The 69,190-nt window shown below is 55.2% G+C and overlaps 2 protein-coding genes across 19 annotated transcripts; one reads left to right on the top strand and one right to left on the bottom strand.

Annotated features, from left to right (window-relative positions):
- The first annotated feature begins 13,669 nt into the window (after positions 1-13,669).
- KCTD17 (potassium channel tetramerization domain containing 17) lies at positions 13,670-25,486 on the top strand. 13 transcript variants are annotated; one of them, XM_015150265.3, is made up of 9 exons: positions 13,676-13,883; positions 15,033-15,141; positions 18,436-18,527; positions 19,516-19,611; positions 21,420-21,545; positions 22,935-23,034; positions 23,216-23,287; positions 23,651-23,741; positions 24,632-25,486. In XM_015150265.3, the coding sequence occupies exons 1-9, from the start codon at positions 13,695-13,697 to the stop codon at positions 24,699-24,701; spliced, it is 945 nt and encodes a 314-aa protein (XP_015005751.2). In that variant the 5' UTR covers positions 13,676-13,694; the 3' UTR covers positions 24,702-25,486.
- A 2,038-nt stretch (positions 25,487-27,524) lies between these two features.
- Positions 27,525-66,974, bottom strand: TMPRSS6 (transmembrane serine protease 6). Of its 6 annotated transcripts, none has more exons than XM_077949802.1 (19): positions 66,526-66,700; positions 65,965-66,012; positions 62,133-62,329; positions 57,257-57,390; positions 55,933-56,000; positions 55,186-55,370; positions 54,839-54,880; positions 50,098-50,302; positions 47,248-47,384; positions 45,701-45,813; positions 45,269-45,378; positions 36,191-36,336; positions 35,629-35,727; positions 34,541-34,654; positions 32,914-33,030; positions 32,473-32,641; positions 31,088-31,359; positions 28,910-29,046; positions 27,525-28,328 (listed from the first exon to the last, which is right to left on the bottom strand). In XM_077949802.1, the coding sequence occupies exons 3-19, from the start codon at positions 62,326-62,328 to the stop codon at positions 28,170-28,172; spliced, it is 2,403 nt and encodes an 800-aa protein (XP_077805928.1). In that variant the 5' UTR covers position 62,329; positions 65,965-66,012; positions 66,526-66,700; the 3' UTR covers positions 27,525-28,169. The 6 variants fall into 6 exon arrangements, with proteins under 6 accessions (XP_077805928.1, XP_077805926.1, XP_077805929.1 ...); XM_077949800.1 differs by lacking the exon at positions 66,526-66,700 and adding an exon at positions 62,425-62,593; XM_077949803.1 differs by lacking the exon at positions 66,526-66,700 and adding an exon at positions 62,523-62,593 and having other exon boundaries at positions 65,965-66,006.
- Positions 66,975-69,190: the final 2,216 nt, after the last annotated feature.

Raw genomic sequence — 69,190 nt, 5'->3', positions numbered from 1 at the left:
CGCTTGTAATCCCAGCACTTTGGGAGGCCGAGGTGGGCGGATCATGAGGTTGGGAGTTCGAGACCAGCCTGGCCAACACAGTGAAACCCCCCCCCCCTACTAAAAATACAAAAATTAGCTGGGCATGGTGGCATGTGCCTGTAATCCCAGCTACTTGGGAGGCTGAGGCAGGAGAATCACTTGAACCTGGGAGGCAGAGTTTGCAGTGAGCTGAGATCACGCCACTGCACTCCAGCCTGGGCGTCAGAGCTAGACACCATCTCACAATATGTATTATTGTTTGAGGAGACAACACCTGTACTCTGAATAAATCTTAAAAGGTACCAAAGGATTCACGGGAGCCTCTCTCCCAGAGCAGCCCCAGTGAGTCAATTCCTTTCTCCCAGGCGAACACTATGTCAGTTCTTGTGTATCATCAGAGACGATTTGTGCATCTAAAATAAAGCACATATATATGTGTATATATTGTACATATTGCCTCTCTCTTTTTTGTCCATAGCATTTTGTTTTCAGATAATATGATAGTATGCCTGAAAAACCCCAGAGAATTAATAATAAAAGTTACTCAAACAATAAAAAAAAAAATCAATGAGGTATACAATTAACATATGGAAAATCAGGCTGGACACAGTGGCTCACGCCTGTAATCCCAGCATTTTGGGAGGCCAAGGTGGGTGGATCACTTGAGGTCAGGAGTTTAAGACCAGCCTGGCCAACATGGCGAAACCCCATCTCTACTAAAACTATAAAAATTAGTCAGGTGTGGTGGCATGCACCTGTAGTCCCAGCTACTCAGGAAGCTGAGGCACAGGAATCTCTTGAACCCGGGAGGTGGAGGTTGCAGTGAGCCGAGATCATGCCACTGCACTGAAGCCTGGGTGACGGACTCAGACTCTGTCTCAAAAAAAAAAAAAAAAAAAAAGAAAAAGAAAAAGAAAAAACTAACATATGGAAATCAGTAGCCTTCATACACTCAAACAATAGCCAGTCAGAGGATATAATGGTAGGCCAGGTGCAGAGGTTCACACTTGTAATTAATTCCAACACTTTGGAGGGCCGAGGTGGATGGAACATGAGAGGATGGCTTGAGCCCAGGAGTTCAAGACCAGCCTGGGCAACAGAGTGGGACTCTGTCTACTTTTTTAAAAAAAGAGAAAGAAAGAGAGAGAGAGACTCCAATGGTAGAGAAAATGCTCAGTTACAATAGCAACAAAAAAAAAAAATCAAAAGGACAAAAAAAGCAACTTAACAAGAAATGTGCAAAGCCTATTTAGGATAGCTTTAAAATAACCTCCTAAAAGACTCAAAAGTAGGTTTGAACAAATGGAAGACATTGCTCGTCCTTGAATAGGACAACGCAACGTCATAAAAATGTCAGTTCTCCCTAAGATAATTTAAACATTTGACCCAACCACAGTAAAAATATCAACACGCTTCTTTATTGGGCTAAAAATGCTGACCCAAGTCCACGTGGAAAATCAAACATGCAAGAATAACAGGAAAACTTTGAAGAGAAAAAGCTACAAAAGGTCTGACACTACAAGAATACTCTAAAGACTCTGTAATTAAAACAGTGTGTGGCTTGTGCATGAATAGACAGACCAATGGACTAGAATAGTGAGTCCAGAAATAAGCTCAAATACTCAAGGAAACTTAGTGTATGATAAAGGCATCTCAAACCACTGGGGCAAAGATGGACTTCTTTTTTGTTTAAGAGACAGAATCTCGCTCTGTCATGCAGGCTGGAGTGCAGTGGTGTGATCGTGGCTCACTGCAGCCTCGAACTCCTGGGCTCAGGCAACCCTCCTGCCTCAGCCTCCCAAGTAGCTGGAACTACAGGTGCATGCCACCACTCTCAGCTCCAAGTAACTCTTGAATGTGATATTTTGGCTGCTTAGACTATGCATACTCAGGCAAAATACAAAATAAACAAAAAAATTCCCATAACAAATATTGAATTCTTGTTAATAGGTTTGTTTTTCACAATGTTATAGGTTACCAGTTATAAAACTAGGACTGGCCAAATAAGTGAATATATTAAATATACTGGGAACAAACTTTTTCCCTATTGGAAAGAAGACAAACAAATATGGAAAGGGAGAAGACTTGAATGTTGGAGATATCAGTGTGAACTCAGGATTTCTACTATAGACAGGTGCAGAAACTGTGTGTGTGTGTGTATGTGTGTGCACGTGTTTCCCAGCTCTAGCTCTGTTCCTTGAGATTTCCTGAAAGCAGTGACATCCTAATGCAATAAGCCCACCAAATGCTCAGGTGTTGGTTTTAGTTTTATCCTTTTTTTTTTTTTTTTTTTTTTTTTGAGACGAAGTCTTGCTCTGTTGCCCAGGCTGAAGTGTAATGGCATGATCTCGGCTCACTGCAACCTCCGATTCTCAGGTTCAAGCGATTCTCCTGTCTCGACCTCCGGAGTAGCTGGGATTACAGGTGACTGATGCCACGCCCAGCTAATTTTTGTATTTTTAATAAAGACAGGGTTTCACCATATTGGTGTCGAACTCCTGACCTCAAGTGATCCGCCTGCCTTGGCCCGCCAAAGTGCTGGGATTATAGGCGTGAGCCACCGCACCCAGCCTGGTGTTGGTTTTAAATACCATTAGCCATCAAAAGGAACTGGAGCTGCCGGGGCAGGGAAAGTATAATATGAGCCCAGACTGTTTTGCTGGGCCACAAAGGAAGGAAGTGCTCAAATGATAATGGGGATGAGTCAGAAGGATACAAGAGCCGGTTAGGAGAGGAGAATGGAGACCCACTGTTTAACGGGTACAGAGTTTCAGTTTTGCAAGATGAAAAGAGTTCTGTGGATGAATGGTGGTGATAGAGTCACAACAATGTGAATGTATGTAATGTTACTAAACTGGACACTTAAAAATGGTTAAAATGATAACTTTTATGTGCATTTTGCTACAATGTTTAAAAAGATTCAGTGTTTAAGAACCTGTTTTTAAAAAACGACACATGGGCCTGGTGCAGTGGCTCACGCCTGTAATCCCAGCACTTTGGGAGGCCAAGGTGGGTGGATCACAAGGTCAGGAGTTTGAGACCAGCCTGGCCAACATAGTGAAACCCTGTCTCTACTAAAAATACAAAAATTAGCTGGGCATGGTGGTGAGTGCCTGTAGTCCCAGCTACTCGGGAGGCTGAGGCAGGAGAATCGCTTGAACCTGGGAGGCGGAGGTTGTGGTGAGCTGAGATCACACCGCTGCACTCCAGCCTGGGCAACACAGAAAGACACCATCTCAAAAAAAAGAAAAAGAAAAAAAAAGAAAATTCAAAGGGGAAAGAAGTAACTGTACAGCTCAGAAACCTGGCAGACACCAACTTCACAAAATAATCAGCCGTGATCTCACCAGTAATGGGACAATGGACATCAGGGTCCTTCAGACCTGATGCACTGGCAAGAACACAGCTTCTTTTCTTTTCTTTTCCTTTTTTTTTTTTTTTTTTTGAGACAGAGTTTCGATCTTGTATCCCAGGCTAGAATGCAATGGCTCCATCTCGGCTCACCGTAACCTCTGCCACCCAGGTTCAAGCGATTCTCCTGCCTCAGCCTCCCGAGTATCTGGGATTACAGGCATGCACCACCACGCCCGGCTAATTTTTTTGTATTTTTAGTAGAGACGGAGTTTCTCCATGTTGGTCAGGCTGGTCTGAAACTTCTGACCTCAGGTGATCCGCCTGCCTCAGCCTCCCAAAGTTCTGGGATTACAGGTGTGTGGGCCACGGTGCCCAGCAACACAACATCATTTCTATGGGAGTCCTGCCAAAAATGCATACGCCAAATCAAATCATGAGGAAATATCAGACAAACCCACACAGAGGGTAATTCTACCAAAAAAAAAAAAAAATCACCTATACTTTTCAAAAATGAAAGAGAGAGAAACTGTCCCAGATCAAAGGAGAACGAAAGAGAAATGACAAGAGAATGCAATTGTCCTAGATGGGCTCCCAAAGGCTTTTAGCATTTTTTTTCCCTTTCTTTTGCTATAAAGGACATTAGTGGGACAAATGGAGATTGGAAGAAATCTGTAAATAAGCTATGGTATGTATCAATGTTAATTTTCTGACTTTGACCATTGTCCTGTGGTTATGGAGAGAATGTCCTTGGTTTTCAGAAATCACGTTGAAGAGTTTAGGAGTGAAAAGTCATTAATTTTGCAGTTTACTTTCATATTTATTTATTTTTAATTTTTATTTTTTTGAGACGGAGTCTCGCTCTGTCGCCCAGGCTGGAGTGCAGTGGCGCGATCTTGGCTCACTGCAACCTCCACCTCCTGGGTTCAAGCGATTCTCCTGCCTCAGCCTCCTGAGTAGCTGGGATTAAGGCATGTGCCACCACGCTCGGCTAATTTTTGTATGTTTAGTAGAAATGGGGTTTTACCATATGGGCCAGACTGGTCTCAAAGTCCTGACCTCAAGTGATCCGCCGACCTCAACCTCCCAAACTGCTGGGATTATAGGCGTGAGCCACCATGCCCAACCTGCAGTTTACTTTCAAAAACAGTTCAGAAAAACAACAAAGAAGGTGGAGAGAGATCAACAAAGGAAGGATTGTGTGAACACTTGGTGAATCTGGGTAAAGGCTCTATGGAATTGTTTACCTTAATGTTTGTAACTTTTCTCTAAGTCTAAAATTATTTTCAAAGCGAAATGTTTTGTTGTTATTTTAATGCAGTTTTTTTTTCTGATTTAGTTTCAGTTAGGGCTGCTTGCTGACCCCACTTTCTTTTCTTTTTCTTTTTTTTTTGAGATGGAGTCTCTCTCTGTTGCCCAGGCTAGAGGGCAGAGGTGTGATCTCAGTCACTGCAAACTCCACCTCTGGGGTTAAAGCGATTCTCATGATGGGATTACAGGTGCCCGCCACCACGCCTAGCTACTTTTTGTATTTTTAGTAGAGACAGGGTCTCACCACGTTGGCCAGGCTGGTCTTGAACTCCTGACCTCAAGCGATCCACCCACCTCGGCCTCCCATAGTGCTGGGATTACAGGCATGAGCCACTGCACCCAGCCGACTCCACATTCTAAAACAAGGTGAAGTGATGGACTCTCGAAAGGATTTCTTGCTACTGAAGTGGTTAAGAGCTAGCTGTAGAACCCTAGGACCACCCCCCAACCCACACCTCTCCTGCCCCCCGCAGAGATAGGAGAGCTGCCACCAGGAGCAGCAGGAAGGTAGAGGATGCTTTCTCTAGCGGCAGGTGGTGCTGTCCCATGGAGGAGGTGCATGGGGTGCCTCCCCTCTCCACAGGCGGAGAGGGCTTCAAGGAGGCCATCTGCGGTGCTTCACCGGTGTGTCCTGGATTCTGGGGTCTCGGAGGCTGGGTGGACCCTTGCCTGGAAAAGCCTGCATCCTGGCCAGCTGCTCCTTGCTGGGGTCAGGAGGCGCATGTGCTCTGAGTCTTGTCAGGGTGGGGCCTGCCTGCAGGCTTTTCTGGGCCCAGCTGAGAGCTGGCTGAAAGGAGATGGCTTGGAGCTGTCCAGAGGAGGACTTGGTGCATGAGGGCACAGAGGCCGGAAGCGAGGTTGGAGAGTGGGTGGACAGTGGAACCCAGTAAGCTGATCCGTGAGTAGTATCCCAAGGGGTGAACCAGAGAAGACACTGCCCAGGAAGAGACCTGTAGTAGGAGCTACTCCCAGCAATGGGGGTACCAAATAACCCCCAAAGCAACCTGCCAGAAAACAAGGAGGCAGCTTGAAACATCTGCTCCAGCCACAGCAAAACCACACCAGAGAACAAAGGATGCCAGGCAAGGAAAACCTTTCCTGCCCTTCCTTCTACCCACATCCCCACTCCCGCCAGGGAGGAAACAGAGGGGCACCAGAGGGTAGAAGGAGCTGGAGGAAAGGCTGGGGCCACAGCAGCACCGAACACTCCTTGGGCTCCTCCTCTGTAATGTGAGATCACGGCCACATCTCCCTGTTGGGTTAGGATTAAAAGAGATCATCCACAAAAGTGCTTGGGCAGTGCCCGGCACATGGAAGTGCCCATAAACATCCCTCTGGCAGCAGGGGCAGAGTCCACGGGGCCCAGGGGGTCAGACGGTAGATCCCTGTTCTGTGCAATCAAGCTGTGGAATTACATGCGTGGGAGCCAAGGAGATGTTGAGGCAGGAGAGGGGAGTCCTGGGGAGGGGAGGCCGGTGAGAGTTAGGCCAGCTGCCATGGCCTCAGTCCTGAGAGCTGAGCTTCTGCAAAAGGAATCAGCCATAGCAGACACATAGGCAGGCAGGTGCCCTGGGGCTGCTGTCCAAGACACTCCCCAAGGACCTGGGCGGCGGGCGCACCCCCTGCTGGTGAACAGGAGTCTCCAGCCACTCTCCTGCCCAGTCAGGTCAGGCTGGGAGCCCGCTGAGCCCCACCCTGCTGGCTGAAGGGAGCCGAGCCAGGGGCCCAGGGGGTCCAGCAGGGGCCCAAGGGGCCAGCATCACTGCCGCCCCCACTGCACCTTCGGGCAAATTAGAGAAGGCACCCTTTCCTCCAGACATTCCTGCCCTTCCTTCTACCCGCATCCCCACTCCCACCAGGGAGGAAACAGAGGCCCGGCAGAGGGTAGAAGGAGCTGGAGGAGAGGCTAGGACCAGACATTCCCAAGCCTGTCACAAGTGCTGAGCTTCAGACTTTCAGAAACGAAGGAGACACAGACCTTCCCCTGGAAGAGCTCACTGGGAGGGCCTGTAATGTCTGCAGACTCCAGGGTTACCATCATATCGTGAAAGGGCTGTCAAATATTCAAGTCTATGAATCCAAATCTAGCCTCTCTGAGAACGATGCTTCCAGCCCAGGACTTAGCACATAGTAAATGCTCGGTGATAATGGCTAATACTCACTGTGTGCAATAGCACTAATAAGCAGGAATTACATGACGATGTAAATACTGCAAACGGTTTGAAGAGGTTGCATCACTAACTAACAAGGTGTCATGAGTGAGGATCCCAGCCCGGAGCAGAGATTCAAACCCTGGGCCGTGGGCCTCTGGAAGCCTGATCTCATGCACCCATAGCTCTGGCTGGTCAGGAAACACTCTCTCTGCTTGGATATGCCTGTTTCTCTCCTCAAATGACCTGAAAAGGTGCAGGCTCAAAACCAAACAGTCCTGCACCAAGGATAAGTAGCAGAATTGGCCCCAGGCCGTGATAGGATTGGATTTGACATAAAGAACAGAACATGGCTGATCAGAACGTTCTGATGTGCTGAATCTGGGGACGAGGAGAACTGAAACCAAAAAACCCAGCAGGGATGAGTGACGTCTTAGTCATGGAACTGACAGCAGCTGTGAAACGAGCCGCTCAGAAGTGAGGCAGAGACTGCTGCTAAGCTGAGAAGGTTCAAAACAGGACTCAGTGATGTGCTCAGGTGAGAACTTCAGGATGTATCTTGTGTTCTTTCAGCTCTATCTGGAGCAGAAAAAAAAAAAAAACTCCTGGGCCATTCTAGGTCACGGGCGGGGCGGGGTGGCATGAGGAAATGACAGCCAGCCTGCTCTGGAGCTGGGGACATCTAGGGTGGCCTTTCTCCCTGCCTTTCCCTCCAACCCCAGGAATGGGGAGTTGGTGGGCTTGGTTCTTCCCTGACCAAAGAGAAATGGATGTTAAGGGGCAGCCTTTGCATCAGGCACTGATCTTGCGTCCAGACAATGATAGGCAGGGTGGCAGGACTGGCTTCACCAAAGCCAGTGTTCCCTGGTCTTCACACAGGTGGCCTGGCGAGTGGCCTCCACCTGCTACCTCTTTAAATCCTCACAACAGCTGAGGTAAGCACTATTATTGTTTTCAATTTAGAGATGGGGAAACTGAGGTTCAGAGAAGTTAAGTGACTTTCCAAAAGTTACCCAGCTGATAAACCACGAAGCCTCGGCTAGCATCCTTGTCTGGGGGCCTGTACCCCTTAACCATATCTCTGTTCTATTTCACTTTCAAGTGCAGTCCAGAGCCATATTAAAAAGCACTGAATGGGACATGCACGGTGGCTCATGCCTGTAATCCCTGCACTTTGGGAGGCTGAGGTGGGATGATCGCTTGAGGTCAGGAGTTCAAGGCCAATCTGGCCAACATAGCGAGACCCCATCTTTTAAAAATGACAATAAAAATAAAAAGCACCAAAGCACCTGATCCCTAGTGGTCTTTTGGTTGGGGCAGGGCGCAAGGGTCGGGGTCCGTGGAAGAAGGAAAGGAGAAAAAAAAAAAAAGTACTTGAGGCTGCTCTTCCCAGAAGAAGACATCAGGGGGCAGTGTAACCAGCAGACATTTGAAATCTGGCCCTCCTCCAGTTTAACCATCTCCCTGAAAAGCAGCTAAGGAATGTTTGGATTTTTATCATTATCCTCCAAATGGGGAAGACATGCAAAAATCTATGCAGACTGACAGTCCATGACTGCTAATAGGACTATCTGGGATTCCATGTTTTGTCCAAGCCTCCCAAGCCCACCTACCCCAAACCAAAGCCTTCCCTAGGGCAGAGGCCACCTCTGGCATCTTCATCTCTGTGTTTCAATGTCTGGCATATATAGTGGGTGCTCAGCAAGTCCAGCCGTGGCCTGAATGCTGGGTTGGTTGTGGGGAGGGGCCAAGCGTCCTTTTCAGAGGTGGGTGCACCCTTTCCCAACCCAAACATGGCTTCATCCGGACAAAGCCCAGGCACGGGCAGGGACGTGGTGGCATCTGTCGGCTCTATGTAAGCATCCCGGGTCTTGCCACCTGGCTCTTGGCTGTGGCCCTCACCGGTGAGGTTGTGGGTTCAGATGGGAGCATTTTAGAAGCTTGTTGAGCAGAGCGCTGTGTCCAGGGATAGGTTGGGGTCTCTGTGGAAAGGAGGGGGAGTGACACTGGCCCAGACAAAGCCTTTCCCTCCACTTTGGGACCAAAGATGCTGGCCAAGTCCCTTCCTGGCTCCTCCAGGACTGTATCCCATAGGCAGCGCCTATGGGACGGCGGAGACCAGCCCTGCCCCCGGCTCAGACAGGCCTGTGTTGGACCAGCCCTGCGACTGCAGTTTCCTCATCTGTAACATGGCGTCAAGAGCACCTGCCGCAAGGGTGCTGTGGGGTTCCATGGGAGGCCGGAGAGCAGAATGGTTATCAGCTGTAGCTTCAGAGCCAGCGAGACCAGGCTTTGAGGCCAGCGCGGTTCTCAGTAGCCATGTCCAGCATGACCCAGTAAGGACCCCTGGTCTCTGAGCCACGGCCTCACCCTCTGTAAGATGAGGGTGGGAACAAGATGGATCTCATGAGCTTGCTGTGAGGATTACAGGAAAAACACATGGGCACTACTTGGTCCAGAACAAACCCTCAATAAATGACAGCTGCTGCTCCTGCTGTTACAGGATGCCTGGAACACGGTCCGTGGTACCCAGCAGATGGTAAAGTTGTCTTCATTGGATACACACAGTACGTGTGGTGTTGCACTTAGGACAGTATCTGGCACATGGGAAGCATGAAGCAGTGAAATAAAATAACATGGGGGCAGGTTCTCACATCTGTAATCCCAGTACTTTGGAAGGCCGAGGTGGATGGATCACTTGAGGTGAATAGTTACAGACCAGCCTGGCCAATATGGTGAAACCCAATCTCTACTAAAAAATATAAATATATGAATTAGCCAGGCATGGTAGTGGATGCCTGTAGTCTCAGCTGCTCAGGAGGCTGAGGCAGGAGAATTGTTTGAACCATAGGCGACGGAGCAAGACTCTGTGTCAAGAAAAAAGCAGGCCAGGCGCAGTGGCTCACACATGTAATCCCAACACTTTGGGAGGCCAAGGCAAATGGATCACGTGAGGCCAGGAGTTCGAGACCAGACTGGCCAACATGGTGAAACCCTGTCTCTACTAAAAATACACACACACACACAAATTAGCTGGGTGTGGTGGTGCATGTCTGTAATCCCAGCTACTCGTGAGGCTGAGGCAGGAGAATCGCTTGAACCCAGGAGGCAGAGGTTGCAGTGAGCTGAGATCGCACCACTGCACTCCAGCCTGGGCGACAGAGTGAGACTTGGTCTCTAAATAAATAAATAAATAAATAAATAGAAAAAAAATTAAAATAACATGGAAATACAGCATGAAGGAAGAAGAGTCCATCTCTGCCCTAAAGACATTCCCAGTGTATTTGGGTTCTTGTTCCATTTATCCCCCTCCCAAGTCAGGCCCAGTGTTTGACATCTTTGACACCTGCAATACGGCAGAATGGGGACAGGGCCTGTCCTCAGGGAGCTCACACTGTAGAGTGAGGGAAACAGACCAGAAAATGGTGCTACTGGAAGTGGGGGTGGTCTCTGGGTAGGTCCCCGACAATGTAAATGTTGGCTCTTACCCTTCCCTCCCCCTTTCTCCCTCCCTGACCCCGGGACTTTCCCCCACCCCAACTATCTATCTTGGCACCAACGCCAGGTTAAGATTCCCCAAATGCCACACTGACGACGCTCCTCCTTTGCTGAAAGACTCGGTGCTATCCAAGTTCTGTCGCAGCATCCACATGCCTCAGTAGAGAGAGGCAGCCCTAGGTGGGCAAGGGCTGGCCCAGGAAACGTGGGGGCTCTAACTCACCTTTCTGACTTTGGTTTTTTTGAGACAGGGTTTCACTCTGTCACGCGGGTTGAAGTGCAGTGGTGTGATCATGGCTCAGTGCAGCCTCGATCTCCTGGGCTCAAGGTATCCTCTCACCCCAGTCTCCCCAGTAGCTAGGACTACAGGCACATGCCACCAAGCCTGGCTAATTTTTTTTTAATTTTCTGTAGAGACGGCGGTCTTGCTGTGTTGTCCAGGGTGGTCTTGAACTCCTAGACTCAAGAGATCCTCCCACCTTGGCCTTCCAAAGTGGTGGGATTACAGGCGTGAGACACTACATCTGACACCTTCCCAACTTCTCCTCAGGTCAACTTGTTTCATCCCAATTGGCCCACACCTGGCCTCGGGAATGCCCTTATTCCTCCCTATCCAGCTTTGTTCTTTTCTCTTTCCCCACTCCGTCCACCCTCCCTTCTCCCCACCTCCCGAGACCCTCCCTGGACCCTTTTCTCTGACACTTTGTTGGCTGGGATTACAGGCGTGCACCACCACGCCTGGCTAATTTTTTATATTTTTAGTAAAGACAGGGTTTCATCATATTGGCCAGGCTGCTCTCAAACTCCTGACCTCAGGTGATCCACCCTCCTTGGCTTCCCAAAGTGCTGGGATTCCAGGTGTGAGTCACCACGCTCGGCCTGGGCTCCCCCTACTCTTGAACCAGATGCAGGTGGTCTCCTAACTGGTCTCTCTTTGCTTCAAACCACCCTCCCTGCAACCTAGGTTGATCCATGTTGCAAATCTGACCGTGTCACTCTCCTGCCTGCCACCCTTGCGTGGATGAAGAAGTATCTCCTGCTCTAGTTTTGCTTTAGCTGACAATGGTTAAGGCCTCACTAAGTGCCAGCAGTCCTGCCAATCTTTCAAGGCCACTTCACATCCCGTCTCATTCACCCATTCATGCATTCAAACATAATAAATGCCAGGGACTCTGCAAGGTGTTTTTTTGTTGGTTTTCTTTCTTCTTCTTCTTTTTTTTTTTTTTTTTTTTTTTTTTGAGATGGAGTCTCACTCTGTCACCTAGGTTGGAGTGCAATGGCATGATCTCAGCTCACTGCAACCTCCACCTCCCGGGTCCAAGTGATTCTCCTGCCTCAGCCTCCCGAGTAGCTAGGATTACAGGTGTGTGCCACCGTGCCCGGCTAATTTTTGTATTTTTAGTAGAGAAGGGGTTTCACCATGTTGGTCAGGCTGGTCTTGAACTCCTGACCTTGTGATTCGCCTGCCTTGGCCTCCCAAAGTGCTAGGATTATAGGCATGAGCCACCACGCCCCACTGTTTTTCTTGTTTTCTATCATTTTATTTTTAAAAATAGAGATGGGGGGGCAGGCGCGGTGGTTCACACCTGTAGTCCCAGCACTTTGGGAGGCGAAAGCAGGAGGATCACTTGAGCTCAAGAGTTCGAGACCAGCCTGGCCAACGTGGTGAAACTCTATCTCTACTAAAAATACAAAAATTAGCCAGGCGTGGTGATGCATGCCTGTCATCCCAGCTACTCAGGAGGCTGAGGCATGAGAATTGCTTGAACCCAGAAGGCAGAGGTCGCAGTAAGCCGAGATGGTGCCACGGCACTCCAGTCTGGGTGAGAGAGTGAGACTCTATGTCAAAAAAGAGAGAGAGAGAGAGAGAGAGACAGGGGTCTCACTATGCTGTCCAGGCTGGTCTTGAACTCCCGGGCTCAAGTGAGCCTTGGCCTCCCAAAGTGCTGGGATTACAGGTGTGAGCCGCCGCACCCAGCCTATGCTAGGTATTTACAGACATTTCATAACTTAATCTTCACAACAATGCTCTGGGGTCACAACTATTGTAAGTTCCATTTGGCAAGGCAGAAAGCCAAGGCTCAGAGAGGAAGTTGCTCAGGACACACCTGGTGAATTTTAAGTAGCAGGATTCCAGTACACCTTTGATCCACTCCCTGCCAAGGAGAAAAGCTTTATGCAGAAACCAGGGCATTGAGTGGTAACAGGGAAACTTCTCCCAATACAGGGCCAGGATGCCCAGTGTTCAGGCTAGCTGTGTGTGACATTGGATCAGTGAGGGGAGCCTCTCCCACATAGGCCAGGACCAGGACTGAAACCAGTAAGGAGAGGAAGCTAAGGAAACAGCTTCCTTGTCAGCCTCTGTCCCTCCCTGGTCCCAGACCACATGGTGGGGTCCCTTTCCCCATCCTGAGGTCCACAGAATGACAGTCCCCCTCCAAGTTAACTGGGAAATAACTCAGAAAGCCACCCGCAGAACTAATCCCTCCTCCTGCTTGGGGAGGACTTGGAAAAACTGAGAACAGCCAAAAGCCAGAATGGAAACTCAGTTCTCCTGACTGGGATCCAGGGCCTGCTCTACTCTTCCTCCTTAGAAGTCCTTCCCAAGGATCCCTGACATTCCATGGTCGGGGAGCAGGAAAGAGGCCTTGGCGGGTACTCACTCACCAGCTATGTGAGTAGAGCGGTCACTTAGCTTCTGTGGCTTCATCTGTAAAATGGGTATATCCCAAAATACCAGACTCACAGGGCTGCTGAGAGCTTAAATGAATAACACACTTACGCAAAGTGTCTGGCATACAGGTGCTCAGCCAACCTCAGGTCCAGCTATGTCGTTCTCCAAGAACTTAGATGAAGGAAAGAACCCACTCCCACCCACCCCGCCCCCACCCCGATACACACAACGGGCAAATGAAAAAATATGACGAAACACATGCGGGTCAATGCTATGGGGATTCCTCGTCGGGGAAGTTTCTTCCCTTATCAGCAGTTGGATGACGCAGATGGCACAAAGGAAAAACAAAAACGCTCGGACCAATGGGAAGACTGCGATTTGGGGAAGCACTCATTCTTTTCCCAGAGTTCGGGAGTTCGACCTTCCCCATACACAGTGATTTAGCTTCACTAGCCCAGACTGCGGGCCTGCAGGGAAGGGCGAAGCGGGGCGGGACCGGGGGCGGGAGCTGCGCGAGGAGGGAGCAGCGCGGGGCGGGAGCAGCGCGGGGCGGGAGCAGCGCGGGGCGGGACCCTCCCCGCGGCCCACGCGGAGCCAGGAGGCGCGGACTACAGCTCCCGGCCTGCCCCGCGCGTGATTCCCTCCCGCCCCCCGCGCCCGGGAGGAGGATGCAGACGCCGCGGCCGGCGATGAGGATGGAGGCCGGGGAGGGAGCGCCGCCGGCGGGGGCGGGCGGCCGCGCCGCAGGCGGCTGGGGCAAGTGGGTGCGGCTCAACGTCGGGGGCACGGTGTTCCTGACCACCCGGCAGACGTTGTGCCGCGAGCAGAAGTCCTTCCTCAGCCGCCTGTGCCAGGGGGAAGAGCTGCAGTCGGACCGGGTGAGGCCCCCGGGGTGGGCGGCGAGCGGGCGGTGGGTCCTCTGCTGGCCCGACGCAGGGCTGTCGGGCCTGGCTCGCCCGCCAGGCTGGGGACCCGGCTGCGTTCATTTCCGAGGAACTGGAGGCGGGAAGAAGCGGCAGGAGGAGGGAAGGGGGAGGTGGGTCTGGTAGTGAGGGATGTGCCCATTGCCGTGGCAACGGGACACCGCAGGTCGCGGCCATTAGAAGCTCTCCAGCCGCCCTGGATCGGGGTCTCACCTTCTCCTTTGGGGCAGTGGACAGGGAGATACCTGGGGCCTTTCCTCCCTCCCAAAGGGGACTCCTGCTCTGGGGAAGGAGTCGACGAGGCTACTTCTCCTGCCCTTTGGGATGTGGGTGGCGGAGGGGTGCAGGGAGCTAGCTGGATGGAGGAGCCCTGGGGCGCCTTTTGAGCGGGCTGAATCTAGAAGGAGCGCTGGCCCAGCGGGCACTGTTTCTGAGCACCCACCCTGACTCTGCTGCACGCTGCCTGCTGCGACCTTGGGTCGGACCCTTCCCTGCACTGCGCTCAGCCTCCTTCCTCATCTGTAACACGAAGGGCTGGTCTGAAGATGACCTCTAAGGTCTCCTGTCCCCCATCCGTGACCTTCCGATGCTGTGGCCTTTGGCAAGTCGCCTCGCCTCTCAATGTCTCCCATCTCTCTGTAGAGTCGCATGGAAGCCCACTCTGCCTCCCTGCCTGCCTGAATGTCCAGTGAGATAGTGGCTTCTTTGGAAACTTGTAAACATTCCCTGAAAGCCTGGGGACCTGGGGGCGACAGTGGGGCTGGCATCAGGGGACAGCTTCTAAGAGGGACATTCTCTGAGCCCTGTGCTGGCCCAGTTGCCACTCAGACCTCCTGTCACCAGATGCTCACAGCGACCCCTGATGATGAGGAGAGGAGTGAGGCTCAAAGAGGCCAAATCATTAGCCTAAGGTCACACATTCAGGAAAAGTCAGAAGCAGGGTTTGAACTCAGGTCCACCTGACCCCAGTGCCTTTTTGCTCCTTTGTGCCTGCTCCATCCAGGGAAGAGCTCTCCCTGGACTCGCTTCCCTCCCTGTGCATGTGTGGGGTTGGCCTGGGAGAGGCCTCACTCTTCGCTCACGGAGCATCCCTCACCTCCATAGGATGAGACCGGGGCCTACCTCATTGACCGTGACCCCACCTACTTCGGGCCCATCCTGAACTTCCTCCGGCATGGCAAGCTGGTGCTGGACAAGGACATGGCTGAGGAGGGTGAGTTGGTTCAGGGGACTGGCCTGGGGCCCACATCCTAGCCCGGCCCTCTGCAGCCTGCCAGGGCCCTCTGTGGAGGCCCCAAGCCATTTGGACAACCAGGATGGCCGTCTGCCTGCTTCGTTGTTTCCTGCCTCTTCCCATCCGGACGAGTCTGATTCCCAAGCATCTGCCTGTGCCCAGCCTGGGGCTCTGCCAAGCGGACGGGCTCAAGCTTTCCCAGGGTGCTGTCAGGGAGGTGACAAAGACACACGCGCAGGGGATAGAGGAAGTCAGCAATGCCCTGTGGCCTCTGCGGTGGGCTGTGATGCCCTTTCTCTCTGGCCTCCTAGGAAGCCAGATGTGGACCGTCACATCCGGAGGCTGGGGTGACAGGAATTTGGTGTTGACAGGCATGGGGAGAGCGCTCTCTCTCTCTTTCTCTGGCTGATCCAGTATCTCCAATTCTGCCTGGTGAGGGCTTGTAAGTGGGTGGAGCGGGTGACTGTTCACTAAGTCTGGCAGCCTGTGCGGCACAGTGCTGGTTGTGGGTGGAGGCAGGGGAGGGGGGAGTCTGCTTCCCAGTGGGGCTTTGGTTATCCCCAGGCCTAGGTGGCAGGGGCCCTGGATATGCCCATATCTGGGCCTAACAAACAGTGGGGAAGCCGTGTCTGGAAGAACGACCTGTTAGCAGAGCCCCAGCCAGGGGCAAGGACTAGAGTCAATGCCAAGTTAACTCTTCTTTGGGACACAGGGTGTGGCTCTGGGTCAGCTGATCCAGCCAGACCAGCTTGAACATGTCACTTCTCCTCGCTGCGTCTCCACTGGTATCTGTTAAATGGGGGCGGTGATCTGCCTCCTGGAGGGAGATGTCATGAATCCTGTGCACAGACAGCACCTGCATCTGTGCATGCCTTCCTGCTCTGGGCCATGGTCTGCCCTCCCTGAGCCCTATGGGACACAGTGGTCTGGAGGCCCAGCAACTCTCTAGCAGGTCAGGGCCGCAACACCAGAGTCCACTGTGGGTACCTGGCCCTGCAGAACCCCACAGCTTCCCTGTTAATCCCTGTGGGAGCACAGATACCATGGGAGTGGCCTAGGCTCAGGAGCAGGCCCCGCCGGGAAGGAAGTAAACACCCAAGCTGCGTCACAGCCAGCACCTGTTTACACGCCCTGCGTTCTCAAAGCCCTGCTATTCCCACACCTGCAGACAGGCCTGTCCGGGACTAGAGGATCAGACAGGGCTATCCGGGGGCTAGGGGATCACGCAGGCCTGTCCGGGGGCTAGGGGATCACGCGGGCCTGTCCGGGGGCTAGGGGATCACGCGGGCCTGTCCGGGGGCTAGGGGATCACGCGGGCCTGTCCGGGGGCTAGGGGATCACGCGGGCCTGTCCGGGGGCTAGGGGATCACGCGGGCCTGTCCGGGGGCTACGGGATCACGCGGGCCTGTCCGGGGGCTAGGGGATCACGCGGGCCTGTCCGGGGGCTAGGGGATCACGCGGGCCTGTCCGGGGGCTAGGGGATCACACAGGGCTAGGGCTCATCCAGGGGATAGGGGATCTGAGATGAGACTTACTAGCTGTGTGACATTGAGAAAGTGACCTAACCCCTCTCTGCCTCCATGCCCCCATCTGTGAAATGGGGGACCATAACACCCACCTCACCGAGCTGTCATGAGGATAAAAGGAGTTAATAGCAATGCATCATGGAGTTCAGTGCCTGGCCGGTGGATGTGGGTTGCGGTGCTAGCTGTCTGTCACCTGCAGGGCTCTGCCCAGGGCACTGGGGATAATTCTCGCAATCAGGTAGCAGCACTCCCTGACCTCCTGCTCTGTGTTCGGTCCTGTGTGGGCCCCGGGGACAGAGGGCAGATCAGAAATGTGAGCCCCATCTTAGCCATTTCAGGCGGCAATCATGAAGTACCATAGATTGGGTGGCTTGTGAAAATCAGAAATTTATTTCTCTCGGTCCTAGAGGCTAGAAACCCGAGATCGGGTCCCTGTGGCAGCTTCTGGTGAGGACTTTCTTCTGGGCTGAAGACTGCTGACCTCTGGTTGTGTCCTCACACGGCAGAAAGAGAGGCAGCTAGCCCCCGCCTGCCCCTTCTCGAGAGCTTGTTTGGAGGTTCTAGCAGGGCAGCGCAGCTACTCACACACCCTTGACCAAAGACTGGTCCTCTATCGGGGGTGGTCGCCCTCTTCAACGGAGCTGGCAGTTTTGGGAGGGACACATCTGGAGCGGTGAGGGAGGAAGGGGACATGCACCTAGCCAGCCAGATCCGCTAAATCAACCCTGGCGATTCAGTGGGGTGACAGACGTCACAGCCAGATCACCCTCACATCCAATCAATCTTTCTTATAGGAAGACCGATCCCACCCTGGGGACTGTATCCCCTGATCTCATTACCTCCCCTCCTAATCGCATCACAGTTTTCAGCAGGTGGATTTTTGGGGAACACACACATTCAGCTCATTTGAGACCTGTCCCCAGGGAGCCCAGAGGCCAGTCAAGGAAAGGGCCCGAAGGTCCCCTGCCTTCTGGGAGCCTAGGGGAGTGGAAACAGCTGGAGGCTCATCGCTTCACTGGTAGGCTGACATCTTCATCTCCCAGATTAACTTAACTGTCAGATGGGGACAGTAAGGCCGGCTCTCCTCACATCCCTGGGACTTGTGATGAGCTCGTGTGGGGTGTTGCAAACTGTAAAGTGAGGCAGTTGGGGGAACGTGTGGTCACAAGGGTATGTACTCACAGTGGGAAGACAAGGGCTCTGGAGTCTGCGGTACTTGAGTTCCCTCTGCCACTTACCAGCTGTGTGACCTTGGACAAGCGGCTTCTCTTTGGGAGCCTCAGTTTTCCCAGTTGTTCAATGCGGATGATGAAAGTACCTCCTTCTAGTTCTGAGAATTCAAAAACGTAATGCGCCTAGCACTTAGAGTGTGCTTAATAAATAGGAGCACATGATCGGGAGTTAGGCAGGGCCCTGCTCATGGTGACATTCTGGGGATCAGTCCCAATGACCCTGCTGTCTCTTGATGGCCCTAAAGCTGCCCCAGACTGTGGCCTGGCAGGTGCCCCTGGGTCACCACGCTCAGCACAGCAGAGCTGTGTGGCAGCCTCTCAGCCCCTTCCACAAGAAGCGTGGGATCCAGTGAAGGAAATGCTCCCTTTTGCTTGACCCCTGAGCTCACAGACACTCAGCTCACCCTCAGGGCGGGTGATCGGAGCAGGAGGTGGGTTCCGGGGTGGAGGGAACAAGAGGAGAATGGGGCATGGAGGCAGAAGGAGTGACCTGGGATCTGTTCTGTCTGTGCCAGGGGTCCTGGAGGAAGCCGAGTTCTACAACATCGGCCCACTGATCCGCATCATCAAAGACCGGATGGAAGAGAAGGACTACACGGTGACCCAGGTTGGGAGCAGGGGCAACATACATGCCAGGGCAGGGGCCGGTGGGGAGAGGGAGGCTGGGAGACGGGGCGGGAGGCAGAGGAGGTTGGAAAAGACAGGACCAGTGTTTATCATGGGGAGACCAGGCTGGCCTGTAAGGAGAGGCGTGGTTGTTCGGCTCCCAGGCTGCCCAGCACAGCCCCAGACTGGGAGATGGACACTGGGGTTCAGTCCCTGTCTCAGCCCCATTTGCTCTGTGATGTTGGGCCAGGCTCGCCCTCTCTGGACCTTGATTTCCTCTTATGGGATAGAGAGGGGTGGGAATGGCACACCCATCCCTTCCTCATAGGCAGAAGGGGGTCAGTGTGGAGGTACAGGGTGCCCTGCAGAGGGCAATGCAGGATTAGCAAATTGTGCATTTCGTGGCATCAGATGGTCGCCTGGTGGGCTCGGCACAGGCTGTTGGGGCTGGCATTTGTGAGCCTGGAGCCTGGGCCTCCCTGGCCAGTCTGCAGGAAGAGGGAGGGAGATTTTCCGCCTGCTCTTGGGGATGTGTAAGGGTTGGGGGACAGGTAGTGAGGAACCATCTCCCAGGCCCACGGGATTGAAGAGGGGAGGCTCTGTGTCTCCTTGAGGGCCTGACTCCTTGAGGGTGACCCAGAATGTTCCCCAAGCCCCACCCATGTTCTTTCTTGAATTACCTGTGTTCTGGTTCTGTCTCCACCCTTGAGCTGGGTGACCTTGGGCAAGTAACTGGACCTCTCTGAGCCTCAATGGAAAGTCCCATAATGCCTAGGATTCTTGGAAGGATTAAGTGAGATGGCGTCTGGTGAATGCCTGGTGAGGAGCAGGCACTCAGAGCATGGCTGCCTCCCCGCAGCCACCTCTTCTTTCTCTTCCTCTCTCCTTCTTTGGGTATGTTGCGGGGGTGGTGGCAGGAGGTGCTCATGCCCCTCCTGGGGTGCCTGGTGCTCCCACAGGTGCCCTCTATGTGACCCTTCTGCCCCCAGGTCCCGCCTAAGCACGTGTACCGCGTGCTACAGTGCCAGGAGGAGGAGCTCACGCAGATGGTCTCCACCATGTCTGACGGCTGGCGCTTCGAGCAGGTGCGCTGGGGATGGGGCATGCCACCAGGACCACCCTAGGGCTTCCTGGCCTCTGACCAAGCAGGCCCCTCCCTTCCTGCAGCCCCAGCCTTGGGTTCCCCACCACATTCCCCGCTGCCCCAGGGGTCTTCTGAAATCAAACTAAACAAGGTTAGGAGAGACCACACTTTGTGGCAGGTTAACCGAGAGAGAGAGGACAGGAGCCCCAGTGGCCACAGGGCAGCACGGGGCATCCTTGTTGGTGGGAGTCCTCACAGCAACCAGGTGGTGATCTGTCTGGTGGCATGAGCGAGTCTCTGGCCCCCGAGTGACAGCCCAGGTACAAGGAGACCAGATCCACATAGGTGAGCGGAGTCCACCTGGAGTCAGCGCCTCTTAGAACTGAGTCAGCACCACGTGATCCAGCAGTTCCTGATGCACAGTGTTCAGGGTCTCTGCAGGGGACATGCCCAGCGGCCAGCATTGCAACATGCAGGGGAGCCCAAAGCAGTGACTTCCCGTGAGGTCTTTGTGGTGAGCGATGGTTCCTCCCAGTCCAGATGCAGTTTACCCATCGGGAGATCCTTATCCCAAGGCACTTTATCCCTAGTCATGCAGCTGACCTCCCACCTCTCAGGTTTCCAGAGGAGCAGAGCCAGAAAGTGAGCCCAGGGTCAAAAGTGCCTTTAAAGAAGGAGAGGGTCTTGGCTAACCTTTCTCCACACCTACCCACACGCTCCCTGGCACATGGAGACTGCAAGGCAGAAGGTCGGGGCCCCCAGGATGGCCTGGAGGGATGGAAGAATGGGCCCAGTGCAGAGCCAGAGGCCTGGCTTCACCCCTGGGCCTCGCCACGGACATGCCTGCCACGTTGGACAAGTTGCATCTCCTCCACGGGCCCATTTCCTCATCGGTGAAGTGGGCTAACAGTACCTCCTCTGTAGGACTGTTGTGAAGATTAGAAGGGCCATCAGTAAAGCTTACAGCCCTCCGTAGGACTCCCTATGTTGGCACTAGTGTCGTGCAAATCATTAGAAATCCATATTGAAGTATGCGACCCTCAGAAAGGACTTGGGACCCCCGATGCCATTCCCTGCTCCACCCCTTCCTGGCTGTGAGGCCTTCAGCAGGCCTGAGAGTCCCTCCAGGGTCCCTGATTGCTGAATGAGATTCATCACCTGGAAGAACTTTCTTATTTCTTAGCCAAAAGGGCTCTGTGGGCGTGGTTATTCTAGGGACCCTGGAACAAAGGTAGGGCCACTCTGAGAGCCTCTGGGCGTCTCTGGCAATTGCACAGGCTCTCAGAGGCTGAGCAGGCAGGCCAGGGGCCATTGGTCATTTGCCCTTTGGTCTCAGGAGTGGACCACCTGTCCCACCTCTGCTTCCACGAGTGAAGGGAATATTCTGTGGGGCTCCACCTTGTCAATGCCACCCTGCAACCTTGTCCTGTGTCAGCCACATCTGGAACGGGGGACAGCCGCCCTTTAGAGGCCTCCGCCTGCATTTAGAGAAGGGCCGCCTGGCTCTGGTGCTAGGCTGGGGGTGCTGGCGGGGACAGCGGTAATGCTGCCACCCTCCACCAGGGATCGGACCAGCCAAGCCAGGCGGAGAGGCTGGTCCTGGGGCACAGACCACAGGCACAGGTTGCAAGGGGGAAGACTCCATCCTCCTGCCCAGAGGTGCCCTCTACAAACCCGGGAGCGGGCCCGGCAAGCCACAAGAGCAGAACCTGAGCTGGTGTCTTGATTTGAGTGCCGAGGTCTGCCCTACCCGGCCCCACGGCCCCTAACACCAACCTGCGTCTTTCTCCCCATGCTCCGCCCCTCTAGCTGGTGAACATCGGCTCCTCCTACAACTACGGCAGCGAGGACCAGGCAGAGTTCCTGTGTGTGGTGTCCAAGGAGCTCCACAGCTCCCCGAATGGGCTGAGCTCAGAGTCCAGCCGCAAAACCAAGGTGAGCCCACCCGCCTCAGCCTGTGTCCAGAGAAGGTTCCTGTCTCCCTCCACCCTCCCCGCCTCTCCCACCCCTGCGCCTGCACCATCCCTCCACCTCTCTACCCCTGCTGCCCATGCACAACCCCATGCTCACAGCCACCGCCATCCATCCCATGCCACCTGCCGTTACCCAGGCCCAGGCTGGGAGCAGTGAGATGAGAGCATCCCAGGGTGCGGCCGGAGTGGACTCAGAGGCTGCGTGAAGGGGGCCGCGTAGTGGCCACCAGGCACTGTGGCATGGACTAGGGGTCAGGGCACAGCGTGGCACTCTGTATGACTTAGGACAGGGCTTGTCCTCTCCCGGCACCTTTGCTGTGCTCTCTGAAGTGAGAGGGGAGGATCACGTACTCTTTGTGGTGCCTTGGAGCCTGGAGCTTCTGGGATCCCACATGGCCGTTTATTCCCCAGGGACGGGTGCATGTCCCCAGCTGGCCTGAGCCAGGATGGGGAAGCCACCGCTGTAACTCCTGCCCCTTTCCCAGGCCCCCTCCTTGGCCGCTCTGCAGGATGGGGGCAGCCTGGTGGCTGCCAGTCCTGTGTGTCTGCCTGGCCTGTTGAGGCAGCCTCCTGAGAGTGCCCTGGCAGCATCCACTGTACCACTGTGGGGAGGGGGCCGAGCGGGGGTCCTGCCACCCTGGACACAGTGCTGTGGTGGGAAGTCCCAAGGGCCTTCGGCAGAGCCACAGAGCAGGCGTGAACCAGGCTGGGAAGAAGGCAGGCTGCCCCACCTGGGGCCCAGCCCTGCACAGTGGAGGCTGATCTCTGGCTTCCTGTCTGTCTGTCTGTCTGCCTCCCTGTCCTGCTGTGACGCACCCTGCCTGCCCACCCACCCCCACCACTGCCAGGGCTGGTGCTGCCCTGCAAGGGTGCAGAGCGAGCCTGCTCCTTCTGCCTTTTTGGGCCAAAGCCCCTGGACCTGGGGTGTCAGAGACCTGGTGGCATCCCAGATCTGGGTGGTGTCTGCCCTGGGGCTTCCTTGGCCACATTTCTACTCAGGAGCAGTCTTTCCAAACAAGGCCTTCCCAGGCACCCCTCAGGGATACCCCAGTCCCACACCCTCCCCGTTCTGCTTCATGCCCTCGCTGTAGCCTCACTCTATGTAACAGCAGCCAGGCTGACCCCAGAGCATGACCACAGCACCCCATCCTCAGCTGCTTTCCCCAGGCCCTCCCCAAGCCGCCCGGGGGACTGGAGAAGATGCCCCCAGCTTCTGTGGCTGGAGCCCTTCCCTCTCCTGAGGTCCCTTTCACCTTGCCTGAGACTGGGTCTTTGGGGATAGCCAGCAGGCCCTGGCCCCTCTGTTAGTGTCTCCACTCTTTCTTCCCTGGGTCCGCCGGCTGGTTCACAGAGCACGGAGGAGCAGCTGGAGGAGCAGCAGCAGCAGGAGGAGGAGGTGGAGGAGGTGGAGGTGGAACAGGTGCAGGTGGAGGCAGATGCACAGGAGAAAGGTGCAGCCAACCCCCAGGAGGATGATTGCTAAGCAAAGTCGGAGCCTCCCGCCCACTCCCTGCTGGAGCCAGCTGCAGAACCGGGGGCCCCGGGGCTGCTGGGGGGGCACCAGGGTTAGCTCAGCCACTTGCCTGGCGCCTCACCCGCATAACCATCCCTTCTCTCACTTTCTCTTTGCAGCCCAGTCATCTCAGGATCCCGCTAACCTTTTCTCCCTCCCACCACTGCCTCCTCCTCCGCTTCCCGCTGGAGGTCCTGCCTCATCTTCATCCACCTCTTCTTCCTCCTGGATCTCATCTGCACCCTGCCTCTTCCCTCTCTGCCCCTGTCCGGGTTTTCTCTCTGCCTGCTCACGCCTCCATCCCGGGTCTGCCCTGGTCCCAGCCTCCCGTGCCCTCCACCCAGGCCCCCTGGCCCTGCATCCCAGAGCGTCCTGCCTGCCGCCTCCTGCGCCCCTTCTGGTACCTCCTGCCTCCCAGCCCGGGGAGGAGGGGCGCAGCTGCACCTTCTCTGTGCCCACCAACCCTGCCGGGCACCACTGAGGCTGGGCCCCGGCCGCAGGCCCTGCCCCGCCTCCTCTCCTCCCGGCCTCCTCCTCACGTTTCCTCCTTGCAGGTTCCCGTCCGCACTCTCTCAGACCTGAGGCTGAGCTTGCAGTGAGGGCTTCTCCTCGGCCCCTCGCCCGCCCCCAGAGCTGCCATCCCTGGTTTGTAGCTTGGCGGTGCTGGAGGGAGGGGTGGAGCGAGGAGGGTGCTCATCTCTTGATCCTTGGACTTGAGCCGAGCTTTCGGCTGATTATCTCCACCCACCAAAGTTTCTCATCCGACCTTGGCCTTGGGGGTGAAGCTCTGAGAGAAGAAAGTTAGGGAGTGGGAACTTTCCCACCAGCCCATCAGCACCAGAGCCAGGCTTGCGGGGAGGGAGGGACCCGCTGAAGCCAGAGGCCTTGGCCGAGTCCCTGCACATCCAGGAGCTCCTGTGTCACTGCCTTGTGGCATCCCCTATTTCTGTGGGGATGGGGAGGACAGGCCACTTTTGGATACCCTTGGCCTATGAAGTGTCAGCCAGAGCTGGCTTAAGGATTGCAGAGTGTCAGAAAAAAACCTGGCCACATGCCCACAAGCCCCCACCCCAGTCTTTTCTTCCTGCTGTGTGACTTTGGGCAAGTCACTGTCCCTCTCTGGGCCACAATTGCCTCTAAAACGGGGACAAACAGCTGCTCTCCGTGGCTCCTTTCGCCTGGGGCATCAGTGCTTTTCCCAGCCTGACCAACCCCCATCCCACCCCCTTAAGAGTCTTGGCAGAATCTGGCCTCTGTAGGTGGCTGCCACTGAGCCCAAGACAGGGCATGGGGCTCCTGGATGGGTTAGTTGGGCACCCTTCCTGCTCCTCCCCCACTCAATTCTGAATCCACCTTCTCTGGGCCTCAGCCCCATCGCCTTCTCCAGAAGGAAGCCTGTGACTCAACTGCCTCTCTCTCTCTCCCTCTCCCCACCCCTTCAATCTCCTCCACCCCCTGGCCCTGCATCACCCCCTCCTTCCCGGCCCCACCTCCGTCCCTCCCATCCTCCTGTCCTTCCCCTCTTTTTTTTCTAGCTGTTACAAGCCAGAGGCACCCGGATGTGAGGCCCCAGATCACCTCCAGGGACTTGGGGTTCCCATCTGAAATCCTTTATTTTTGTACCATGGGGTGGGCCCCGGGCCTGAGAAGGAAGAAGCTCCTCTGTCTGCACCTGTGGGGCTGTGACTCACCCCTGCCTCCAGGGCCGGGGCGGGGCGGGGGCCCCCGGGACCTCTCAAGGCCCAAGGTGGGCCCCAGGATCTCTGGGCAGAGCCGACTGCTCATGGCGGACGTGTGGCAATGTCTGGCTGTGTGTCTCCAGCCCCCGCGTCCCCTTTCCCGGGCTCCCCTGCTGCATGGCGGATGCACTCCTTCCTGGCCCAGTCACATCGCCTCCTTGAGCCTTAGTCCAGGGGGTAACTCCTCCCACCCCACCTACCTCACAGGGTTGTTGTGAGGGTGCACAGAGGAGCAAGGTCCCTGAAGGCCCTCGGGCAGTATATAGGGGCCGCCCACCTTCAGCTGCCCTGGGATGGGAAGGACCCAGCCCAACCCCTGGGCGTAACACTGTGTTTGCAAATGGAGATTCAGGTATTGGGGATGCAGGTTGTGGGGAGCTGGCCTGTCAGAGTAGGGGTAGGTGGCTTGGCCTTCACCTTGGTGATCCCATCCCCAGCCATTTGCATTGCTGGCCCAGCGCCTGGCCTGGGGGGCGGGGAGAGGCAGCAGAAGGGGCTGGGCAGGGGCGGTGGAGGACTCAGGAACTGCCCGGGGAGAGTGGGTGTGGCGGCTGAGCCAGCGGCCGTCCTGTGTTTGAATTCCTGGAATGGGTCCTTGCTTCTCGGCTATGTCGGACCCCACCGTGTAATAAAACCCGAAGGAACAGCCCAGCCTGGCTGTCACCCTCTCTTTCTCTGGGCCACTTTTGGGGAACTCAAGGTGTGGTAGACTGGCCCAGAGGAATGCAGCTTTCTCCTGAAAGCCCAGGGACGCTGCCCTGTTGTCATTTTCCTGGGTGTGTTGCAGGGAGGGCTTGGGGAACTGGCTACATCCTTTGCCCTGGGGCCAGATACCAAAGCACCTGCCCTACCTGGCCAGGAGCCAGAAAACAGAACTCTAGGGAGAGCCCTGGGCTGCCTCTGCCACATCCTAAACCTCTCAGGACGCCGCCACCCCCACTTCTATTCTAACACCTGGGCCACCTCCGTCCCTCCCTATTGCTGCCACCCCTCTGCCCGAAATCCCGGGAAATATAAACACCCCGCCCTCTCCTTTCTCTGAGCCTGCTGGACCCAGCCCAGACCCCAGACCTCCACCCACCCTGGCCAGTTCCTTCAACTCCCCAGTCCTGCCGAGCCTACCCGCTGCTCGAGGAAATCCTGCCGGGCAGTGAGCCCCTAGGGCGCAGGCCCTCCATAGGCTGGGGCAGGGGCACCCTCTTGCCAGCTCAAGCCTGGAGGGCCTCGCCACTTCCCCTGAGGACGCTCCACTTCAAAGCTGGCCTCACTTTTGGGGTCCAACTATCCTTGCAAAAGAGTCGCCAGGAGGCTTGTTAGGAGAACAGATGACATCCCCCACCCCTCCAGGATTCCGACGAAGACTGGGGTAGGGCCCACGGTGATTCCAGATCACCCAAGGGATTCTGCATGTGTTCTGCCCACCTGCTCTGGAGACGCCCCCTGCTCGCCCAGCTGCCCCGGCTCCTCCTGGCAGGACCCAGGTGGGTGCTTCCCGTCCCTGGTTCCCCTTCTGCCTCATTCACCCACAGACTTGGCAGCAGCGCCCATGCTGGAAAAACCCCTCTTCAGTCTAGGGCCCCTCTGAAGCGCCCTCTGTCCCTTCCGCTCCCAGTTAGGCTTCCAGAAAGAGTTGTCCACACTTGAGCACCCACCCTCACCTCCAGCGGGTCCCCCGGCTCCGTCACAACTGCCCTCAGGGGTCCGAAATCATCCTCCAGTCCATCCCGTGGCGCCGCTCCGTCCCGGCCCATCCTCTCCTTCCCGGAATCCTGCAGTGGCCTACCCAGCCTCCCTGCCTGCCACTCCCTGCACACTGGTGCCAAGGCTGGTTCCAAAATGTGAGTCCACTCATGTCACCCCTATGCTATAGAGCCTACCATGGCTCCACAGAACTTGCAGGGTCAAATCCTTGGCTCAACTCCAGGCTCTGCTATCCCGCCTCGGTTTGCCCCTCTGAATTCTTCAGTCCTTCCCCTCTCAAGCTCTGTTGTAACACTCACTCGGCTTGCTGGGTCCTAGTGTGTCTCATTCTTCCGGGACTCTGTGCCTTTGCACATGCTCTTCCCCTGCCTGGAATATCCCTCCCGGATATTCCCACCTTGACTACCTCTGAACCCCAGCTCAAGTCTCACAGCCTCCAGGCAGCTTGCCTTGACTTGCCCGGTCTGCGCTCCCCTCCATCCCCTTCCCACTGGATCATCCCCATTGCTTCTGGGGTCAGGAGCCAGGTCCTTCACCCCTGTGGCGCCAGCACAGCGCCTACTCAATGATTCAAAGAATTCAAAGGGAATGAGTGTCGCGCTGGAGGGGGCCATGGCAGACGGGGAACTGGGAGACCGGAGTCTATGCCACCTCCACTCCTAACCCCCAGTGCCACCATGAGGATGTCTTAACCGCCTCTCTGAGCCTGTTTCCTTTAAGGTTCCAAAAGGAGACCATTGCTCCTCACATCCCTCCCTGTGACCTGAGGGTCCCCAAACGATTGCCTTCCCAGCATTTCTCCTAGGACCTGGGCAGCTGCCCCAGAGGTCCCAGCCCTCAGTGGCCCTCAGTGGCCACGCCTGCTGCCACTGAGCCCACCTTGGCCTTCTGGACACTTGTCAAACAGGCTGTGCTGGAAGCAGGGACTGCTTCAGTCAAGGGCATGAGGCTGGTGCCCGGGTCCCCATTCAAACTCCAGCAGAGGGGCTTGGATCAGGCAGCTTTATTCCAAAGGGCAGCTGAGCTCACCTGCCGGTGAGGGTCTGGGCTGTGAGGGGCCAGGTGGCAGGCAGGGGTGGGGCAAGGACCTTGGAGTCAGGGCTTCCCCACCTTTTTTGGCTTACGGTGGCAGCCGGCCCACCTGGCAGTCCCCGGGGCTGTGAGGGTCCCCTCCTATGGGGGCACCTTCCATTCCCAGATCCCAAGTTAGACCAGGGGCTTCCGAAGCTGGCATCTGCTCTCTAGAGGCAAGGCTGCCCAAGCAGCCTCTGTACAGAGTGGGGCACAGCTCAGACACTCCTGGGGACGTAGAGCCAGCATTCTTGCTGCTGAGCCACTTCCTTGCAATAGGCAGCAGTGGAGGAAGGGGACAGAGGAGAGAGAATCGGGAGGCAGAAGGGCTGGGTGTGGGCCTGGGTCCCCAGGGGACGTCTTGACCCCCAGCTGCTGGCACTCCTCCATCCTCCTGCCATCACTGGAGCAGACATCAGGGATAAGACAAGATGCCACCTCCTGCCACCACAGGGCCTGCTCGCACCCCCCTCCCCCCAGAATACTTGTCCCCCTGCTTGGCAATTGCCCTGGGCTCTCTTGAGTCCAAGAGGTGGGACCTGCTCTGCAGGGGGGCAGTTCCTCAGGTCACCACTTGCTGGATCCAGCCGATCACACCTGTGATGCGGGTGTAGACGCCGAAGTAGTTAGGCCGGCCACAGCCCAGGCCCCAGCTGACCAGCCCTGCCAGGAACCAGCGGCCACTGAGTGCCTTGCATACCAGCGGACCACCTGAGTCACCCTGAAAGGGGGAAAGGAGAAAGGACTGAAGCAGGGTAAGGGCACCCCCTTTCCAGGCGAGGGGCCATGGGGATTAAGTCCTGACTGTTGGGAATTGACTGGGTGCCAGAGACTCACGTTCAGTCTTAAAGCTCTGCTTTTTCCTCGCCTGCTAAATGGAGAGAGTCCAAGCCAACCCTCTTTGTCCTCCAGCCAGCCTGGGCCCTCCTGGAACTGTGGCTGTGTCCCCACACCCCCACTCTGTCTCCGCTGCCCTTCTGTGGCTGACACGCCTTTCTTCTTCCTTGCATCCACCTCACTGTGGGACCCTGGGCCTAGTGCCTTGTGATGGGCAAGGAGCAGAACTGGGTTTGAGCCTAACACCTGCCCGTCACAGCATTTCTTCTGATCCATGGCTCTGCAACCTTGGGCAAGCTCCTCAACCCTTCCAACCCCCAGTCTCCTCTTCTGTAAAGTGAGGGCGGCCATCGCCACCTTTCTGGGAGGATGGGAGGCTTCAGCAGGCTGATGTGAGCATAGGGCCAGACCCTGATGATGTGAGCAGCATCCTTTCTTTCTCCCTCCCACACTGGGGGTACTCACCTGGCAGGCATCCTTCTTGCCCTTGCGGTAGCCGGCACACAGCATGCGTGGCGTCACCTGGTAGCGATAGGCCTCGCTGCACAGGTCCTGTGGGATCAACTGCACGTCCACTTTCTGCAGAGCATTGCTGGTGGGGCCTGTCCGTGGTCAAGGGCAGAAGTGAGATCTAAGGAACCTGGAGCACCTGTTCTCCCTAACGCTCCTTTGCATCTCAGGAGCCTGCTTCTCTCCTGCTCTGCCCACCCTTACCTCTGCTGGGGTTGCACCTGCCCCTCTGCCTCCCTGTCACTTTATTCTAGCTCTTTCTCTGTGGGGTTCATGGAGACAGAGCCCCTGACCAAAGCCCATGTGGAGAGCCAGGCGAAGTGGCTCACGCCTGTAATCCCAGCACTTTGGGTGGCCAAGGCGGACAGATCACCTGAGGTCAAGAGTTCAAGACCAGCCTGACCAACATGGAGAAACCCTGTCTCTACTAAAAATACAAAATTAGCTGTGTGTGGTGGTGCATGCCTGTAATCCCAGTTACTCAGGAGGTTGAGGCAGGAGAATCGCTTGAACCCAGGAGGCAGAGGTTGTAGTGAGCCAAGATCATACCATTGCACTCCAGCCTGGGCAACAAGAGTGAAACTCCATCTCAAAAAAAAAAGAAGCCCGTGTGGATGAGTGTCTTACTCCAGCGTCTTGTCCCCCACCTCTGTCTGTTCAGGCACCTCTGGGCTCTGGCTGGCTCTTCGCTGCTATGTTATAGCACCTGGGGATGTTTCCAAAGCCCACATCTGACCCCTTCACCGTTTCCTTACAACTCTGCAGAGCCCCAACTCTGCAGTCCACCCCAGTGCTTCTCCAGGAGGGCAGCATATCACAGTCCCCTGGGAAGCCTTGATACAAGGGTTTTTCTTGAACCACGCATGGTTCTAAGGTGCAGGTAGGAGGGAGAACTCCTGGCCCAAGATCCTTACACTGGCTGCTCCTTGCCCAGGCACACCTGCCCCCCACCTTGGCCCCTCTGGCAGGCTGCGGATGTTCTCAGGTCTTCCTGTCTTGGCACCTGTGTCTTCACCTGAATGTCTTTTCCCTTTGTCTGGATGTTGCCAACTCATCTTCCAGGCCTCAGCTTAAACAACCCTCCCCTAGAAGCCTCCCTTGACCCTACCTAGGCAGGAGCCTCCTCTGTGTCTCCACTGTCCCTACACCTCCCCATCCATGCCAGCCCTTATCACTGTCTGTCTCCCCCGAGAATGTTCTCTCTCCATCCTGATGTACCCTTCCCTTAACCCCATACCTGGTACATAGCTGGTGCTCAGAAAGTGTCATTGAGTGACTGAATGAGTGAAGGAATAGTGAATGAACCAGCCTTTGCTTTGCCATGACCTCTGCCATCCCCTTGGGTAAGTCACTGTTCCTCTGAGCCTCAGTTTTCCCATCCTTAAAATATCTCTGCAGCCCTGCCTGCCTCCAGATTGTAAGTCACTGTACACATTTGTGAAGCCACCAACACTAAGGCTGCAGGGCATGTCTGTAGGTTTGCCAGCTGGGTCTGTGTCCCCAAAACTGTACGGTGGCCGCCAGGGACAGCCAGCTCTGGTTAGTGAAGGTAGAAAGGGGAGAGACCCTGTTTCTGAGAGCAGTAGCAGGAAGAGCGGGGGCTCTGGAGGCAGCCAGTCCTGGGTTCTAATCTCTGCTCCAGTCCTCTCTGGCTGTGTGTGGAGCCTTGGTTTCTCCATCCATAAAATGGGGCCACAGCTTCCGCCCCAGGGCTATTGGATGGATTACGTGAAGTCATGTTCCCCTAAAATTCAGCCTGGATGTGGAAAGTGCTAATAATTAAGAGCCTCCGCCCTTGCAGGCCAAGGAGCAGCAGGTGGAGCTTGCACGTGGGCAGTGGCCCCCCAGACCTGCCCCTTTGCCCCACACATAATGCCCTTCCAGAATGAAGGGAAGAGCTAGGAGGGCAGGGGCGGGGGCCTATGGGCCGCATTAAAGGGTGGTTTTGTACCGTAAAATTCAGCCCAATTTGAATCCCAGGAGTAAAGGGCCTGTGGGGTGGAGCCCCGGGACCCCCCAGCCCCGCCCTTCTCCAGGCCGGGTGTGGCGAAGCGGCTCCGCACGGTCTGGCTCCGCACGGTCTGGCTCCGCACGGTCTCCCTCCGCCTCCCGCCGTACGTGCCGGCCGCTTACCGCCTTCGCGCAGGGCGCCCCAGCCAGTGATCCAGCAGTGCAGGCCGGGTTCGAAGAAGTGGGAGCGCGCGGGCAGGCAGACTGGACGCACGGCGGCCGAGCGCACCACCGGGTGGTCGAGCTGCAACAGCGCCACGTCGTAGTCGTGGCTGTCCTCTTCGTGATACGGATGCAGGAGTAGGCGGCTCACCTTGAAGGACACCTCTCCAGGCCAGCGCGAGTTCTGCCACACCTTGCCCAGGAACACCGTCCACAGCGCCGGGGAGGCCATGCTGGGGTGGGGTGGGGTGGGGTGGGGTGGGGGGAAGCTGCCTCTCCCCATCCAGGGACCCTCAGGATAGCCAACTGCCGCCTGGGACAGTGCCCTCCACACCCAGCCCTCCCTTCCCTCCCTGAAGGCCGCCTAGCTGGTGGTACAGCTTTCAGCCTTCACCCTCTCGGCCTGCCTGGGTTCCAGGCCCCAGCTTTATCCCTCCCTAGACATGTGTGTGCCTCTCTAAGCCTCTGCCACCTCATCTGCAAAATGGGAACGGCATTTTCTACTCGACTGTTCTTGAGAGAATCCAGTAAGACCGTATATCTAAAAAATGTAGCACAGGGCCAGGCCCTCGACACAAATTTCTTTTTTCCTTAGCACTTTACGGACCCAGGCTGCTCTGAGTTCCCCGAGGTTGGTGGGTCCTGGTGGGGAGGGGGTGGGCGTTGACCGTGGAGGAATTGGACTGCCGCAGTCAGCTGCCTGCGTGGCAGGCGGGCAGCCTTCGGGTCTCTCTACCTGAGGGCAGTGCGGAGCCTGGGATGGGGTTAAAGAGAGCTAGGTGGTCAGAGCAACCTGTGCCCCAGAGAGGATACAAAAGAGGATCCCTGTGCAGGTTCTGGGGGCAGGATCTGGAGCCCAGATCTGTCTGCGGGTGGATTGGGGGAGGTTTCAGCCCACCAAGCAGATGGGAAAGATGGCCATGAGGCCTGATGAGATGTCCCCTGGGGGCTCCCTGCTACTTCATGTCACACCTGGGGGAGTGTCATAGCTTATGACCAGGTAGGGCAGTTCTGTCCTTTACTGTATCCCCAGCATCTACCATAGCCCCTGGCACATAGTAAGAGCACAACAAGTGTTGCTGAATGAGTGAATGAGATGAATGAATGAATCACTGGCCCAACTTAAAGCAAGATACCGAAAGTAGATGGCAGAGAGGTAGAACAATGTGTCCAGGGACCCAGTAGGTCCTGGTGGAGCCAGAACTAGAACCCACATCACAGTAGCCTGTCTGAGGGGTTCACCACCCTTCCCTCTATCTGCAAAGAGCTCAGACACAGTGCACCGCCCACCCAGCCTTCCCTGCCCTCGCCTCTTATGGCCTAGGCCCCCACACCCTCCCCCTTACCTGTCCTCCTGGAAGCAATGGGCAGCTGTTATCACCCAGCGGTCAGCGATGAGGGCGCCCCCACAGATGTGTCGACCCCGAACCTGGAGGCTGGCCTGCCATGGCCACTCACCCTCGGAGGACACGGCCCCACCAACAATGCGACTGGAGGGGCCCTGGAGGCCACAGTCTGGGGATGGGGGGCAGGTGGTGGGGTGGACAGAGGAGGAGGGGAAGGGGAGAAGCAGACAAACAGAGAGGAAGGGCAAAGGAAAGAGATGGAGAGACAGAGAACAGGAGAACAATGGAGGGGGAGAGATCATAAAGATCCAGGTGTGAGGGGGCAGAGGGTGGGATAGAGAGAGACCAGCGAACAGGGGTGAGATTTCCCTCCAGCGTCCTGCTGTGGGCACCCCCCTCCCTCCCAAGCTCCAGGGCCCCAGGCAGCCGGGCAGGGCTCACCACAGTGCTGCTCGTCTGAGCCGTCCCTGCAGTCGGGCCGCCCATCACACTGTGGGTTGGGCTTCTTCACGCAGCTCTGGTCCTCACACTGGAAGGTGAATGTCCCGCAGGGCACCCCTGGGACAGAGGGGATGGGGACAGGGCACAGAAGGTGGGTCTCTGAGCCCCAAAGGAGACTTCCAAAGTAGGGTACAGGAACGATGGAGCCAGAAGATCCAGGAGGTGACTGGAGAGTCTTTTCCTGAGTCTCCTTTAGGGTTTCCTAAAAGCAGGCCATGTCCCCCGCACCCCCAGCCCCTCCACTGAGACTGGTCTGTTGAGTGCAAAGCAGTGTCTCCATTCTCAGACTGGAGCTCCTGACCACAAGATCATGCCTCCCCCTCTGGTGTGGAACTTCAAAGCAGAACTATGCCTCCACTTTCAGACCAGAGTCCCCACCTAGCCTGGCAGTCTCCCAGGCTCTGGCCCTGCCCGGTTGCCACCTTTTCCTCCCTGCTCTTCACTGTAAAGAACTTTCCACTCCACCACTTGGTCTTTGCCGCTCTCCTTTCCTCCTGCCCATTTAAGTTTTAGCTCTCACCAAGGGCCAAACGCCTACCTCCTCCAGGAAGCTTTTCATGTCTGACCTCCTCCCTGCCCCACAATCTGCCTACACGGCAGGAGAGTCACTCATCGTATCGTCCTAACAGATAAGCCTTGGAAGGCAGGGGCCGCATCTCTGCTGTTTTATTCCCACTTCCTCACTGCACCTTGCCTATTGCTGGATAGTCTGCAAGTGATGGTCAGTTGGTCAGTTGGGTGGGTAGATGGATGGATGGATAAATAGACCCAGACAGAAGATTGAGCAGAAAAGCCAATGGGTGGAGTGGTGGTCCATTAGGGAGACTGACAGACAGCTAGAAGGTTGGATAAATGTGTGGATGTAAGGACCAGTGGATAGACAGGGTGCTAGGGAGATCAGTGGATGGGTAGGTAGATGGGTGGATGGATGGATGGATGGATGGATGGATGGATGGATGGGTAGATGGATGGATGGATGATGGATGGATGGATGGATGGATGATGGATGGATGGATGGATGATGGATGGATGGATGGATGGATGGATGGATGGATGGATGGATGATGGATAGATTGATGGATGGATGGATGATGGATGGGTGGATGGATGGATGATGGATGGATGGATGGATGGATGGATGATGGATGGGTGGATGGATGGATGAATGGATGATGAATGGATGATGGATGGATGATGGATGGATGGACGGACAGATGGATGGAACAGTGGCCATTACAGGCAGGTAGTCAGCCAAACTAATAAGTGGGTAGATTGACAGTTTGATGATAGGAAGATCAGTGGTTGCAAAGGTCAGTAGATGCATGGATAAATGGGTAGCTGTATGAATCGATGGACAGACAGGGTGATTGGAGACCAGAAGATAGATGAATGGATGGATGGATGGATGGATGGATGGATGGATGGATGGATGGATAGATAATACAGGTGTAAATACAGAGGGGTTGGTGGGTGTTGGGACAAGAAGCTAGAAACCTTTGCTGAAGCATGTAGCAGGCCTAGACTGCCTTTGGTGTCCCTCCAGACACTCAGCCAGGCCCTGCCCTACCTTCCTGGCACCGCTCTTCATCGCTGCCGTTGAGACAATCAGGCTGCCCGTCACAGACCTTAAGCAGTGAGATGCACGTGCTGTCCTCTTGGCACTGGAATGTGGCTCTGCAAACTGTGTGGAGATACAGAGAGGGGACAGGTGGGAGGAAGCCAGAGGAGCCAGCTGGGGCTTGGCGATGCCTGTAGAAGGTGTGCTGTATTGCACATTACCGATCACAAATCTCTCGCTGCTACTTTATTTTAATTTTATTTTATTTTATTTTATTATTATTATTTTTTTGAGACGGAATCTCACTCTTGTCATGAAGGCTGGAGTGCAATGGCACAATCTCACTGCAACCTCCCAGGTTCAAGCAATTCTCCTGCCTCAGACTCCCAAGTAGCTGGGATTGCAGGCTCCTGCCACTACACCCAGCTAATTATTGTACTTTTTGTAGAGATAGGGTTTCACCATGTTGACCAGGCTGATCTTGAACTCCTGACCTCAGTTGATCCGCTCTACTCGGCCTCCCAAAGTGCTGGGATTACAGGCGTGAGCCACTGCGCCCGGCCTCTTTCTCTGCTACTTTACACCCAAAGTTTCACAGCAACCCTGTGAGATACCCCATTTCATTGGTGGAAACAGATGAGGTGACTTGTCCAAGGTCACTTGGCTGAGCCAGAACTTGAAGCCAGATGTTCAGTTTCCGAATATCAGGCACCTCCCCCAGCACCGTGGCAGGATCATCCCCCCGGCCATGAACATCTTGCTTCCCTCTTCCCACATATTTAAACCTTTGACAGGGCAGAGGAGGGGGACATCTCCCTCACCCATTCTGTTCCTTCTTGGAAGGCTGGCTGGGACAGGGGTGGGGGTGATAGCCCTGAGCTGGAAGTCAGGAGACCTGGCTCCCCACTTGTCCCTGCCACTGTCCCACGAGGTGGTGTCATCTTGCCACCCCCGCACAGTGAGAGAACCCCACTTCCTGGGTGTTGATAATGGAAGCTACATGTAGGAGTGGGGTCTCCACTCAGCTCAGAGCAGGGAAGGTGAGGAGGGAGGAGGGATTGGCGGGGAGAGGAGGGATGCGCGGGCGGGTTGCTCACCGCAGTTTCTCTCATCCAGGCCGTTGGGGCAGTCCTTGACCCCATCACAGGCAGGGACGCAGAGTCCGTTCACAGAGCAGAGGAACTCTCCAGGGCAGGCTGCGAAACCACAGGGGACCGTGGAGGCAGGGAGGGCGCCGTTAGGCCATGCATAGCCCCGAAGGCGCACAAAGACATGAATGCACCTGTTCACTCACACACACATGGACAGGCACCATGTGTTCCTGGGCACCCGTGTACACATTCCAAGCAGACATACATATCCAGACACACGCACAGAACACACATACATATCCAGACACACTCACAGGCTATGTATGAGTGTGTATTCTTGCAAACCCGTGTGGCTGCCTTGCACACGTGGGCACACACAAAGCTGCATAAATTTGTGCAAGCACAAACACTCTCTCTCTCTCTCTCTCTCTCTCTCTCTCTCTCTCTCTCTCTCTCTCTCCTTTTGTTCGGCCTCATAAGCAGCTGCCTACAGCCCCCTTGGTGGTTCCAGGGATGGCCAAGAGGCAGGGAGTCACTGCAGGGGGTTCCCCCGGCTGCCCATACTCACGGTCCGACTGGTTGTACAAGCCATAGTGCACCCGCACACCAGGCCCTGTGAGGGAGATCTGGGAGGTGAAATTGATGGTGATGCCGGCCGTGGCCACCACGGGGATCCTCTCGGCGTAAGGCTGCAGGATGCGCAGGCCACACAGCCTGGGGGAAATCAGACACAACTCAGGGCTGCACTGGCTGGTCTCCTGGGTCCCGTGCACAGAGCAAGGACAGGGCAGCCAGAGGGGCAGGGGGAGCTGCACCCCCACTGCGCCTCCTCTGCCCTGATTTCTCCCTTGGGTGACTGTTCACCCCCAGAGTTATCTTCTAGAAAGTAGCCTGGCTATATCACTCCCCTGCTCAAAATTCTTCAATGGCTTCCCATTGCCTGCCAGATAAAACTCAATTCTAGTCACAGTGACCTGTGAACTGTGAGGTTCTAGCAAGTCAGGGTCCTTCTTTGAGCCTCACTTTCCTCCCTCATAAAACAAGAAAAATTGGCCAGGAGCAGTGGCTCACACCTGTAATCCCAGCATTTTGAGAGGCCGAGGTGGGTGGATCACCTGAGGTCAGGAGTTCGAAACCAGCCTGACCAACATGGAGAAACCCCGTCACTACTAAAAATACAAAATTAGCCGGGTGTGGTGGCGCATGCCTGTAATGCTAGCTACTCTGGAGGCTGAGGCAGGAAAATCACTTGAACCCAGGAGGTGGAGGTTTTGGTGAGCCAAGATTGTGCCATTGCACTCCAGCCTGGGCAATAAGAGCACGAAACTACATCTAAAAAAGAAAGGAGGGAGGGAGGGAGGGGGAGAGAGAGAGAGAGGAAGGAAGGGAGGGAGGGAGGGAGGGAGGGAGGGAAGGAAAAATTATTTCTGTTGACCTTGAATCTGACAAAAGGCTTCAATGTGTCAGTCGAGGCAAAAGCCCTTGACTGGCCTACTGTCCACAGATGTGCAAGGTTATTCGCCTTGAGGTTGGTGTGGGACGAGGGGGCAGCAGTGCTCCCCGTTTAGGCACCATCCTTCCTGCCTCCTTGTGACACTGTGGGTTTGAGGGAAGGACCAGTCCTTCTCCCATGACCAGTAACTTAGTGCTGATGGGCAGCACCTTCTCCGTGCATGGCCTCACGGGGTGGGACCACCCCCAGCTGTGGGAGCACCCTCACATCCCTGCTGGACAACACCGCCCCTGCTCCCCTGCCACAACACCACCAAGAAGATACACTTGTTTAAACAGAGCAGATGGGGGAACCTCCAGAGAGGCTGAGTCTTTCTCTCCTACCAGAGAACAGGTAGGAGCCCTCCCATCTCTAGGTCATAGGTCCAGGGGCTCCTCCTGTAGAGAGTCCGGCGCACCTCGTCCCCCAGAGTAAGTGGGCAGCGGCGTGCCTTCACAGAGTGGGTGTAACCACTCCCCGAGAACAGTGGAACCCTCCCTCCACAGCCGCCGGGGGTTCCTTTTCATCCCAGGTGGGACACGCTTGCAGAACAGACGGGGACAGCTTCCTCAGCTCATAGAAATGCCTGCCACAGAGCAAATCAGAGCACTTTGCAGATGGGGAAAACACACACAGGGCGCAGGCTGAAAATCTGCAGGGAGAGCAGAAAATGCCCCTGGCAGAGAAAGCAGAAGGAAATCCAGAGAGCATCAGGAATACCCCTGAGGGCCGATGGAGATACCCCACAGCAAATCCAAACCCCTCGGAGCCAGCCATGATTCCCAGGGGCCAGGCACTTCCCCAGAACTTCTAGAACGTGGTAAGCACTTAACCATTCAATAAGTTAATCAATTCACCAGCCACTGAACAGCTGAAGATGAGCTTTGAGGCTGTTTTAACATCTCAAGGTGTGTGGCTGGGGCTGAGCCTCATCAGCTATGGCATCACAAGGCCTCGTTGCATGGGGATTCTGAGTTTCAAGCAGCACCTCCGCCCAGGGAGGGAGGAATTGCTCTCATCCCATTTTACAGATGAGGCTCATGAGCGCAGGAGCCAAGGTGTCGTCAGAATCTGGCCTCAGGGCCCAGAAGAGCTCACCTAGCTTGCTTGGCGGGAGGGATCCTGATTCCCACTGCACCAGTAGCTCTGAGGTCTGAGCCCCCTACATCCCCCATGTCTTCCACAGACTTGGCCTAGACTCTGGCACCCCCATAAGTCTATCTGGCCACAGTGATCACGATCTTACCCTTACACCAACCAGCAGTTCTCAGAGCACAGTCAGGGGACCCCCTGGGGTCCAAAAGTCATTTTTTTTAGTAACATTCAGATGTCATTTGCCTTTTTTGCCCTCATTCTCTCATAAGGTGACAGACGAGTTTTCCAGAGACTACGTGATGTGTGACATCGGGACTGATGGAACTCGGAGGCAGATTCGAAGGTCCCGCCTGTGGTCTGTGAAGCCAGTTGTTAAAGAAATGTACAAAAATGTAAAAGGACAGTACTCTTGCCACTAAATGTTTTTACTTTTGGAGAATGCAACTAATTTGCATAGAATATTATTTATATTCAAATGTGTAATGGGCTGATAATTACATTAAAGGAATTAATAAACATTTTAAAATTTTGTTCCAATTTCTAATGCTACAGGTATAGATCTATAACCTGTATAAGCAACAACTCTTTAGGGTGCTCAGTCATTTTGCAGAGAGTAACTGGGTCCTGAGACAGAGCAGGTTGGGAGCCGCTGCCTCCCACCGTGGTTCCCCCAGCCCAGCAGGGCCGGTGGGGGATGAGGCACCGCCAGGGGGCGCCCCTGAGCAAACCCGGCCCTCTTGCCCTCGTAAAACCCAGGAAACCCTGGTTTTGATGTCTGTTTATAAAGTTATCATGGATTGTTTTCCTCACAGAAGGACCTCAGGAAGTAGACAGGGGAGCCAGGGGTTGCAAAGGACTGGTCCGGGGAATGAGGAGTCAAGCACATCCCATGGGCCTTGGGGTGTCCCTCCCACAGTCACAGGGAGATTGTGGAGAGACAGAGAAGGAACCCAAGCCGGGGTTGGAGGGGAGTGGAACGTTTCACCCTAGAAGCAACTGCGTGGAGGGCTGCAGTGTCACCCAAGCCTTGGGCAGGGGCTGTAAGGCAAAGGCACCTGTGCCTGCTACAGGAAGTTCTCTCTATTAACCTCCCGGGAGAGTCCTAGAACCAGCCTGTAGCTGGCAGCAACCTTTCCCCAAGGCTTCACCGCGTACCCGGGAAACTGTCTGCCTGGGTGGCATTTGGTTCTCACTCTGGAGGCCTGGAGCAGGGGTAGAGGTGGTGGACCCCTAGGACAAGCCTCTGCTTAGAAAGCACCAGAGAGGAATTCAAGGCAGGGGCTGAAATGTAGTGGCCCAGGGGGAGTCACTCAGCATAAAGACAATGTGTTTATGCAGCGTGTAGAAATTGCTTCATTGAGTCTCGAGCTAATTTCACATAATAATCCAGATTCTTGCTCCTCTAGAAGGAGAAGGAGAAGAGGAAGAGGAAGAGGAGGAAGAGGAGGAAGAAGGAGGAGGAGGAGGAAGAAAGATGAAGAGGAAGAAAGGAGAAGGAGGAGGAGAAGGAGGAGAAGAGGAAGAAGAAAAAGAAGAAGAAAGAAGAGGAGGAGGAGAAACAGAAGAAGAGGAAGGGAGAAGGGAAAAGGAGAAGAAGGGAAAAGGAGAAGAAGGAGAAGGAGGAGAAGGAGGAGGAGGAGAAGGAGGAAGAAGAAGAAGAGAAAGAAGGAAAGAAAGAAGGAAGGAAAGAAAGAAAGAAAGGGAAAGAAAGAAAAGAAAAGAAAGAAAGAAAAAAGAAAGAAGGAAGGAAGGAAAGAAGGAAGGAAGGAAAGAAAGAAAAGAGCCTGGAAAACTACCCCCGTCATAGGCTCTAGCCCTGGCCTGGCCCCTTGGCGCATCTGAGTTTTCTGTTTCTGCTGCAGAGCTTTCTGGGAGAGGGTGCACATTCACTGGCTCTCCAGGGCCTCCTGTCCATCAAGTGCTCCTCTCTAGCCCTCTCCAAGAAGCACCAGAAGCCTGACTGCTGCGATGCCTGCCAATTCATCTCGGCTACAAAGTACTGAGTGTCTGAAGGCACATTTTTGCACCGTGTGGCCTGCCTTGCTTCCTCACCTCGTTGAATATGGGGAATATTTCCTTCTTGCCTCATCCAGGAGGTACCCTGTCAGGAAGGGACCTGTCAGGAAGTACTGCCTGGAGGGATAAATGCATGGATGGGTGGATGGATGGAAGGGTGGGGAGAACACAAGAAGGAAGAAGGAAGGAAGGGTGCATGGGTGGATGAGTGCACACCACCATGCCCTTACCTACAAACAGGTTAAAGGGGAAGGAGGGTCACAGAAGGCAAGTGCTGAAGAGGGGAGGAGAGCATCACCCAGCATGGCCAGAGCTCTGGACCTGGGGCTGCAGAGCTGAACTGACAGCCTGACTTTGCCCCAGGAACAAGCTGTGTGACCTTGGGTCACCCTCAGCAAGCTCTAGTTTTCACATTTGTAAAATGAGTGATCATATCTCCCTTGTGGCATGGTTTAAGGCATGCATAGGAAATGACTTCTTTGAAGCACCTGCTGACGTCAGGTTGTGAGCTCATGGAGGAAGTAGCGGGCGCTCTCCTGCATGGCCAGCCCAGCTCAGGTCAGCCACACTGAAATTCTCACTGAGCGTCTGTGGCTGCCGGCTGTACTGGCCACCAGGGCTCCAGAGAACACAAGGGCCACCCAATAGCCAGGCCAGGCCAGGTCGGGGGTGGCTTCAGCTGGCCTAGGGAACCCATGATTCTGCCTGTCCCCACTGGCTGGGAGTGAGTGGAAATGGTGGGGCGGATCACAAGAGAAGTGATGTCACAGGAGAGGAAGCTGGCAGGAGGCAGGTTCCCAGAAAGGGGGAAGCCTGTGCTTTGGTGGCAGCCCGTGAGAGTGGCTTCTGCGAAACGGAGCAGCCGTGGTCAGATCTCACAGGCCAAGTCCTTCTACCACCCTCAGGCCTCTCAAGGGCATGAGGCCTCAGCTGGGCTCAAGTGGGCACCAGGAGAAGCTAGGTAGACAGCAGGTAGGTCGGGGTGAAGGAGGCACCACGGGCTCAGAGGAGTCAGGTGAGGTGCCTAAGGATGCTCAGCCCGTGGGAGGCCCAGGCCAGCCTTTCCTCATCACTACGCTGGCACTTGAGGGTTAAGATACCCTCTCCCCTGACACACCCTCTCCATCAATGGGCATTCTGGGCCAAAGGACTGCACCTCCCCCTCCCTAAAGTGCCTTGTCTGAAAATCTGCTCTTCCCTAGACCTCTCATGTCTTTGCCACCCACACAAGCAGATTTCCAACATCGCTCATTCTAAGAATTTCTCAGCATCTACATGGGATGATCACTATCGCCCATGATCATAACTAGAGGGCACGGTGTCCCAGTGCAGATGGTTCGCAGGTACCACCTCTGCCTTCCCTTCCACAGTCATTCGCACAGGAGGAGTCTGCGGGGAGGGGACAAGAGTCTGCCCCTGGGGATCCTGGACCCTTAATGAAAGTCTGAGAAGAAAGGGCTGGGACTTCCCAGGCCACTCTGCAGCTGGTGGGACAGCCACAGAAACCATCCATCCCCCCATCCGGATGCCGGTGGGTTGGCTGGGGATGGCTGAGGGAGTCACCAGCTGGCATGGGCCACTAGAGGCCCAGAGGGAAGAATCGCACACGTGGACCACACACACATGCACACACACGTGCACAGACATGCATGGACGCACGCACACAGACATGCATCTGTGCACCCACGTGCACTCCGGATCAGGCTGCCTGGCCTTAGGTCTGGCTCAACAAGCTGGGTGACTTTGTGCAAATTACTTCGTGTCTCTGTCTTGGGTGTCTCACTGGTCTATGAAGTCTGTACAGGCACGTGATTCCTCGCTGGGTTGTTGAGGCTGAAAGAGCCAGCACCGTAAACCCCTCAGCTTGTGCCTGCCCAGAGCGGAGTGACGGCCGGTGAGGAACGCAGGGTCGCTGCACTTGACCCACACCCACGTGTGCAGTGTTCTCCATGCACTGTCTCACTTAGTCTTCCCAGGGCGGGGGTCTCTTTCACGACCTTTTTTCAGATGAGTTACCTGAGGCTGGGAGATCTAAGTCCTCGCCCAGGTAGGAAGCAGAGGAGACAGGTGCTGAGCCTTGGCCTGTCTGGTTTCGACACTAAAGCACTTTCTGCCTCACCAGCCTGACTTGGAATGGCCTTTGGCCAGGAATTAATAAACGCAACTTGTATGGGAGACAGCATCTCCCTGATGGGTAAGTAATCAAAGGTTGGGGCTGGCCTGAACCCCTTGTTTCACAGACAAGGAAGGGAGCGCATCTAGAGATCCATGCAAACCCTGACGCCAGATTCCACTGAGCACTTCCACCCCCATGTGGCAAGGGAGGCCTGGACAGAGAGAGGGGAGCTGTGGGGGCACGGGGAACTGCCAGGCCTCATCCTCACCACCCAGCCACCGCTTAGCTACACCCTGACGTCCATCTCCACCACTGAAAGGCAGAAAAGACAGGGACAAAAGGCCAAGTCCTTTTAACCATCGCTGATCCCAGTTTCCCCACCTGTACCATAGGTTGGGTGCTAGGACCAGTCCAGCCCACACGTTCTCTAGCTCAATGGTGCTCAGAGACTCTGGGGAGATCCCTCCACCCCATTGGAAGCTGTCCTAGCGCCTCAAATTCACCATTGAGGCATCATTCCTTTGGATTAGGGAAAAGATTCTCCCATCTGTGTTCCACACTCTCTCTGTCATTACCCAAGGGTAGCTCACGAAGTCCCTGTGTCCCCAGTACCCAGACCCTTGCCCGACTGCATCAGGGAGGGAGGAGGGCCCTCCCCCAGGAAGCATGGGGTGGAGCATCCTTTGGCCTGCCGTTTGTGGTTGGTGGGGTATGGGAGAGACCCCAACTGTGGACCTATCTGCGTGTTACCTAATCCTGCCGAGCCTTGATTTTCTTCTCTGGGAAATGGGAACGGTGCCAATGACCACACAGGTTGTTGGGCCAATGCACTGAACACCTGTCTTAGCCCCTAACTCCAGGCCACTGAACTCCCCACAACCCCTGAATGCTGGGGCCCCACCTCTGGCAAATGGAATTGCCATGGGGGTGAGGGATGAGATGGGGGTGTCAGACCCAAGACTGTTCCTTCTCCTTTCTGAGCCTCCCTGAGACATAAAGTTCAGCTCTGGGGTAGGGCGGGAGGCAGGAAAACATGTTCTCATCATTCGCAGAACTGTGAATCATGGATCCATCTCAGGGTCACCCTGCGGGTTCCTGTGAGCGGGGGTGAGGCCAGCCATCCTCAGCCTAAGTGAGCAGCAAGGCAGCCCCAAGGGAGCTCCATGAGGGTCAGGGCAGCCATTCCCAGAGGTGCCCCCATCATGCTACAGATGCCTTCTCTCCAGACAGCACAGACCTGATGTCACCGGACCAGCATGTCACCCCAGCAGCACAGGCCTGATGTCACACTCCATCAGCATATCATCACCAAATGCAAAGCCCTGAAGCCACTGCTTCACCATGTCACCCCCAACAGCACAGGCCTGAAGTCACACCCCATGTCACCCCCAACAGCACAGGCCTGAAGTCACACCCCATGTCACCCCCAGCAGCACAGGCCCAAAGTCACTTCCCATGTCACCCCCAACAGCATAGTCCTAAATCATACCATGGGTAATTCTTCTCCTTTCCTTTAATCCTAGTCCCAGATAAATTGCAAAAAGGGAGTCAAGCAAACCTTGTCATTCTCTGTCACCTTTTGTCTGGATGATCCTTTTGAATAGGATCAACCAACAAGCAAATTACAAGTGTTGGTGAATGGGAACTCAGACCCCAGAAATCCAAGAATTCTAGAGCCCCAGAGCCTTCCAATTTTGGCATCTTCCAAGACTGGCATCTTGGATATTCAAACTCTGTGAAACCAAGAAATGATGAATCTTGCGTACTAGACTCTCAACCCATTAGGCCCCCAGAATTCTGGGGTTGGAAGGGAGGGCAGAGCCCAGTCTGTGATGAGGGGTAGTCTCCTCTTTCCTGACGCTGACACGATGACCGTTTTCACCCTGGATTCCCAGGGGAAGGGTCTCCCTGGCTCTGCCATCGCTGCTTCAATATTCCTCTTCTCTCTCCCCAAACCTCTGCTCCCCAACAATGGAGCCGTGGGAGGGCCTCCCTCTCCTCTTGCCCACCCTCCACCCTCTAAACAATATTACCTGTACCTGAGCCTCCTTCTCTCCCTCTGGGGATGCTGGGATGATCCACACATTTGAGATACGGAACCTCTCCTGTCTTAAATGCCCCTTCCTTGAATTGCCTAGTTCTCTTTTCTTCCCAGACAAATGAAAAGCTGTCCATATACGCTGTCTCTGTTTCCCTGCCTCCCTGCCCACCCCAGGCCTCTGAAGCTGCTGGCAACACCCATGGCCTCCTGGTGGCCAGGCCCAGGGGGCACTTATTGGCCTCATGCCATAGTGACCCTGGTGACGGTGGTCGCTCAGCCTAACTCTGCTGTCTCTTGCTCACATCCCTGGAAGGACTCACTTCTTTGTCAGAAACTTAGTTACCAGAGGGGGCAAGGGCAAGAGCAGGGAAGAGGGCAAGTGCCCTGTTGGGGATTTGGGGGATCCAGGGCACCCGTGATTTCCATGTTACCCTGTGCAATGGGATTGGACCTGGCTGTGCATCAGGGGGTCATAATAAGGGAGAGGTCCCTTGGATTGTACACCTTGGGTTTAGGGGGAAGGCACCGAAGTGCCCATGAGTCCTTTGGCTCTGGAATCATTTTATTGAAGAATTGAGGGTGCCAGAGGGGGTTACAGCACCCAAGGAGATGAGACTATTTTGCTGTAATTAGAACCAACATCCAAGGTGTCTGATGACCAAGAGTGTCTGAGACTGCTGGGGTAGCTAGAGAGGAAGCTGGGGCCACAGCGGGGGACCGGGACGAGGACAACAGGCCCAACACCAGCCCCAGCCTCTGCTGGCTCTCCCTGCTGTCCCTCTGAGGCTGGGGACTTGGGCTTCCAATGAGGGGGTCACCTGTAGGGGAGGGAGGAGAGGGAGGGGGAGGGAGGAAAGGAAGCTGGAGGGAGGAGAGGAAGTAGTACCTCCTGTTCTGGATCGTCCACTGGCCCTGGGTGCACGGCAAATCATACTTCTGCCTCCGCAGTGCGTAGGCGTCAAACCAGAGGGCCAAGCCGTAGTCCAGAGAGGGCACCTGGGAGGGAGGAGCGGGCCATCAGGTGGCCCATGGGGTGTGGCCAGATTGGTGAACCCACCTCCCTAACAACAAAGAGAAGGAGACATAGAATCCCAGGTGGGGCTAAAGTCTGTCAGTCACTCAACAAACAGGCATTGCTGTGATCCACAGAGGGAGACCTCGCCCATACCCCTCTCCACCCTAGCAGGATTGGTACCCAGGGCTCAGCCTGTGGGGGCTTCAGCAGAAGCAGGACACTGCCCGCTCTCATCCCGGGTTACCAGGGACCGGTGCTGTGCTTGGGGCAGAGGACAGGTGGGCAGGCAGGGTGGGGTCTCACCGTGAGGTGCCAGGAGCAGTGGGTTCGGGGCGAGTAGTAGCTGGGGAAGTACGGGGTGCTGAGGACGCCCTGGGAGTCCAGCCTGTCATCCAGCGTCAAGTTTACCTCGCAGGCTGGACGAGGAGAGCAGCCGTTACACGGGGTCCCCTGGCTGCACCTCCCAGCAGGCGAGCGCAGCTTGTAACCCCACCACCCCTACCACCTCTGCCAGCAAAGTGCTGTGGTTAAGTGTAACTGTGTGAACTTGGGTCTCAGTTTCCTCATCTGTAAAATGGGGACAATAATAGCACACACCTCATAGGGTAGTAAAGAGGATTAAAAAGACATAAAACATTCAAACAGCCTGGCATGTAGTAAGTGTTCGATCCGTGTTAGTTATTGACATTTGCGGGACAGCACCCGCCAGTTTACAAAATGCATTCACACCTGCGCAGGCCTCACGGTGGCGGCTGGGAGAGAGAGAGCTGTTCCCCTTTTCCAAGATGAGGTTTGGAGAAAAGGAGTGGCTTGGTTGAGGCTACACAGTGAGAAGCTGAGGGGTCCAGGGGTCAGGACAGGAGCACGCTCAGCTGCCCTGGCCATCTCTCCATGGGGCCAGGGCCCCCAAAGCCGTTTGTTCCCTCCTGCCTTGAGCCTGTGTCAGACTCCCAAGAGAACAGCTCTGCTACCCATTTAGAGCTCCAGCTTGGCCAGCTGGGGACCCTGGTCCCTGCCAGAGAGTTTAGGGATAAACTGAGAAGAGGGCAGGGACCCTGAGTGGGAGGGAGCAGACTGGGGACAAGGGTCGGGGGAGAAGCAGCTGCCAACACTCTGTGGCTTCCTCTCTGCCATCTTCCCCTCCCAAGCTCCAGAAATGGCAAAGTTTGAGCTTCCTGCCCAGAGGTATGGCTGGCCCCGGCCCAGGACAGCTGTCCAGTGCAGAGTGGGACGTGCCCTTCCTAGGAAGGGGGCAAGGCGGGAGGTCCTGAAGCAGGAGGAGGGTGGGGGCTGGGAGGGCAGTGGGGGACCTGTCACACCGGTGGCCCTGGCCTGGCTGTGCTGCCATCATGCCTCCCCAAGCTCCCTGTGCCCTCTTGGCCGTAAGCGGACTGTCTAGGGCAGAATCCAAGGAGTTCTGAGTCCTGCTGCAAACAGACCGGTGTTCCAGGCCCAGCCACTGGTGGGTGCCGAGGGAAGAGGGCAGGGAGGGGCAGAGGGGAGGGGACACAGGTCCAGGAGGGTGAGGAGGGAAGAGAGGCAGTCAGCACAGAAAAGAGAAAAGGAGGAAGAAGGATGGAGAGGGAAAGAGGAGAGAAGTGAGGGAGCGATGCCGGGAAGACAGAGACTGCGAACGGGTAGAAGGGTCAAGGGGCAGAGCGGGGTGGAAGTGCAAATGGCGGAAGGAAGAGTGGGGCCAGGGTGGGGAGTGGAGAGCAGCAGGAGCTTCCAGAACCTTCCCTCTCCATCCCGTCCCCAAGTTGGGCAAAAAGGTGAGCAGTGAGCCCAGTGGAGGGCCCTGGGGTTCTACCACCACCCCTCCCCTGCCCCAGAGTCCCCTCACCCCTCACCCTGGAAGACCACCGACTGCACGGAGAGCATAAAGGGGTCGTAGTAGCTGTGCAGGCCCTTCTTCCAGACCACCGCCATGATGGCCCCCGATGCCAGGACTTCCACCACAGGCTCCTGGCGGCTGCAGCCATACACCCTGGCAGAACAGAAAAGCGGCAAGGCTGGGCCGGGGTCTGGGAGGGGAGTGGCAGGGAGGGTGGCAGGCAGCTGCTCCGGGATGGTGGATGAGAGTCTGGACATCTGGGTTCTGGACCCAGGTCTGCTACTAGAGACCGCTGTGTGTCCATGGGAAGTCTGTGTCTCCCTGGCCTCAGAGGACAGACTGAAGGCCCTCCAAGAACCAGGCCAGCTCCTCGGGTGAGAGAGGCCTGGAGGTTCCCCAGACTTCTGGAGCTTACAGTTCAATGATGATGGCTGGCTCAAGTCTCATGCTCCCTCCCCAGCCTCCTCCACCCTGCTACGGAATCACCTGTGGCCCCTAGCATCCCTGGCAGGAAGACTAGACTGGCATCTGCAGGGGCCACCCCTTCTGGCTGCCTGCACTGCAACTCCTGGCCGTGTTCAAGGATGCGACAGGGAGAAGGCAGGTGTGGTCTGGTGACCCCCAGGGTGCCCCAGAAATCTGCCCAGAGCTTGGTGCCTGGGGGGCTCGGAACAAATAACCGTATCTTAGACTTCTGGGCTTTTAGAAGTCTGGAATGTCAGCCCGGAAAAGACTCCAGTGACACTGTTGAAGTCAGCTTCTTGATTCCCAGATGGGGAAACTGAGGCCTCACCGGCAGTCCATGGCAGAGACAGGCCTGCGCTAGGCATTGCCTGTGATGACTGGTACCCTCCCACATACACAGATGCCCCTGGTCTTCCTGTCTCAGACATGGGTTCCCCAGCGCCCCATCACCCTCTCACCAACCTCCACCAAACTTCCCAGTGTCAATGACGATACCCTCTGGAGGCCCAGCGCATCTGATGGGCCAATTTATAAGAAACTAACAGCCCTGCCTGCCCCTGAGTGGGTAACCCAATAGCCTCCCTGCCTGCTGACTGTGCGTGGGCACCTGGGCCTTGACAGGAGGAAGGGGTGCCGCTGGAGGGATTTTGGGCACCTTGGCAAGCGAGTACCTGAGCTCCTCCAAGGACAGCCGCAAAATCACTACACGTGGCATCCGAGCAGCCTGCAGCCGGTTGAAGGCGTGGTGTGCATAAGCCCAGGGGGTCTCCCTGGGAAGGTCTTGGTGCCCAGAGTCCGGAGATGGGGCAGTTCCCCTGGCCTCTCGCCAGAGGAGGGAGGTGGCCTCCAGTAGCAGGCACCACCCCGCTCGCCCCCCAGGCCCTCGTCCCTTCTTCCTACCATTCCAGCTTGGTCTTCCTGCAGTGCTCTAGTCTCCCCAGCCAGACCGCGCCCCCCCCCACCCTCCCACACAGCCATGTCCTTTTGGGCCTTACTGGCTCATCTTCCCTGGGAGGTGGGAGATACGAGATCAGGATGGAAGAGACCTGGGGGTCACCTTTAAAGGGGGCTTTTGCTTTCATTGTTGGGGGGGGTTATTTTATTTACCTAGCAGCAGAGCCCTTGTCAATGAAACATGGAACGCAGAAACAAAGCACATAGTTGAACCTGGGCAAGGGGCCACCTGCTCTGTCTTCCTGTCACCACCAAAGGCCCCCTCACTCCCATTCCCTAGCAGGTTTCTGGGGTACGAGCTTGAGAACCCCAAATGTTGTCTGACCTGTCATTTTAGAGCTTCTCCAAGGGTCTGGGATGAGGGAGCCACCAGGAGCCACAGTGACTAGGAACAGAGTTGGGCCTGGCAGTCAGGTCCCCTCCCAAGCTGAGGGGCACCTGGAGAAGCCCCAGGGGAAGCCCCTAAGTGTCCCCACCCTTTTTGGACCTGGAAGTCAGATGGTGTCTGGCTTCTCTGTGCTTCCCAGAGCCCTCCAGGAACTCAGCTCACGCACATGCCGCAGATCTCAGAACTTTCAATAGCTCCCCACTTATCAAAGTCCAAACAGCGCCTGGTACTCAACGCCTTTTGTGGCCCAGTCCCAGTTAGACTATATATAATGATAACAATAATGGCTAGCATTTACTGGGCACTCACTATGTGTAAGGATCATGGTACAGATAGTCTGATTTAAATCCTCCAATGATCCCACAAGATGCAAGGTAAGAAGGTTCTGAGAGGCAAAGTAACTTAGGGCACACAGCTAGGAGGCAGGGGGTTCCCCACCACACCCCCACACCCCCACCCCACACACCAGTAAACCTCTCCGCTCTTACATTTAATCCATGAGCTCTGATGCATTGCTAGAGCTTGCAAAGCAGTACCACCTACATCATTCATTGGTTCACTCAAAATAGATGCTGCACACCAACTGTGCGTTTGATCTAGGCACCAGGGCCCGGCAGTGAAGATATCCCCTCCCATTGCGAATCTAGTGTCTCATTTAAACCCCACCAGCAGCCTGGAAGCAGGGAGGGTGGGTGCTCTGCCAGGAAGCAGTCAGGATTTAGGAATGAGCCCAGAGGTTGAAAGTCCAGGCTGCAGCCAGGCTCTGAAATATCCCAACAAGCCACAGTGCCTCCCAGAGCTGTCTGTACGGGTCATCTAGAACAACAGCTTTGTTACAAATGGGAAAACCGAGGCTCGGGGAGGGGAAGCGCTCGCACTACACAACCATCTCCAGCCTCCTCTCTCCTATCCCCTCTAGACTAGCCGTCCTGTCTCCCAGATACCCAGGCCCAAGGTCCTACCCCCACTTGTCTAAGAATGTTGTGTGTGACTTTTAACCCCCTAATCAGCCATTCCCCTTTCCAGCCCTCCCTCCCGCCCTCCTTCCCAGGGACTCACGAGGTGATGAGCCTCTTCTCCAGGGGCCCAGCCACGTCATACATGGCCAGTCGGTCCCGGCACTCGGCCAGCGTCCACTCCAGCCGGAGTTTCAGCATGAGGTCTTCGGGGCCCTGCAGGTGCCACAGGCAGCTGGAGGCCAGGTGGTCGGGTCCCTTCAGCCGGAGGACCTGACCCTGGCCCACGTAGCTGTAGCGGTAACAACCTGGAGCGGGAAGAGGGGCAAAGCCCCTGATTCCTGTGACCCAGAAGGAGGGGACCCTGGGGAGCCAGGTTCCTCAAGGTCCTCCCCGAGGCAGGATGGGCCGGGCAGGGGAGCCAGGTGGGGACAGCCAGACACGCTCTACCCGATCCTTCTCTTTCCCTGCCAGTATCCTCATTCACGCATTTGTTCATTGGTTCAGTCATTCACTCATGGAACGGACACCCACTGAGCTTCATGGTTTCTCAGTGCCCAGGTAAAGATACAGTCACTGCCTGGGGACATGGATGACAGCGGAGACAAACAGACACAGAACAGGCAAGAATAGCTCAGGAGGTGATGGTTCCAAACCCAGCCTATAGGCTGGGGGCATCCTGGGGGTCCCCGCGTGAGCAAAGAGGCTGGGGCGAAAAGGCAGCTTTGAGAAAAGTACACACAGGGCACATGTGTCTAGAGGACAAGCTGAAGGCAGGGAGGCCCGGACCAGGCCACTCCCAGGACCGACGCTGCTTTCTCCTGCAGCCATAGGGAGCCACAGAAGGTTGAGCAAGGCTAGACATGGGCTGGCTTGGACCACACACTCCTCTGGCTGCTGCGAGCAACACTGTGGAGAACAGCGATTCCACACGCAATGAGGAGGCAAGGGGATGAGGGCTTCACTTCTGGTAGAGAGAAGGGACTGCCCCAAGGAGGAGTCTGGGAGGCTGCCTTGAGGGGAGGACGTGAGCTTTGAGCTAATCATGGTGAAGTCGTCAGAATAAAACAGGTGCTTACCAAGCATTTGCTACAGGCCAGAAACCGAGCTGAATGCCTTCCCTCAGTGTCTCACTGAATGCCCACAACAGCTCTATGAGATACGTTCAATGATTGTGCCCATTGCACAGACCTGGGCCAGACACATCTAGGTTTGCCCAGCCACCACCTAATCTTTCCTGGGCCTTGGTTTCCTCATCTGTAGAATGGGACAATAACACCACCCTTGCAGGGTCATCAGCAGGTTGTGACATGACGCACGTTTGAGTGCCCAGCACGGCGCCTTGCACAGTAGGGGCTCAGTAAAGACATTGCCTGTTCCTCAGGTGGGTGTGACGGAAACGGAGCAGGTAGGGCTGGGAAGAAAGGCCTGTGACTTGTCATCCTGCCGCTGGCCCCGCCTGAGGCTCAGACCTAGCCCATCTCACGGCTGCCTCGCTTCACAACTCCTTCACCATTACACCCTACACCCCTACCCCACACACCAGTGAGCCTCTGCTCTTCCATCTAATCCATAAGCTCTGATGCACTGCTAGAACTTACAAAGCAGTACCACCTGCATCATTCATTCATTCATTCATTCATTCAAAACAGTGACTGTGCACCTACTGTGTGTTCCATCTAGGCACCAGGGTCTGGCAGTGAACATATTCTCTCCCATGGAGCATCCAGTATCTCATTTAAACCTCACTAGAAGCCTGGTGTTCTTCCAGGAGCCAGTGGGGATTTAGGAATGAACCTGGGATGTGGGAGGCAGCCTGGTGACATGAAATTATAAAACCTGAGTTTTCAGTCTATTTTCTCTGCTTTAAATCGTCTTATTTGGAAGGCCACCGACAAGCAAAGGTCCCCCTGTCAGCTTGGACAGACTGAGGGCAGCTCCCTAGGCTAGCCATCTGCTGGGCCCCCGGGGGAGGGGGGAGGGGGAGAAAACTGGAGAGAAGGAAGGAGGGGCACTACCCTCCCCACCTAGCACCAACACTCATCAGCTGTGTGATGATGTCATTCTTGGTCAGGCAGCAGTGGACCAGATTCGGTGTCCAGGCTGCAGTGAGCCAGTCTCTGTCCCCAGGCATCGTCTGATTAAGTCCCCCGGAGGCTCTCAGGAATAATAACTCTGACTTACTATTGATTGTAGATTATCAACCTCGGACTCTGTAGAGGTAGATGTTCACTACCTCTGGGTAGTTAACTGAGTCTGGGCCAGTGGCTTAGCCATTCCAAGTTCTGTCAAATGGATGTGATAATAATCCCTGTCCTATGACCTCCTCCGGGCAGTGCTGAGGACCAGGAAGGGAATGAAGGTGAATACACTTTGCTCTGATGCTGCCGCCTGTGGCTCAGCTCCTTCTCCCTGACCCCTGGCTGTGCTGACTGCAGTGGGGAGCCGAGCTCCCCAGGGAGAGACCAACAGTATCTGCCTAGGGAAGGGACAGAGCCTCCACCAGCAGCTGGGGAAAGATGCCTGGCTCTTCCTAGGGTTTTGTGTTCTTTAAATCTTGCTCTAAGCAGATTCTTTGTTCTTGCCACTTTAATAATTACTCTTTTTTTTTTTTTTTAGGTGAATTCAGTGGAGAGGTGTGTGCTAACCTCTTGTTAATCAGAAGTACCGTCAGGGAGCCTGGCACCTCTCGGGGCTGGGAGGAAGTAACTGAACATGCCTTGGGTGTTGCTCTCCCTTGGCCTTTGCCCCTGCCATTCTCTCTGCCCAGGGAACCCTTTCTCCTTCTCACCCTGACAAATCCCTGCCTACCCCCACGCCTGAATTTCTTTTTCTTTTAAAAATTATTTTATTTTATTGTTGAGACAGCCTGTCACCCAGGCTGGAGTGCAGTGTTGTGATCACAACAGCTCATTGCAGCCTCAACCTCCTGAGCTCGGGTGATCCTCCCACCTTAGCCTCCCCTCCTCCACCCCCGAGTAGCTAGGACTGCAGGTGCACACCACCATGCCCGGCTAATTTTTTTTTTTTTTTTAAATGGAGTTTGCTCTTGTCGCCCAGGCTGGAATGCAATGGTGTAATCTCAGCTCACTGCAACCTACACTTCCTGGGTTCAAGAAATTCTCCTGCCTCAGCCTCCCAAGTACCTGGGATTACAGGCATGGGCCACCACGCCCCACTAATTTTGTATTTTTAGTAGAGACGGGATTTTGTCATGTTGGCCAGGCTGGCCTCGAACTCTTGACCTCAGGTGATTTGCTCAACTCGGCCTCCCAAAGTGCCGGGATTACAGGCGTGTGCCACCACGCCCAGCCCATGCCCAAATCTGATGCCCCCTCCATGAAGTCTTCCAGGATCCCCCAGTCAGGAGCACCCCTTCCTCCTGTAGATCTGGGACTCTGTGTGAGGCTCTTGATTTACCCCTCCTCTGCTTTGGAACAAACAATTCCCTCTCTCCACTGCCTCTGGGCCCTCTATTTTCACACTGGCACTTGATGTTATGAGAGTCTGTTTATGTGCTCTGTCTCCCTCATGGGGCTTGAAGCTCCTCCGAGGGCAGGGGTGAGGACACGGTCGTCCTGGTGTCCTCAGCACAGGAATGGGGCCTGGCATAAAGGAAGTGCTCAGAAAGTCCACTTCAAGGGTTTAAGTTGTTACCGCTGCTCCCTGAGACTCTGCCCTGGACGCACACTGAACCAGTCTCCTCATTCATGCTTTCATTCATTTGTTAAATCATTCACTCATGAAACGAACACCCACTGAGCACAGATAATTACAGAACAACTGTAGACAGACAGATATCAAGAGAGGGATGATAGACAGATAGAAAGATAGATAGATAGATAGATAGATAGATAGATAGATAGATAGATAGATAGACAGACAGACAGATCAGTTTCTTGCATTCTTTACCATTCCGCTGGTTCCCCTGTTAATCAGTTAAATACATATTTGACACGTGGTCACTCTATCTTTGTATGAGAATCATGATTTCACCTCTTTGAAAACTGTACTTTGAGCTCATCACCTCCATCCAACAAAGCAAACATTTGACCAGCAGGATGGGAAAAGGGGAAGTTAAGGAAAAGTATAACAAGGATTTAAACTCTGCCTCCCTCCCTGAGAAGGGGTTGAGACGCTCACCCCCACCTTGGCTCTGGGTGACAATGCTAGATACTGTAGGAGGAATCTGAGAATTTAGGGGCCGTACAGTCCAGCAGCCCAGTTGGTGCACTGCACAACTCACACAAACTACAACTTGGACAGCACTTCCTGCCTTGTGCAGCGCGGTGACTCTGCTGGTCAGCTGAAAGATTGTGGGTCCACTTGGAGAAATGCAAGGTGACTCTAGCAATATGGCACCAGGTAGGGAGGGAGGGCTGATGAGCCTGACTGGGAAGGAAAGGAAAAGGTGGAAGGAGTGTTTTTGAATGCAATGGCACCGCTACCTCCAAAAGACCTGACACACCGTGAATTGGCGAGGTGATTTTCTACCATCAGTGGAAAAATGGCTTGTGGGCAGGTTGAAGTCAATGATAGAGAAGGAGAGTCACGTTTGTGGACCACTAAATCTGACTCATTCTCACACCCACACAGGAACACATGCACACTTGTCTACAAGACACACACAAAATACATGCGTGCACAAAGCCACCTCCTCTCCCCCTACAGTTTCCAAGACTTGCTGGGGACACATCACTGAGTCCACCATGGCATCCCCTGGGTGACTCTGGGCCAGGGCTCTCTGCACCCACGACAGAGGCCATGTGTCCCCCTGACACACAACAAAGTCAATACAAACACCAACTCAAAAGGAAAGTGGGGAGGGGAAAAAAGTAGCGTACCCAGCGTGGAATTCAGTGCAGCTATGTCTTTCACACTGGCTTCTGATAAAAGGAAATGAACAAACAAATAAACAAGGACAAAATAAATAAAAGAAAATACAATGAAAATAAAATTAGAGGAGACTCTTGGAGCCAGCCTTGTCTGAGATTGACCCTAAGCACCCCTACCCCACCTTTCCTTCCTGGCTCCTTGAATGCAATGGCTCTGCTACCTCACCTGGGGGCCCTCCTGGGGGGCCCACCCTGAGGGCACCCCAGCCCTGGCAGGCAGCCTCCCCAGGCCACACCACAGCTTGTTTCTCCCAACCTCACGAGGCCAACCCCACGTTTCCACTCCCAGTACCGACCTAGGATCACTAGGCCCTCGGGGTCCACTTCGTACTCGGCCCTGTAGGGGACGGCCGCCGAGCTGTTGACTGTGGACAGCAGCTCCTCCACCAGCAGTGCCTGCACCACCTCGGGGCTCAGCATCAGCCGGCGGTGCTCGGGGATTTGGAGAATGAACCAGAAGAAGCAGGTGAGCGGTCCCTCCCTAAGGCAGGCAGAAATGAGAGGGGCCAGGGAAGGATTCTGAGGTCTGGCCCCTGCCCCGCCCCTGCTCATGCACATTGAGCACTTTCCACACCCCAGCCATTGCTGTCCGTCTTCACACAGAAGCCTCCTAGCAACCTCTGAAGGAGGCGCTCTCATCATCCTTATTTTATGAATGAGAAAACTGAGGCACGAGAGTTGAACTTGTGCCTCATAGACTATGCTTCAAGGCAAGCAGCAGAACCAGATGCGAACAGGGCAGCCAGGCCCTGGAGCCAATGCTCGTAACCCCATCGCCCTCCAACATGGCCTCGCCTGATGGTGTCAAGCCCTTGATCACCCATCACAGTCATTGCCTGGTGCAAACCTATCACACCCATGTTTCCATTCTACAGATGAGCCCAGTGAAGGGAGGGTGACATGCAGGAAGCCAAGTTCCCTCTCCGTGCCTTAGTTTTCCCATTTGAAACATGAAGGCATTGCATCAGAAGCCTACAGAGTCCCCTCCCACTCTTTGTATCTCAGCTTCTTGCAGGAGCTTGTCAGGGGCAAGGACAACTCACCCAAAGGAATAGACGGAGCTGGAGTTGTAATAAGTTCCCAGGCGGGTGCTGGCGATGAGCTCCTTGAGCTGTAAGAAGGGAAGACAGGAGCTCCTGGGACCCTCTGCAAGGAGGGCCACTTCCTACTTCAGGGTGCCCTTTGCTCCTCCCGGCAGCCCCGCTCCATGCAGGAGCCTCCAAGGTGGACAGGCTTGATCACAGTCACACAGTGCTGAGTGGCCAGGCCGGGGCATGCATGAACCTCCCCATCTTTCCCTTTCCCCTATACCTGACTCTCACCTCCACCCGCACTGCCGATGACCCCTCTGCGCCTTGCCAAAAGTCACTCCTCAACTCTGAAAAACCCCACTCAGCTCCTGGGTCCCCTCCGCACCTCCTCCCGTGGCCTGGGACAAGCCAGCAGCTCTGATGGGTAGCACAGCTGGCTGGATTTTTTGCACATCTCCAACTACAGCGCTGCTGGCAGGATTACAGGCTCTCAAGTATTTGCGCGGCGTGGGAATAGTGTTCGTGTTATCTCAACTTCACTGCAACCCGCAACAAATCTGCAGCCGGGTCCTGTTGTTATCACTCCCACTTCATGGAGGAGGAAACAGGCAGCCTCAGGCTGGGTCCCCCAGAAGCAGACCCTCCATTGACAAGGTGGAGCAAGTGGTTTATTTGGAGGTGATTCCGGGAAACAGTAGTTGGGAGGGAGAGACTGGAAAGTGGGTAACCAACACGGGGCCATGAATGTGCAGTGTAAAGCTGAGAGCTTCTGAGCTTAGCCCAGCAGGGCATCTCTGGGAGACAGCCTGGAACACTCTCTGAACCGTTCCCCCAGCCAGGGCCAAAGAAGCTGTGGTATTGATCCACCCACTCCAGCGCTCATGGCTCAGGGGTGTTCCTGGGAATAACTCCCTGGCACTTCTGGCCTGCCTTGCTGGGCACTGATCCTGCAGCCTGAGAGTGGCAGGCAGTAGACCAGCCTCTGTGCAGTGAACCACCATCCTGTAACGGAGAGGCAGGAGCAGGCCACGTCCTGTAATGGAAGGGCAGGATCGGGCCCTTGACAGTGTCAGCTGCACTGCGGGAGCTTTCCCAAGGTCATGCTCCACCCCTGGTAAGAGGCAGGATCAGGATCTAATCCGAGTGCGATTGACTCAAGCGTCCGCTAACTTTCCCATCACCCTCAACCTCATCTGCTTCCATGGTGCCTGGAGCAGGGCTGTGGTCCCCGTGAGTGCTCCAGATGGGTTGACCAACTGGCTCCATGTGATCAGACCCCACTGCTCTCTTTTCACCCTCACATTCCCTCCCTCTCATCCCCCAAATCCTTTCTTACCATCTTCTGGGCTTTGGCGGTTTCACTGCGGAAGGCACTGGATTCCCGGCGGGTAAGATCCTGGGAGAAGTGGCGATTGAGCACGCGCAGGCTGCCTGAGTACACCTGGCTGACCGTCACCTCCGCCTTGTACCCTGCCCAGGAAGGAACCAGCAGGGTTAATGGAGGAAGCGGATGGGAAAGGCCCCTGTCTCTTCCATGCCTTCTCCTGCCACCCACACCCTCCGCTCAGCCTCAGTGTCTTGGGTCTCCACAGCACCATCATCCTCATCATCATCATCTTTGTTACTGCCATTGTCATCATGGTCATCCAAAGTTTATTGGATGACAAACTGGTTGCACGGTGCCAGGGAGGTGAGAGGCTCCCAGATGGATGGTGTCCTACAGGTTCCCAGGGAGAGGCTGACACAGCGAGCAGTCCAGGACACCAACGACAGGAAGGCCAGGAAATCCACATAGGCCCAGGAGGCCAAGGCTGTGGGTCAGCACCACTAGGCATCCTTCTATTCGTGAGCTCATCCAGGGATCCCACAGGTGTGTACTAAGCACCAACTACATGGGGTACGCTAGTTAACCAAGACAGATGTGTCTCCCCTCATGAAGCTGACGGTGGATAAGAAAGGCGTGGCGCTGGCAAACACAAAGCACGCGGCACCCATCTGTAAGCAGTGCCATCAGGGAGCAGTGCCACTCGGTGCTGTTGAGGGGACATGACGAAGACACTCAGGCTGGGCCAGAGTGGAGTGACCCTCCAGCTGGTATGTAGGGATGGGGAAACCGTAAATTGGTAAGAGAAGAGGAAGAGAAGTACCTTCAAACAGAGGGAGCAGCATGGGGCACAGGACTGGTGGCACGGGGACCATGGTGAGGACCCGGGCTGGAAGCCTGTTTGACTGGAGCAATCAGGGATGGGGAGGGGTGGCAAGGAGCTGGGGCCTCCGCAGGGCAGGGCCCACTGGGTCTTTACCCGAAGAACAAGAGAAACCGTGAAAGGTTTAAAATCAGGAATGATGTCATCATACTTCTGTTTTGCAAAGACTATTTTGGCTGAAGTGAAGAGGGTAGACTCATAGCCCTGGTTTACACCCCTATTTATCCACTCAACAAATACTTCCTGAGAGCCTGCTATGTGTAGGAACTGAGCCAAAGCACTTGGGACTATATGAGCAAAACAACGAACAGAACAATCAAGAAAAAACTGCCCTTAATAGCTTGCAGACTAGCAAGGAATCAGACAGTAAACCACACATAGCGTATAACAGGTTAGAGGTGATCAGTGCGGTGGAAACCAGGGCGTGGGGCGGGCTGCAGTATGGAGGTCAGGGAAGAAGGTGATGTACATCTGTGGAAAGAGTATCACAGGCAGGGGCAAGTGCAAAGGCCTGGTGTGGTTCAGGAGCAGCAAAGAGTGAGCAACAGGACAGCAGGAGGGTATGAGATTGGGAAGGGGACAGCAGGAGGGTATGAGATTGGGAAGGGGACAGCAGGAGGGTATGAGATTGGGAAGGGGACAGCAGGAGGGTATGAGATTGGGAAGGGGAGAGGCCGGGTAGGGCTTGTCAGGCCTGGGAGGACTCGGGCTTTCACCCTGGGTAGATGGGAGGAACGGGAGGTATTTTGTTTTGGTTTTGTTTTGTTTGGTTTGGTTTTGAGACGGAGTTTCGCTCTTGTTGCCCAGGCTGGAGTGTAATGGTGCAATGTTGGCTCACCACAACCTCTGCCTCCCGGGTTCAAGTGATTCTCCTGCCTCAGCCTCTCGAGTAGCTGGGATTACAGGCGTGTGCCACCACGCCCTGTTAATTTTGCATTTTTAGTAGAGACAGGGTTTCTCCCTGTTGGTCAGGCTGGTCTCGAACTCCCGACCTCAGGTGATCCATCCACCTCGGCCTCCCAAAGTGCTGGGATTACGGGCGTGAGCCACGTGCCTGGCCCCACATGAGATTTTAAGCAGGGAAATTAGAGGATTTGGTTTGCTTCATCAAATGGTCCCTCTGCTGTTACGTTGAGAAAGGCTCTAAGAAGGCTGGACAGAGGCAGGCAGAGCATCGAGGACACACCTGCAGGGCTCCAGGGCAGAGATGTCCAAGGGGACAGAGCCTGGCCCCGGCTGCGGCAGAGCAGAGGGTGGGAAGTGATTGGCTTCAGCCGTTTTTGATGTATTTTGGAGTCAGAGATGACCAGGTTTGCTGGCAAATTGGGGCTGGGGTGGAAAAGAAAGAGAGGAGTAAGGGGAAGGTGCCAGAAAGAAGTGGTCTTGGACTGGGATGTGGGAGGTGCAGGTCTGGGGGAAATTATGCAGAGACCTCACGGTCTGAACGCCTGGGGTCTGAGATGCTCCTTAGACATATGAGAGGAAGAGCAGGGGCAGCTCTAGAGTCAAGTTCAAGGGAGAGGCCCAGGCTAGAAATGCAAATGTGGGTGTCATCAGGGTATAAAGGGCACTCGAAGCTAAGGGTAGCAGATGAGATCACGAAAGAAGTGGTGGAGAGAGAAAGGAGAGGCCCCCCCCCATCAGCAGGGACACAGAAAAAGCAAAACCCGCTGAGCAAAAAGGACCCAGTGGCGGCCCAAAGTCAAGAGAGCAAAGGGCTTCTGGAGGTGGGAGTGAGCCCCCGGGTCAAGTGCAATGAAGACTGAGAACTGGACATTGGATTTAGCAACCTGGTGAGCTTGACAATGGCCGTTGGAGTTGGGGGGCAGGGGGAACCAGGTTGGAAAGGGCACAGAGAGACTAGGTGTGTGGACTGACAGCTCCTTCAAGGAGCAGAGAAATGGGGGAGGCACCCCAAGGGACACTGATAGACGCTGCTGCTGGGGGAAAGAGGGCACCCTTGCTGGTGCCGGGCCATTGTGTGCGCAGAGGGGGCGGGATCGGGGGCTCCGGAGGAGTGCACGTGATGCAGCTGGGAGGGCAGGTGGGCCGACATGTGTGGGGCTTCTCTTCTAAGCCATTCTGTTTTCTCACTGAAGCAAGAGACAGGGGCAGGCGGGTGCTGGGGGCTTGAGAACATATAAAACTCCTGCCTGGGAGAGCAGGAAAGGAAAAGGACCCAGGAAATACGGTTGGTGGTATTAAGGGCTCTGCTACCATCCTCCTTGAGAAGCCGGCCCCACCCTCTCCTCGGGCCAGGCTGCCCTCCTCGATTGGGGCCTGTGCACCAGTGTCACTGGCCACTTGTGTACCTCCTCTTCGAGACAGGGCGGGGCATGTCTCTGATCCACCTCCTTGCCCAGCACCCAGTCTCAGGAGCACAGCCTGGTCCAGGCGGGAGGAGTCTTTCAAACAGCTCCCGAAGTGCCTCCTCCAACCCTTAATCCCTCTGTGGGGGAGTTGGCTACCCCCAGCCGAGGCTTGGGAGCACTCACCCCTTGGGTCCTCAGCCCCGTGGAGCACCTCTCCTGGGGTGGGGATGATTTACCCCAGGAGCATAATCGGGGGAATTAAACTCCTCTGCAAAGAGAAATAATTGGCAGGTGAGTTCCTGCCCCTCCAGCCCAGTGCCCCATGGTTTACCCTTAAGACTCATTAGCCCGAAACCTGAGGAGGCCCCCACAGCCCTGTGCTATCTGGGGCACTGGCTTCTTGCCGGTGGTGAAATGCACACAGCGTCTACTGCCTGCGTTGCTCAACTCTGGGTAGAATCACTGTAAGTCATTGCAAGCAGGCCCATGTCAGACCTGGGGTTCCCAACAGCGTCACTCCCAGAGGCTGGTTCCAGACACCACCAACCCTGACCCCCTTGGATCTAGGCCTACGTGGATTTCGCTCCACTGCTGCAAGGTTGGTCCCCAGGTTGCTTTCAACAGGCCTGGAATTCCACCAGGAGATTCGGCCAGTAAAAGCACTAGCTAACCTTTGCAGGATGTTTAATGGGATGCCTCTGATCACGCAGGCAGCTGGATTGTCCCTGCCGTGGCCTCCCAGCCCTCAGCTTTCTCTGTCCCAGCACATGCTGTGCTTTAGCGTAAGTGTCAGGTCTGACGCCTTGGCTAAATCACAAGGACAGGGGCTGACCCCGGTACCTGGCACACAGGAGGTGCTTGGCACTGAATAAATGAACGAATGAATGGGTCTTCTACAGTGTACAGTGTATAGGCACAGTCTAGTTTGGTTTCTCCGTTACTTCCCACTGTCAAAGGCAGAAGGAAGAGGATAGACTCCATCAATCTTAGAGAAAGATAATAGATGCTCAAGAGCATTTATTCAATGAATGAATGAATGGAAGCCTGGATGGATGGACCCAGAGCACAGGCCAGTTGCTCCCCAAGCACCAGGACACTGACTGAGGGTTGTGTGCCGGCCATAATTAAGGACATGGGAGAGGCCCCTAAGGCTAGCTGCTCTCCAGCTGCCCGCTCCATCCCCCATTCATGCTGGACCCTGGAGACCCAGAAGGGATAGAGCTGTGGTCCCCACCCTAGAGGAGAATGCAGGCTGGGCTCAAGTGAGCAGAGGCACTAATTGGTACCAGGCACCGTGAGTGCCTCTGGGCCTCCTTCTTCAGGCCTGGGTTGGCTCCAAGCCTCAGGGGCAACCCAGGAGGACTGTAGGCAAGGGAAGGCAATGTTTATGCTCTGGGGAATGCTGGTTCACAAGAACTGACTGCTAGGAGAGCCCATTTTCCCCACCTGGTAGGGAGCCTTGGGGCACTTTGCCCAAGCGGGAAGCAGGCCTGAGCCATAGGACCTGGAGCCAGGCTCTGACAGCGTCTCTAGCTGGCAGGACAGGGAGGGAGACCCAGAGAGGAGAAGTGACTTGCCCAAGATCACACAGCAACATGCTAAGCATGGCTGAGCCTGGAACCCCGTTCTGTCCTGCTGTGCCTGCTACTAAGTCCTCCCCAGGTGCCTCTCCCAGGCAGTCCCACGACATTACCTAGGAAATACCAGAGTAGCACCCCCACTGAAGTCAGCACAACCAGGGTCAGCCACAGGGGCGCCAGGCGGAGGTAGCCCCGGGCTTTTCTCTTGGAGTCCTCACGGGCCTCGAACATCCCCTCTGGCTCCGCTTCCTCGCCATCACCTCCGTCCCCCTGCCCGCCAGCCACCTGGGGGGCCTTGGCCACAGGCATCCTGCCAGAGAAACAGACCGAAGTTGGAATCAGCCTCGCATTTGCAAGGGAGCCTCTGCTGAGCACTGGTGGGGTACAGAAGCAGGACTTCCCTGCCTTTCGGAGTGGAAGAGTAACAACATCAGGCGGCAGTGACCGGAAGTGGGTGCCAAGACAGTTCACAGAGGAGCGAAGTGCATCTCAAGGCAGCTCACCCCAGAGGGCAGGCACCAGAGCTGGACTGGGTGTGGCTCAAGAACCCCACCTTTGCTTCCCGCTGGCTTCCCTGTGGTCAGAGGACAGATGGAGGTCTCAGTGCCTGAACACCCACCTCCCTAGAGGCTGCACCCACAGACAGAACTGAAGTACATGGGGTGTAGACTTCTGTAGGCATCGGACCTTTTGCCCTCATTTCCCTTCCACGCAAGGAATGCTGTTTCTTGCTCCTGGTTCTGGTTCGCAGAGCTTCCCACCACGCCCACACAGCCCATGCACTTAGCCCCTGCCCCAGAATCCCCTGAGCTGGCACTGTGCTGGGCCAGGGACCTGCCTTCCTTCACAGAGTACCGTCTCTCTCACCTTTCTACTCTCAAACTCTCACAGCAGAGGAAGGGAACAAAAACTAATATTCATTTCGTGCCCTCATGAGACATTTCACACTTAATCTTCAGGTCACCCAGGGATGTGGAACCATTGTCCCATGTTTTCTTCCTCAAGCCCACACCACATGGGTACTTCACCTGCATTATCTCACTTAAACCTCCAGTTCTGTACCCATTGAACAGATGAGGAAACTGAGACCCAGAGTGTTCTAGCAATAACGCAGTCTAGGGCTTTTCCTAGCTGCATTTTTCCATTGTGAGTTGAATACCTGGCATTCACTCTCAGATGCATTTTACAGATTAAAAAAAAAAAAACCATGAAGCCCAGAGAGGCTAAGCCACTTGCCCAAGGTCACACAGCAGGAAAGCGGAGGTTGAGTCTGGATGTCTGACTCCCTGCTTTTTCCACTAATCTAAGATGCCTCCCATAAATGAGCTGTTGATTAACAAATCATGATTAAATAGCAACTGAATGTCACCCCTCTCCATGTTCCAGGGTTCCAACTCTATTTTGAGAGGCTTTGAAGCAAATATCCCAATGTATGTGGCCTTTCAGGCAGGTTTCCCGACAGTACAGAGAAAGCCTTTGACCCGCCCACCAGGAGAGCAAGGGCTCCACACTACTGGGAAGCTCATCTTCTCTTACTGTATCCACAAATACTGAGTAGCTTTAAAATGCACCTCAGGGCCGGGCGCGGTGGCTCACGCCTGTAATCCCAACACCTCAGGTGGGTGGATCACCTGAGGTCAGGAGTTCGAGATCAGCCTGGCCAATATGGTGAAACCCTGTCACTATGAAAAATACAAAAATTAGCTGGGCGTGGTGGTGGGCGCCTGTAATCCCAGCTACTCGGGAGGCTGAGGCAGGAGAATCACTTGAACCTGGGCAAGGGAGGTTGCAGTGAGCCAAGATCATGCCATTATACTCCAGCCTGGGTGACAGAGCAAGACTCTGATCAAAAACAAACAAACAAACCGTTAAAAAAAATAAAATGCACCCCAGATGCAGGCGGGGGCTCCCTTTGGGCTGTGTCTTAGGATTTTACAAAGTGGGTTTCCAAAAATGCGGCTCTTTAGTGACGCTCAAAATCCTCCCAGGTGGATATGAAGGGTCCTGGCCCTTCTCCCAGCTTCCCGGCTCCCTCCAGCTCCCCTTGGCATCCTTCCCAGCTAAGGGTCTTTGGTGTCCAGCCACAGTGACTCTGCTGAGCGGTCCCCATCAGATACAAGGAAGGGAGGGACTGCAGGGGACCCTCATTGGGCATGGCACCCCCCTCCACACCCTAAGCTAGGATATTCCCACATGTGGGATGGGCCCTACTGGCTTTTATGGGGCCAAGGCCAGGGAATGGTAAATGATAAATGTCCGGCAATGGGCAATGGGTGGGAGAGCCCTGCCCACTTCCTCAAATGTTCACAGTATCCCTGGTGCCCTACTACCTCTCAGATAATCAGTGTAAAGAGAGGGAAACTGAGGCTCAGAGAAGGTCATGGGTCCATTAGAGGAGCCCCGAAGAGGGGCAGCTCAGGGTGAAGTGCTTCGTGGGCCTCCCCTCCCCTCTCATCCTCCAAGCCAGGCCTCCTTCTCTATGCAGATTTTGCCTCCCTCTCAATACCCCTCGCATCCATCTGGGAGGACTTGAGCAGCACAGAGGGGTTCGTTTTCAGGAAACCCTCTGTAAAAACCCAAGCCATAGTCCAAATGGTGGTAGTAGGAAATTAACTCCCCCAGGCTCATCATAACTTCCCACCCAGGCCGGGCGCGGTGGCTCAAGCCTGTAATCCCAGCACTTTGGGAGGCCGAGGGGCGGATCACCAGGTCAGGAGATCGAGACCATCCTGGCTAACAAGGTGAAACCCCGTCTCTACTAAAAATACAAAAAAAACACTGCGTGTTGTCACTATGTGGCCTGTCCACGAGCCTCCCACGGCTTCCATCCAACTAGAACTGAGTCCCACAAGGCCCAGGGGCTAGGTTTTCTGTCCTCTTTGCTGAATGGGAGTTTGCTGCTTGCTGAGCCTTTCCTTTCTGCTTGCCTCATAGCTCCCTCCTTTACCTCCTCCAAGGTGTCACATGTCACCTTTCCAGAGAGGCCTTCCCTGGGCACTCCCCTGTCTCTCCTGCTTTTTTCTTTATAGCAATGACTGAGGCCTAAATTGCCTGATATGCAAATACGTTGTTTATCTGTCTCCTCCCTGTCTGTAAGCTGCGTGAGAGCAGAGTCTGGTACTCAGCGGACACTCAGTAATTGTTGAACAAATGAATGACAAGGTCCCAGCTCCTTCCTCCCCACGGAACTCCAAGGTGCTGTGTGCATATGTGGCCTGGCCACCTTCTCCTGCCTCCTTTTTTCTCACCCTCTCTTCTCCCCGTCACACCCCGGGGACACTGGACTTCCTTCCCTTGGTAAGAAATTTTAACAATGGGATGGTGGCAAACATTTACGGATTAAGAGCAGCCAGCCAGCACCAAGAGCCCTCCTGGACCTTGAGCCTTGTCAGTGCTTGTTCACGGCCAGGCATCCCCACACTCTTCCTTCTGCCTGGACCCCCACCTCCCAGCCTGGCCAGCTCTTATGCAGCCTCTGTCACCTCCACTCAGACCTCACCTCTTTGCAGCTCTCCCAGAGTGCCCTAGAAGGAGCAGCTGTGCCTCGCGATGTGCGGTTCACCTATGGGCACCCTCTCTGCCCCTCACATTGAGCTCCTGGAAGCGGGGACTGTGCTGCAATTGCCACAGGGGCCTGAAGCAGTCCCGCAGCTCTGAGCACCTGGACCCCACCCTGGCACCTGCTCTTCACTCCCTCCTGCCCTTCTGGCCATTGGCGGGTCTGGAGTCTGCCCGCTGGAGGCTGAGCTCCTTGGGGCGGGGCCGCCACTCCCCGGCAATGCAGATCTGTATTCAACCACTGCGTGTGAACTCCTACCATGTGCCAGCCCTGCGCTGGGCGGCGCTGCGAACTCCACTGCAGCCTCCAACAGCCTGGGGTGTGTGCTTTGCTAACTCTGTTTAATGGCTGGGGAAACTGAGGTAGAGAGCAGTAACATGACTTACCCGAGGTCCCTTAGCCAGGGCAGAGCAGAGCAGAGCGGGGACTCTGGGCTAGGGTTGTAGGTGCATCTTTCAGTGAAGTCATTAGGCCCTAGAGACCTGCGAGTGTGGGAGACTGGGCGGGGCTCCCTTCCACACATATAAACACATTCACAGACCCACAGATGTACACAGGTGGAGACACGCGAGGGATATTCATGACACAAAAATTCACAGATGCATGCCCTTCCCCCACACACACGAACACACACACGAACACACACACACACACACACGCCAACTCTGAGCCTTCGAGCCCAGGGTCCCGTGCTTAAGTCAGTACACAGGTGCAATGTGGGGCTCTGGGCCTGTCTCCTACACCAGAAGGCCCAGGTGGGGTACCGGGTATGGAGGGGGCAGCACGTCCAGTCCTGCGAGGCAGGCGTAGGGTGGCCTCTGCCTTCCTCCTGTCCCTGCCGCCTGAATCCCAGGCCACCAACCACCCAGCACTGATGCTGTGCCTGTCCACACACCTGGTGTCACCCTGCATGGTCCCTCCCCTCCCCAGCTCTGTGGGCCCCTCACCTTCTGCTCACTGATCACCCTCTGGCCGATGAGGCCCTGCAGGCCTGGCCTTGGAGCAGGGTAGGTGACTCAGGCCCCAGGGAGCCAGGCCCAGCTCTTAGGGTGGACACTGTCACTAAGTCATTTATAGATCCTGGTCCCCTGTTCTGGAGGCCCCCGCTTACCTTTGGGAGTGGCGGATAGGTGCTGGGCCTGCACGCAGGCCTCAGAAGCCTTTGTTTGTCCAGGCCAAGGCCTCCCTACCCCCACCGTGCCAGCCCGGCCTGGATCAATGGCCTAGAGCCATGGCCAGGGTGTCTGGCCCTTGTCCCCTGTGGCCTGTGGCCCCAGGCTCCATGGGGCTCCTCCTGCTGGGCCCAGGACGGCACTGTGACTGAGGACAGGTAAACAGGCAGGAGGCAGGAGAAGGCAGGGCCGGCCTGTCCCATCCCCCCGCCCATGGGCACCCCAGAGGCTGGCAGGCAGGTGCGGGAGATCTGAGCTCTCCCCCGAGGCCTGTTGCCTGGTGACATGCCTGCCTGGTTACAGCCCCTGGTCCCCAAGAGCATGAGGTGGGGGGGGGGTCAAGGACTGGGGACTATGCAGAGCCCAGTGCAGGTGAGTGCAGGGGCTCACACAGGTAAGGCCAGGTGCTTACCTGGACGGGAGAAACTAAAGGAGCTACAGGCCTGAGAGAGAGTAAAGGAGGCTGGGCCCATGTACTCTGGGGACTGGAGAGGAGAAAGGAGAGGCAGGGGTGGGGTTTGATGCTATTTTCTGTTTATTTGAATTCCTACCTTGTTCCTTTTTTTCTTTTTTTTTGCGGGGGTGGGGGATAGAGTCTCACTCTGTTAACCAGGCTAGAGTGCAGTGGTACGATTTCAGCTCACTGCAACCTCCACTTCCCCAGGTTCAAGCAATTCTCTTGCCTCAGTCTCCTGAGTAACTGGGATTACAGGTGCCCACCACCATGCCTGGCTAAATTTTATATTTTTAGTAGAGACGGGGGTTTCACCATGTTGGCCAGCCTGGTCTCGAACTCATGACCTCAGGTGATCCCACCCACCTCGGCCTTCCAAAATGCTAGGATTACAGGCATGATTACCACCATACGCAGCATGAATTCCTACCTGGTTCCGTAGCCCTGTGCTGTCCATGACGGTAGCCGCTGGTCACCCGCAGCTCCTGAGCCAGTCTGAACTGAGAAAAGCTGCATAGGGAAGACGCACAAGAGGTTTCCAAGGCCAAGTGCAAACAGGATGTCAACCAACACGGTAACAATTTTTATATTGATTGCATATTGAAATAACACTTTGGCGATCATGGGATAAATAAAATGTATTATTAAAATCAATTTTCATCTGCCTCTCTTCACTGTTTTTTTTTTTTTTTTCAGAGACAGGGTCTCATTGGGTTGCCAGGCTGGTCTGGAGCTTCTGGGCTCACATGATCCTCTTGCTTCTGCCTCCCGAGTAGCTGGGATTACAGGCGTGGGTGACCACCCCCCTTGTTGCATGTGGCTATCAGAGAGGTTAACTCACAAGTGTGACCTGCATTGTTGTTCTATGGAACAGCATTGCTGTGTAGGTGGCTTTGAGCCATATGTGTGCCAAAGTGCTGGCTGGGAGCCAGGGCTTTCTAGGGTGCATGCAGGCTGGCGGGCGTCTGTCTCAAACAAGGCTGACTTTCAGTGAGTGTACATCCTGAGGCCAGAATGCGGGGTGCACACCTGAGATGCTGTGTGCTGTGGGTATATGGGTCCCAGAGTATGTGTGTGTGAGAGAAAGTCTGGAATTTGTATGTGTACAATGTGTACGCACGTGTGTGTGTGTGTGTATGTGTGGAGAGTAGGGATTGTGAGTGGAGTATAAGATTTGTATGGGGGTGTGTCTGTGAGGTGTGTATGGTGTGGGGTGGGGGGGTGTGGACTGTGTATGTGTGTGCAGTGTGGGTGCTGGGAATGTGCAGTGTAAAGTGTGTGTGTCTATGAGGTATGTATGGTGTGAGGTGTGTGTGGAGCATGAGAGGTGTGTGCAGCTGTGTGTGTGTGTGTGTGCATGCTCACAGTGTGTGTGGAGTATGAGGCATGTGTTTAGTGTGAGGTGTGTGCATAGAGTGAGGTGTGTATGTGTTGTGTGAGGTGTGTGTGTAGTGTGAGGCATGTGTGGAGTATGAGGGATATGTGTTTAGTATGAGGTGTGTTCATAGTGTGAAGTGTGTGTATAGTGTGAGGTGTGTATCTAGTGTGAGGTGTGTGTAGTGTGAAGCATGTGTGGAGTGTGAAGTGTGTGTGGGGTGTGAAGTGTGTATGGAGTGTGAAGCATGTATGTAGCTTGAAACATGTATGGAGTATGAAGCATGTGTGGAATGTGGAATGTTGAGTGTGTGTGTGGAGTATGAGGAGTGTGTGTGTGGAGTATGAGGCATGTTGTGGAGTGTGAGGTTTATGGAGTATGAAGTGTGTATGGAGTGTGAAGCATGTGTGGAATATGGAATGTGAGGTGTGTGTGAAGTGAAGCATGTGTGGAATGTGGAATGTGAGGTCTGTGTGTAGTGTGAGGCATGTGTGTGGAGTGTGAAGTGTGTGGAGTGTGAAGTGTGTGGAGTGTAAGGAATGTGTGGAGTGTGAGGTGTGTTTGGAGTCTGAGGTGTATGTGGAGTGTGAGGTGTGTGTGGAATTAAAGTG

This window comes from Macaca mulatta, chromosome 10, assembly GCF_049350105.2.
Source record: "Macaca mulatta isolate MMU2019108-1 chromosome 10, T2T-MMU8v2.0, whole genome shotgun sequence".
NCBI classification, from domain to species: Eukaryota; Metazoa; Chordata; class Mammalia; order Primates; family Cercopithecidae; genus Macaca; species Macaca mulatta.
The sequence above is the reverse complement of the archived record's forward strand: the minus strand, read 5'-3'. Positions and strand labels throughout refer to the sequence as shown.

Coding starts and splice junctions, on each gene's coding strand:
- KCTD17 (XM_077948167.1), top strand. CDS start 13,695: ATGAGGATGGAGGCCGGGGAGGGAGCGCCGCCGGCGGGGGCGGGCGGC. Junction 21,546..22,934: donor AGTCCAGCCGCAAAACCAAG/GTGAGCCCACCC, acceptor GCTGGTTCACAG/AGCACGGAGGAGCAGCTGGA. Junction 23,035..24,631: donor GGCAGATGCACAGGAGAAAG/GTGCAGCCAACC, acceptor TTTTTTTTCTAG/CTGTTACAAGCCAGAGGCAC.
- TMPRSS6 (XM_077949800.1), bottom strand. CDS start 62,450: ATGTTGTTACTCTTCCACTCCGAAAG. Junction 45,814..47,247: donor GCAGTCGGTGGTCTTCCAGG/GTGAGGGGTGAG, acceptor CTCCTCGTCCAG/CCTGCGAGGTAAACTTGACG. Junction 35,728..36,190: donor CTTGTACAACCAGTCGGACC/GTGAGTATGGGC, acceptor GTGGTTTCGCAG/CCTGCCCTGGAGAGTTCCTC.